General features: G+C 36.9%; 1 protein-coding gene across 1 annotated transcript; it reads right to left on the reverse strand.

Annotated features, from left to right (window-relative positions):
• Positions 1-278: 278 nt before the first annotated feature.
• LOC139712325 (dedicator of cytokinesis protein 11-like) lies at positions 279-50,162 on the reverse strand. Its single transcript, XM_071624163.1, has 6 exons — positions 49,880-50,162; positions 11,669-11,785; positions 4,386-4,475; positions 3,712-3,794; positions 3,006-3,168; positions 279-377 (listed from the first exon to the last, which is right to left on the reverse strand). The coding sequence occupies exons 1-6, from the start codon at positions 49,988-49,990 to the stop codon at positions 294-296; spliced, it is 648 nt and encodes a 215-aa protein (XP_071480264.1). The 5' UTR covers positions 49,991-50,162; the 3' UTR covers positions 279-293.
• Between the last annotated feature and the right edge of the window lie 11,534 nt (positions 50,163-61,696).

Here is a 61,696-nt window from a genome sequence, read left to right on the forward strand (position 1 = left end):
TGCTTGCATAATGATATATGGTGTAGTGAATGCACACTGCTTTGTGAACTGTTATTTGCAATTATTATTTGTTTAGTTACTGAGCAAATAAAATTAATTTATAAATGTAAACAAAGAGAAAAAGAAACCATACAGATGACACAATGCAATAATAACATGGTGAAGTATTAATATAAGTGCCCAAATGCTGCATGCTGCATGTGAAGAGTGCAAGTTTAGCGTGTTGCTGCTTCAAACTAAAATTGTTTGACTAACAGGTGTGGGTGGCCAATGAGGGCCCCCTGCCCTGCACATCATACCTTGGAAAAGGGAAAACTAACAGCTGGCATCAGAGATGAATTATCATTGACCTGCTTCGGAGGGTAGACGGCTGAATTCTTGAAGGAAAAATGATTCATAGTCATGATATTCCATAAATCCAACCTGCATCAGGCTTTCCTACTTAGTGCTCAATATTTATATTAGATACATGTAGGTCTTCAAAGCATGAGTTTCTTTAATTTTAGAAACATTGTGTAAGGGAGGAAGGCCCAGAATATATCTTAATAATTAGTGTTCTAGTTTGTTTCGGATGACGACAAAACTCCCAAATCGTGTTTGTTATTATTTATGAAACACATTTCTAGTCATGCAAATAATTATGGACTGTTCTGACATTTCTAGCTATTACCCTCCATCAACATTGCACAAAACAGCCGTGTCACCAGGTCTTTATTTTCTAATTAAAAAATGCAGCTCTCAAAACACTTTCACAAAAGAGTAGGCCTATGTTCCAACATACACTATATTCACTGTATACACACACACTCTGGTCATTTTATTTGGTTTGTCATGAAAGTGAATACCAGCTCAAGCTATGCTCTGCCTTTCAATATGTGCTGTACAAGTCAAACACATTTTGCCATCAAAGGCAAATTCTGAATCAAGCCAAACTTGATATTTTGGAAACTAGCCATGACTGGGCTCATATAATTTGAGAACTGAGGAATGAGGAAATATAACCATATTTTGTTTTCAGATACTCTGAAACAGCTCAAATAGTTCAAGACATGTTTCTAAACATGTTAACAAATTATGTTGGCTCCTCTATGAAACTGCTCTTTACTCAAGTACTGCAGTATGCCGCACAGACTCCACACTAACTATAGATCATCCTGGTACAACTCTCAGTATCTACTCCGCCATCTGCACGAATTGTCAAGTACATGTAGCTTCAATTTTACTTGTCATGGAAATATCATACCTAGCACAGAATCAAATAGCCAATGTCTGAACACATCACTGTTGTCACACTGATTCTGATGTGTTCAAGATAACTGTCAAAAGTGAAGATTGATTTCTTGACCTGGACTATACAGTTTTACAGTTTGAGAAGGCACTCTGGAGTGCAGGATAAAATTGGCTGTGCATACATTGACATTAAGGCACAGACGAGGTGCCAGCTTGAAGCCTGCCTTAAGATTACTAGTCTGTTTACCTCAACACTGCCTAACCTTTTTACCCCCCCCCCCCCCCCCCACCATATTGCCTATTATACAATAATCTTAGAGTGAACCTCCGGCAATTGGCTTGTTGATTAAAAAAATCATATTTCAGACTAATTGACATGGAAGGACATGTCTACACTGTACATGGCCATTGCCTCACTCCCTTTACCCCTACACTGCCATGGGCAGAGAGGGTGCTAAGACTGAAACACATGACAATGTACCAGATACTCAAAGTTAATATGAAAGGTATGTTGTACTTCATGTAAATGATGGACTAATATCCTGGAACATAATCTCCATCAAATTGGTGGTTTTCAATGTGACCACGCATCAAAGAAGTAAAGTGGAATGTAGTGTGGTTTTTAAATCAATTGAAGCTCTGGTTTACATACAGGGGCTTACAAAGTGGTAGAAAAGAACACACACATTATTAGTAAAGGGTCAGGAATAGCAAGCTGAGCACAATGTAGAAAACAAAAACAGACATACAGACAGTGTTAGAAGAATGAGGACACACACAGAAAGACAAACGACGAGGTCATTATATAAAACGCATTTTGCAAGCGAGTGTGAGTACTGCTCAACGTGGTGTATCAAGCAATGCTGCAAAATTCATACACAATGAAAATATGAAGTAGTAGTATCCCGAGAGACTCTATCACTTTCATCATAGCCACACCACTGCAGAGGGAAGGGGTGGAGTGATCACTCACAGGGGAAAAAAAATGCAGGGTTACTTGCACTTTTTGCTTTCAAACATACACATTTGTTGGTCAAGTGGTGTGGATAATTCAGCAGGGTAGGCCCAAGTCTGAAGTTACTCAAAATTAATGTTTCAGCCATTTTGCATTGGAAGTTTTCATAATACATGTGAAAGCAAACTCAGTGAAGCTTACAATAAAGGCAATTGTTGAAACAAATTTGTCATATTGTCTGTTTTGTGTGTTTGCATGTTTTATCCATTTGGAAATGAATGTTAATAAGGGCTGGTATTATTCTAGGTATTATATATTTTGCTTGAAAACTCTTTACTGCTTTTACCCACAGGCTTTCTTGATTATGAATCTGTGCTCAATTTTCAAGCACTGCACCAGTTTAATGCCCAACATATTGACCTCTATAAGAAAAGAATGACCGTCATCTTTTTCCAATATTTGTATACGAACAAAAGCAGTAGGTTATTGCATACAAAAACTTATACACTTCTTAAACACATTAGTAATATTCTGCATTTCATTAATTATATGTGGACAGATAATACATGAAATATCAATATACCTTTCTGGCCATGCAGCACTTTGCATTTCTGCAGTCAAAGTGTATGTCTACTAGCTATGGAAATGGCTCAGACATTTGGTATTTTCTGACAAAACATTTGCAACACAAACTTTGCGTCTTGTGTGCCAATACAGTTCAATGTCAGTCTACAACAGTTTACTTACAATTGAGTGGAAAACTTGTAAGGATATAAAGCACATTAGGGGGCAAGCAGTCAGGGACCATCTCCAAACTTACCCTCATAAACTGGATGTCTCCCTTGCTACCAAAGGGAGTCTTGTAGAGGTATCCCTGCTTGAAGATACTCCCTGAAGGAGACAGTAGGGAATCATCTTCTTTGTTTTCATCTGTTTCGTCCACCTCATAGTCATGCTTCACAAGCTTGTCTGGAATGCGATAGCTGTTGGCATAGATTGAAGATTGACAATGTGAACACTTGAATATAGATAACTGTCTTGGTTTACCTTAAAATACTCTACACTACCATTTTAGAAAGGAATGCTCGAGTTACCAGTTGACGTGATATGTCATACACATAAAACATACACACATAGTTCTCGTATGTAGCCCTGCATTTTTGAAAATTCCAGAAAAATTTGAGTACATGTACGTACCACAAATGATTAGCATTCATAATCATCTCGGTTTGATTCCAACATTTATCTGTGGCCATTTTCGTGGCATAACATGTTTGCAAATCACCACTGGCATTCAATACATATAGTGTAGACAAGAACTTTCTAGTGCATTTTAATTTTGCAAATCTTGGCTCCTCACAAAATTTGCAAAATTTCATGCACAGGAACATTTCTGGTTTTACAGCACTTACATCAGCCTTCTCCTTTTCACATGCATTCAATACAATACCAGTCACTCCTACGGGCCACCCTATAAGCTATTATGTTGAAATGACCAAGATGATGAGAGGAAGGACAAGGCTTACTTGGGAAGGTCATGGTAGCTCCCAGCGTAAGCTGCATACTTGTTGTTGACAACTCTCCACTCCTTAGTGTAGCTGTTTATACACTGGATGGGAGAGAAAGTCACATTTCATTAAATGTATGCAATGTCATCCTCCTGCTCAGAGAGAATATGACAATCAACTCAGATTAAAAAATATGATACAAATAATAGTTGTCTGAAGAGACATTTAAGAGCTTATCACATCCTACTGAAATAGTTGGCATGTATAAGATGGAACTCTCTTGTAAGAAAAATAACTTAATATAATTCATATCTCCAGCATCAAAAGGACATGAATACAGAAAAACATGGATATAGGGCTATAATCCTTCCATTTTGACATTGTATATATTTCACATTTCTGATAAAATTGTACGGTTTTGTTCTTACATTGATGTATTTAACTCATCTCTTTGAAAAAAAAATGCTCATCACTGCCATTATTCCAATTTTCTCACCACCACTTTCCTTTTTAAAAAAATTTATACTAATGTGCATTCACATAAATCTCCACAAATGATGTAATTAATTGTAAATAAGTGGTCCTACAAGTCTCATTCATATTCTTCTCATTTTCCCTGTAAAGAAGCAAGACACATAACTCCAATGTTCATTTCATAAGAGGATGATCTAGAAGGAGTTTTCATTGCTTACCTCCTTGACAAAAACAGAAGTAGCTTCCTGCAGGGCGGAGTCTGGTACTGTAGAGCAGGTGGTTCTTAGTGAGCGGGGGATGGAAGATTCCTGTCATGGGGCAAGAGTGTACAAATTCTTTGTCAAATGAATTACACACAGATGAATTACACTAATCATACATATACAGACATATACCATTTATTAAAAAAACAACAACTGGTGAAAGTAATACTTTGTGCATTATGGAAGAAAATTTTGTTGCAACAATTGGTGCAACAGTGCAAAAATATCACAACATTGGTGCTCATCACACACTACACCAGTGATCTCAGTTTCACAACGCCACCAAACTACATAGCTGTATGCCTTACACATGCTCAGAAGACATAAAATATTAAAGTCATCATTGGATGAGTTTGTTTATTAAAATGATATTGAAGTATTATCATCATTATTGTTATTACGGTAAAAAAAAAAGTCATATCAGGGCTGGATTGGCATTGAGATCACTGCAAAGATTTGAATGCCATGATGGCATTGTGTAACTGTAAATCTTACGCACACGAGATGACAAGTACACAACGCCATGACCCAGGGTATGATATGTACCTTGGGGTACGGCATGGTGCATCATAATATGAACTAATCACATGAACAATTCATGTTCTAATCCTGGCAATTAATATGACTGATGATTTCTCTCAATGATTATCTAGCTCTTGATGAAGAATGTTTCTGTATTCCATCACTGTGTGCACAGTCAGAACTTATTCTTCTCTCTCAATACAATCCATGGCCAGAAATGTCACTGAATCTTATCTACAAAGAAAGAGAGATGCAATACCAAAATATATCAAATCTATCACCTGGAAGAAAACCAATTATAAGAAACATCGACAGTAGAGTTCAATATAGTTTGTCTCATACAAGTCCTTTGGCAGTGAGTCTAGTGTAGGCCTACATTAAAGGCTTGTAGGATATACATGTAGCAACATTTAATATCCAACAAAACTGTGTTTTGTTAAACTTGAACAATTCTCTGAATTATATGCCATCAGAAACACATATTTACAGGCTGAAATAAAGTACATAGTTCAGTTTAAGTGTAATCACCTTAGCACAGAGCAAAGGAGATATCTGAAATCAAGACTACTACCATCTGCTTGCGTCTTTGGGGAAATTGAGACAGGAGCTTCTCATATCCCACAATACATCAGACTGAGACGGTGAATTGGATTGGATAGCAACCAATATCTTCTGCTTCCAAGTAGACTGGTCTGAGATGCATAGCAAATATTCACCAATTCTTACAGGGAGGGTACTATTTATTTGATTATTGGCAAAAGTTTGGTGATAAATGGCACACTTTGTAAATTTGTGATATCCAGCACTTGGTCAGTGATACTGGATAGTGAAATGAATAAATGAGATGGAAATACCATAATCATATTGATCCTTTAAAGCATTCCTCTATGGGGACAGGGGTAGGCATTTACATGATATGACATTACAATTCTGTTAATTGGTTACACAACTTGTACACCTACATACAAGAAAAGACTAAGAAAAGACTGAGAAGCTATGTGATATCAATCTCTTGTGAAGTCAAAGTCTAGATGGCATCTTCTTGTCTTGGTATTGATGATCAAATTTACTAATCTTTGAGATTTTTACAAAAAACTTCAGAAGTCATTTCTTAAAAATACATTTTTGGTGAAACCATAAAATAAATGAATGCTAAAAAAACAACAAACAATGAAGAATTGTAAGAAAAATCAATATAGAAATAACTGCTATTCTACTTCCTATATTAGTAGTGTTTTTTTTTTCTTATTGCCTGCCTACAATAATAGACACATAAAAACATTAACATGCAAAATTTTATGAACTACCAGACATGCAACTCAATAGAAATACAGCCTGAAAGTCAGGCCACACATGGCTGAACCTGCACTTATTGTACATAGCTTTAGTGTGTCTGACTGCATTGAATTTTCAGCATGTAATTAATGAGACAAAGGACGCCTGCAGTGCCCTGATCAGACTTGCTAAAGACTCTCTGGGTTTGGGATCACATTTATTATCCATGCAGGTAATTATCTTTGAATTATTCTCATTAGCTAGTGTTAGCTTCACTGTGGCCTTGTCGGTATAAGTTGAATCACAGTCGATACACAAATCCACATTCCTCCCTGTCTGAATACATTGACAGATCACTCCACTTCCGACATCCTCACACCAAACAATGTGTGCATTCATACTTATCATGTATTGCCACTGCAATTCAACCACAGTCAATAGTTTTAATGATATCTTGCAATATTTCTTGGATTTATGCCTGCATACCAAGTTTTGAGATCACGCACCTCATGAACAAGCCCCGCCCTCATTCAAGTTGTGTATATCATAGAGCTCTATTATTGCTGAAAGAGAGCTAAAACTGCACTCTTCTATACACGTGTATATGCACATGTAATATTTCACTAAATATTATTCTGACACTCTGCAAACATTTTGTAGGAAGTACAGTGTACAAGTAGGACCTACATACAGCTACATGTATCACGAACTCTAAAATGCAAGTGACCTATCACACTGGCACGCCTGCACAACAGCAACGCTGTACACACACATACACACAAATACACATTCAAAGAAAAAAAAAATAATTATTCAGTCTGGGCTGCGGGTATGAGATAAACCATGGTAGATATTTCATGCTAAATTGGATTATCATTACAGAGGATGTTGGTAGGGGTGCGTTCAGTCTCAATATTAGAATTTGCTATCCATAGGGTGTTACAACTAGCATGAAAAAACTGAGCACTGAGAAGTGCAAGAGATTCATAACACATTGTACAGTGCTACCTTTATGGTTGACTGTCTCATGATATCATGCAGAGTACACCATAGTTTCATGCCTTGCCACAAAACTGAGCCACAAGCAAGTTGTATCACATACAATTACTAAAGAGGTCATGAAAGTTTGAAGATATTTCAAAAGGAAAAGATTTTTTAAAAGTTGACTTTTGTCTGTATCCACATTGTTTAAATGACATTATGCTTTAATATTAGTCAATACTTTACTATTTCCTTAAAAGTTCTTGTTAACATTTCAGTATGCTACCTCAGTGGCAAGTTCTTGTTGCATTTATGCTCATTAAAGAGTAAACAAATTCTCAAAATATTTTTGGTATAGCACATAAAGCATATCCTTCTTGCTCATACTTTATGAATGTTCTTGTGAGCAGACACTTAAAACAAGCACACTGAGGAACACTTATAATTGGGAAGGCTGTGAATAAGGTCTTTGTCCCAAATGAATAGATTGTCCTGATAAGGTCAAGTCCTTCAGGAACCCTGCTGAAGGAATTCTCATAGTCATCATCAAACTGGCATCTCTTAATTTATCTGTATATTAAGGGTGGATAAAAATCAGGTGGAACTTGATAAAGTTCATAAATCTGCACAAAAATCAGACAGAAAATCTTCATCTTCTAAAATGTATTTCTGGTTTAAGAGTCAGTATTGTGAGTAATACGTTATGTTTGGGGTTTTGTTGATTTTCAATAGTGAGGCTTTTCAACATTCTGCAACAAACAAACAGGCTTATATGTAACATTTCATGTATCATCACACACTACAGTGCAATATCCTCATGTCATTCAGAGGATGAGATTCTTGAAGTATACATAGGCCTATATATACAAACATAAAGTACAAATCATGAAGGGTTAGAGTGAATTCTGGATTGATTATGACTGGTCCTTTCACTTTAACCCTGATGTGCTCATCATTGCTAGCCTCAACTCCCCTCAAACACGCCTCATCCTCCAGGCATCCCAGAATCTTATTTCCTACCCATTTATGCATCCACCCATCCATTCATAATGTCCATCACAGCGTTGAACACACAAACCCGGGTATGGTGCATCCATCATATATCTACAGTGCATTCTGAACTCTGCCAATTTCCCCCTGCAGATCACTGGTTAAATGTGTACAAACAGTCATAAGACAGAACCACTGAAGGTTGAGGAATGGGACTATACTGTAATAGAAGCAGCTTTTGCTCCCATCACATCACTTAAATTTATCTGAACTGACTTTACAGAGAATCTTAACTGCTTCAGTGCATACTTTAATGTAAATTCCTTCTTGAAATTAAACAAAATGGTAGATAAGTGTCATGCAGATTAGATGAAGTGATGACATCACTGCCTCATACAAACTTGTAATTCCCTGCCTGAGTGCACATAAATCTTCATTGAATAACCATAGACGTTTGAATTATCATAATCATCAATAGAAATATCTTGCATGTTTGCATTCAATCATTGTACTACTGTCATCTTAACACGGAAATAATGACAGTTACAAATGTGTGTGTTTTAATTGATGAATTACACTTGTATTTACCAAAATTCATTATTATTGGACACTTTTATGGACAAAACCATCAGCATTGTCAGGTGACATGGTCATCTAATTTTCATACAATTTGTATGAGGTTAGGACTGATATTGTCATATTTCTTTAAACAGGTCAATGCTGAAAAAAAGATAGCTTTCTTTTCTACACTTGACTTTGACAAAGTTTCTACCAAGTTGTTTGTTTGATTTCATTCTGTTTAGGAAGTAAATTTGACCTTTCAAATTATTAGCCTCGTTCATTAGCCTTTAGTCATTCACACAATTACCATTACAAGTGAACTACTATAGACTTCTAATGTGATTTTTGAATTGTGATCTTGCAAATAAATTCTTCTCTATGGTTTTTAAAATGTTCCAACTTGATTAGCTTCAAATTCTCTTGATATCACAGTCCTTTATCTTATACCTCCACATAATGTGAAAACATTTTCAAACATGACTTTCAAAGATTTGAAGTATTTAGCCACACCAGATGCACAAAATAAATGAGGATTATCATGCACATGACCAAGGCATCAATTCAGTCTAATGCTTAAAATTTCAATTTGTGTTCCAGATTGCATAGGTATTATCTTTTGCTGTTTCAGAATATCAGAATAAATGTCACTCTCGTCTTTTGGGTGCACTGTTCTTTGATTATAAACAGAGGAAAATCATCCAACATAAATTAGTTTATGGCACTGTAACAGATATAAGGTGCTATACAAATGCTGTGGATCATCATCATCATCATCATCATCATCATGTTCATCATCATCATCATCACTGAAGTGCAAATAACATTAATCTATTTGCTTTTCAAAGTTCCTGGACATGGTATGGGGGCTGTTTTCCTATCTTCTTACTCTAGGACATGGCAGACAGGTAGCACCTGCCCAGTTGGAATAGGAGACAACAAGCAGACGAAATTGATTACAACACACAGTCCTGATGAATCACATTGTCAGGTGAACAATGGAGAAATATCAGGAATCTGACTCTATCTCATTCATCCTCTCACCTTTGGAATGACACTGACATTTCCCTAGACATGTTTTCAGGTTAATACCGGCGATGGGTGGCCTAGTTCTCTGGGAGGGGAGGAAATGATTCCTTTCTAGCACACAGCACAGAAAAGAGTAGGAACCTACAATTCACACACAATATGGCCCAAACATATTGAATATCTACACGTGTAGGATTCACAAGACTTACATGTAGATGGAACACACAATGTATCTACAAATCTACAATCTGCAAGTTTCAGGTATCAATAGTGTATGGACTAATAATGTGTATAATGAATCTTGAATAATATGATGCATCCTGAATGATATGACTAATCCTGAATTACAGTTCTTGCGGATCCAAATCACTGCATCATCACTTTTTTAAGAGTCAAAATGACATTAAATTATATTAATTGGAAAGTTGAATAAAAAGACCTGCACCTCATAACATAACCTGCACATCATAACTTCCTATCCACAATAAAAGAAGTAAACAATATTAAAAAAAAGTAATCCCCCTTGTTTATTTACAGTGCAAAAATTTCTTTAGACACAGATCTACAATAACTGCTGAACACACCCAGTTGCAGCCAGACATCAGGCAAGCTTACACCATCAACATCGTATCCCTTCAGTCTGCAAACAGAATGAGTCAAGTTGAACAAGGCTGACTGGAAGCTGTTTGCTAGGGTCTTAGTTTAAAAAGAGAACTGTCTTTCTTCCCTACCTCAAGCAAGTCAGGGACCTGGTATAACAAGGGAGCTGTCTTTTCTTCCAACCTCAACTTAGCCAGGGCCATGGTTTTACAGGTGTTTTCTGACAGTTGTACCTTTTGACATGTCAGGCAGGGACACTATAGCACTGGGGCTGTTTGCAGTCCCTATCTCAACTCAGCCAATTCTAAAGCTAAGCCAGCTAGTACCTGAGGTTTTAACCCAGCTCTGACCACAGCTTTTGCACTGATGAATGGAATTTTCTGTCTTGGAGATCAGTGTTGATACCCCCCTCCCCCTCCGATATTCACAGAAGGCTCTTGCAAATCATTACCCTCTTCATCATCTTTTCATATGAACTCTATCACATTTGGGTCACTTCTAGACCCACTATCTACAGGAAGATATCATTAGTTTACTCCTAGACCCACTGTCTACAGGAACCCATCATGTTTGGTTCACTCCTGAAGACCCAGATATCTTTTCCAGTAACTTTGGGAATGATGTGTGACACATTGTGGGAGCCGAGCACCTTTGAATGTTTCCTACAGACATATGGTGCTATATACAGTTGTATATGCTGTTTCATCAACATCATCATCATCATCATCATCATCATCATCGTCGTCGTCGTCGTCGTCATCATCATCATCATCATCATCGTCATCATCATCATCGTCGTCGCCATCATCATCATCATCGTCATCATCATCATCATCATCATCGTTGTCATCGTCATCATCGTCATCGTCATCATCATCATCATCATCATCATCATCATCATCATCATCATCACCATAGAACCACTGCCAATAAAAACCAATCACATTTGGTTCACTCCCAGATCCAGGGTGTCTCTAAAAACTCGTCACGTTGGTTCACTTCAAGGCCTCAAGAGTATCTGTATACATGTACTACACTACATGTGCTACAAAGTATTCCTATTTTTGGCTTTGGCTAAAATCTCGGATTTTGTTATCACTTCAAACATACATGTAAGCTATGACAGACAAAAGAAGGAGGTTCAACAAATGGACAGTGTTCCTCTCACCCTCCTGTGTATGTAATGACATTATTGATACTGTAACCCACACCTCAGTCACTTCATCACACCCAAAACCTCACTCTCCTATCAGCACAGACCACAGGCACCACATGTTACTCACTGTTACATCGTCAAGGGGAAAGAGGAGCATCAGTCGAAGTGGGTCATTGCTGAGCTGTGAGCGTTTCTGTGTCAGGAAGTTTTCATAAGCCACAGGCTCAATGATTTCTAGCTTCTCCTGTGATAGGGTGAGAGAAAAGAAATACAAAGTCAAAATTGTGGGGATGAAAACATGATCATGTTATCTGGGAAACACGTGGAATATTTATAAAGCAATATAAACTGTATTTCCTTCCTGAAACTTGGTCAAAAGAAAATCAAATGGACTGTCAGATTTCATGTTAACCAACCTAAAGGCTCCTCAAACCGCTGAGGACAAGTCCCCGAGAATACTCGGGCAGGTGTCTATGGGAAATATGTGTTATAGCAACATCAGTCCGCCCTCTCTTCAACTGAATACACTCAGACTTTTCATGTACATCTACAGCAGTACCAGGATGGACAAAATATATAGAGAGTAAAAAGTTGTACAAACATAACAAGATGGCAGTATCATCATCCTCCCACTTTCAATGTCATGATTTCCACACCAACCACAGAACTACAACTGTATTCACACGTGAGGCAAGCTAGAATACACTTTCTTCATTATCAATGACCATTATCAGTGTATCTAGAGAACAGACTGCTGGTTCCAATTTTTCTCATACATTTGATGTCTTAAATGGAGAAAAAAAAATCAGATAATGAAATCTTGCAATCTCCATGAATTATCCTGGGCAAATGGCTTTTAATTCTTATTCTGTCTCCCTCATATGCTAGTCAGTTTGATAACCTATTTTTCCATGTACTACAAGACACATCAAATCTTTTCTTTCTCTTTCATCTCCTTCAACAAAAACGAAGAGAAAGGCAGACAGGGTCATGGAACATTTCTTCTATCTTTCTGCATCATTCATGATCTGTGCTACTATGTAACTATACAATATTCATTCACCACCAACATCATGCTAGGATGCTGCTGAAGAGCATTGCACATTATTTTGCATCCCAAGGATGTACCAAGATAGTGTACCAGGATACTGTGATATACAATGTACCTCTATCTCATTGCTAGGGTTAGCAGTGAGCTGGACAGTGTGATTGTTCACTATCCCACCACTGCTTTGTCTGATGTTCTAACCCAACTCCTTGCCCTATTTCTGCCATATTACACAGGATGACATCATAAAGAACCCCAACTGTTCAGCTTCTCTTTGTCAAATATTCTACTCTGATTCACATGTCATCTTGCCCTTGTGCCTGTCAGATAAGTGGTGACATTTCATAAAATCTTCCAAAAACGATGGTTTAATATGATATCAAGATGCAAATGGTTTCATTTCATACTTAGTGTAACATGTTCCAGATTTTTTTTTTTTTTTTTTTTGTATGAGTGTATGTATTTCCATTTTTGTTTTTGGTTGTTATCACTTCTGTAACACATTTATCTTGCAAATTTGAGGTTCCTGAGAATTTATGAATAGAAGCAATACTCTTTAAAAAAAAAGGTGTGTGTGTGTGTGTGTGTGTGTGTGCTGTGCATACATTACATAATGTGTGTTAAGATAGATCTACAATATCATGACAGTAAAGGAGAGAGACGGGGAGAGATGAATCATATCAGTTAAGGGATTTTTGTCTTTCCCTGTCAGACGATGTCAAGGAGTAGGAAGAATTAATTACCACCTCCAAGTGAATGGATCCTGCCTGATCCAGGCAACCTCAATCACATTTAGTTTTTCTCTCATTCAGGTCACCTTTGGGGTAAGTGAAAGAGATGGAGAAGGGTAGGTGGGTCAAATATTACTTTAGAGGTGGAAACTTATAGTAAAAGTAGTTAAGAGGCATAAAATGTCACTACTGGACAGCATACAGTCCTTCATGAGATGTGTACTGTGCACTTGTCATTGTCAAACTATAAGGAGTTACCCTGGAAGAGGTTTTTTTTTTTTTTGGGGGGGGGGGGGGCACAGTTTTATCAGAGTGCCAATGGAAGTTCATCGGTGAAGGATTTCTCACCACAGACATTGAGCAGGTGCATGCAGACACACCACCAAAGTTTCCTGGTCTGTTCCTTACCTTATGTAGTTTTTTGTAAGAAAGAAAAATGAACAATGTGCTATTGTCAAACCATAATGTCAGAATTTGAAGGGAATTCTTTATAAGCTTTCACAGAAACATAGAAGCATACATTTAAGAATCTGCAAATATCTTTTTGAGCCACTTGGCACAAAAAAAAAAAGAATTAATGCCTGAAAATGATCACATTTACATTACTTGGAACTCAACCTTCCATATGATTCTAACCAGCCCTGTTACATAACATTTTTAAATAATCAAGAATATACAACCTCTTTCCTTGCCACTGAATGATACAGGATACCCTCATCATAAGGAAGTCACAGGAACATTTACTCAAAGTAGAGTAAAAAACTTGTAATGTGGGAATAATCATTTCATTACAACCATTGTCCATCTATTTCTATCCTTGATTACAACCTCCTTATAAATGGATATTTCTTAATAAGGTTGTGTCTGAAAATGATATTTTTGTTCAAAGAAAATGCCTATTTACTTCTTTCCAGCCAACAATGAATTTGCAATAAGACAAAAGGGAAAAAGACAAAAAAGAGTGGGTGTGTCTGGAGGTATGCACTCCCCTGCTTCAATGGAATCAGTATTAAGGTTTGTTATTGAAATCAAATGTTTGGAGACATGTAGCAGGTTTTCATTCCATTAATAGACAGACTCAAGAGCATGATTAATGTCTTTACTTGCCAAAACCCGATTTGGCACTCATGACTAATGGTGACCCTGTTCACATAGCACAGATAATAAGGTGAAAGGATGTCAACATAAGGTAGTGAAGGGAGACCTTGGTATGATAGTCTATTAGCGAGGCATTGGCACAACCCACTCAGTTACTTGGCATCAATGATGACAAACTCACCTGATGTCACACCAGACTAACATCTCCAACAAAGCTGCAGCTATTTTTTTTATCAGTATGAGTTATTTAAAGGGACTGTACAGTACTGGTTGAGGTAGGGATTCATGTTTTGAACATTCCTAAGTGAAATAATGAAAAGCCTCCTTATGAAATATGAAAGAGCATGTAATTCTAAGAAGAATTCAACGTTTATTTGATGAAAATTGGTTTTTAAATGGCTGAGATATCCCAAAAAGTGCTAATAATAAAAGGCGACATGCCCCAACTTTATTAGTATCTCTTTGTTTCACCTTGTTTTTCGATATCTCAGCCATTTCAAAACCGATTTTCATCGAATAAACTTTTAATACCCCTTAGAACCGCATGTTCTTTGACATCTCATAGAGTGGTTTCTGAATATCTCCAAAACGTTAAAAGCTAAATCTTCACCTCGACCAGAACTGTACACACCCTTTAAAACAGTTTATGACAAATGGTTTTTAATATAACATTTTGCTAAATGAACAGTCAATTATGTCTGTAGTGGCAGGACATGTTCACATACTGTTAAATGAGAGCACAAGAAATGCAATGTTAGTGGCCCTATACAAAACAATCCAATGGCTTCAAGGAAAAAAGCGTCAGCTCAATCCCTCAATCTCAATTTTATGTGAGACATGCATACAGTTGTACATATGGATTCTCATTTAACTCTTGTCACCCAAAACCACCCCTTCCCCATCATGCTAAGTAATATCATCTACATGACTGTATCCTTGAAGTGTTCCCATCTAACTCATCTTTTTTACTTTTTCCCATCTCATATAGCTTCTTCCCACTGTCTCCCAACCAATCTCATCTACGTATGTATAACTACCCTATTGTCTCTCCGCCCATCTCATCTACATAGATGTATAACTACCCTGTTGTCTCCCCGCCCATCTCATCTAACTCCTCAGTGTTCTTTCCCCAGCAATCATTAGAAGAGTACCCTCTTAGAACTGTATCCAAAATGCCTTTTTCTTGGAGGGGAGTCTTAAGTATTCTTTCAATTGCAACAGCAGCAGATAAAAGTAGACAGACTCCAGACTCTGTGAACTTTACATTTTTACTTGATAGAAAGATACCACAGCTCTGATCTCTTCTCCTGCTTTGCTGCACTACCTGTGTGCAGTAACAATTACAAGCAAACAGCCGCTGGATTCATTAGTCTGGTACAGTATTCATTCCAGGAGCTCACTGAGAGAAAATGCCGGTATATTTCATGAAGGAAGCAGAAAGGAAGACACTTGGTCAAAGAGAGAGAGGAATACACACACACACACACACACACACACATTCATACATACATACACACACTCACACAAATACACAGAATTATTGATTTAACTTTCTCAAAACCTCAAGACATGGCAAATGTAATGACGAAATTACACTCAGAATAAGGCATGTTGCGCACATAGACAAATTTTGATATGTTCTGTGCTTCGTAATTCATCCAGTGAACACTGGGATTGATTTCACACATTATTTTGTTGGTCTTTACCAGCTGCTTCCTTCAATAGTCCCAGATATTGTCATTCATTTTGCCCTATGTCATACTAGTGATATCATTTCAAACACTTTATAGATGGACAACATTTTGCCACTACTATAAAATGTTTTTATGTCTTTTAAACGTTCCATTTTTCAAGAAAAAAAAAATGATTCAGCTTGACAAGATTTGATGAAAAGATGAATGTGATTAAAATGCTGCTGACAGAAGAACATGTTTTCAGACCACATCAATCCTGAACAAGCCTTGAGGAGTTTAAGTTGTGACAGGTAAACCATGTCTTTTCATCAATGTAGGCCTACTGTAAAATACTACCTGTAGACATATTCTGAAGGTTACAGCATTTAATCCTTGTTACTTTAATACAGAACTGCATCCACTTACATCCTTTCCTATTCTCAGTGATACAGATAGAAGGTTGTAATGAATCATCTTGTCCCAAATTAGATGAATGCACTGCATGTTAAATTACTGAATCACTCACTACAAATAGTTGGGTGCATGTCACATATAATAGTACCCACAGCAGCAGGTTACACTGGGGAGTTAAAGGAGCAAAAACAAATCCCAACACTCCTTGGGTTGCTACAATCAGATAGCTTGAAAACTTTCTTGATGGCAATTTCCCTGATGCAAAAAGGACATTAACAAATTATGCATAGCTTGAGTCATCTATTTAAGAAGAGAAATGAAAATCTGCAGGGAGCCAATATTCCTCCCCCAATAGCTCCCCTGATGCTTTAATCCAATTGGAGTACTCATCATGATAATCCCCCTAATGTGACGTAATCCCTCCCTAAACAGAAGCTAAGATAATGTGTGTTCTACTCTACCTTCTGTTTTACAGGATACATTTCTCTCACAAGTCACAGAACCACATGGTACTAAATACTTTCTGCAGGCTTGTCACATGAGCTAAGCTCAATATTAGCCTTGGTTCAATGCGCCCTTTTAGAACTAGCTGAATATCTCTTGGGGTATGGAATAAAAATAAAACACAAACAACTCAAACATTAAATCTCTTAACCATAAAAGCATTGACAGATCAGAGAGAGAGAGAGATAGAGAGAAAAGATAATGATCAAGGCACAATTTTTTTACCTTCACATAATATGAGAATGTGTTATCAATTTGCAATTTATCAAACAAGCCAACTTCTCCAATGTTAGATTGAGGTGTGCTTGTCGGACTTGATCACACACAGTTAACCCTAAACACACATCGTGGGCATCGATCAGCCGAGTGTGTGTGTGCCTGAACCTCTCCTACAAACTTTCAAAATGACATTCTACGAAACTCCTCATACATAAATCAGACAAGTAATCTCATGTGACTATGGATTTGTCACAGCCTTGAAATGTGCTGGTGAACCATGTTCAAACAAGAGGGGTTGGGTAGAGAGCCTGTAAGGTGAAGATTTGGGGTTGCATGGGTGGGGGTGGGCTTTTTACAAGTGTGTACATGGGGGGGGGGGGGGGGAGGGAGAAAGGTATCAAGTAGCAATTACATATTTGAAGAAATTATAGTGGGGAGAAATTTGAGGATAGAGTCTGGATGGTACTGCATGGATTAAGTCTCTATGATATGCAATAATTTCAAAATGTATGAATGCTGCAGCTATAGAAATGCAATGTGTACTGTCTGGCTGCTTCCTGCATGAGACAGGCAGACATTTAGTTCTCATAAGACTACAGTGTATGTCTTTGATCAGAGCTCCCAGTGAGTTGTGTGTCTCATAGGCTGTATTGGCATGTATTGAAAAATATAATTTTTGAAGTTCTGTGCATCAATTTTTCATATTAGGTCAAGAATTAGTAAGTGAATGTTTTATGTGTCATTTGATTTTTTCTTTTTCAAGCACGCGTTTGGAGACTATTAGTACATTACAGTGGACTTGGAATGGTGTAAATTCATGGACCAACTACAGATAGTTAGTATGATATTATTCGTATTGTTTGTATTTTTTTATACACGAATTAGTAACACACAAATCAGAATGCACAAAAATTTCCACACCACCAACCTGTTAATAAATTAACTGATAAATTTCTTGCAATCTACCATCAAAGCATGGACCCTACCAGGGTCCATGATTAAAGTAAGCCTCTGACACGAGTACAAAATATGCAGCTCTCCTTGATAGTCACTTTGACCATTGCCATTTTTGCCTTTTCACCGGCCAACAGATAGCATGTGATGAGGTCTTGTATCAAGTGTTACTTTGAGTGCAGAATACAATAGGCCTAAATACATTAATACACCACATGCAGTATGCACAATACTTCTGATGACATCTAGAAGTAATAATTAAGATTTGAAAAGATGTTATCACAAATGTAGGTAGCACATACTAGAGATTTAATGCTTGCCATCTCATAGAATTAAAAATATGACGAGAAATGAATTTCTATGAAATATGAGTCAAAGGTAAAAGCATCATCACTTCAAAACCTTTGTCTTTTAAGCATAAATACATTGTAACTCTTTCTTCTATACTAAAATAAGAAAAAAAGAAAAGAAAAGTACCAAGGTAAAGTGCTGTATTAAAGTGAGAGGGAAAAATGTTTATTACTACTGGGAGAAGGGAGAGAAGCTTCATAACATTTTAACCCATTGAGGACGAGTCCCGAGTATACTCAGGCAGGTGTCTATGGGAAATACGTGTTGTAGCAAATCAGTCCGTCCTCAACGGGTTAATGAGACTATAACACCCTGGGCTATTGACTACACACTATGAAAGTCAAGACTCAAGCCAGTAAAAAACAGTTCTTTCCTCTGTGAAGTCCTTTGGAACGAGCTCTCAAAGGGCTGTCACTAATGTCAGTATTATGTGTCTGCACAGTGCAAGGTGATCATTGAGCACTGCGTTTATGTCCATTTACTGTAAAGCAAGATATTATTGTGGCATGAAATTTCCACAATTTGGAGCTGATGGCCTTTTTTGTGGCATGAAATTTTCGCGCATTGTCACTGGCATTCCACGCATATAGCGTGGACAAGAACTTTGGAGTGCATTTTAACTCCATGAATCTTGGCTCTTGCAAAATTCATGAAATTAACGGTGCACGTGAACATTCCTCATTTTACAGTATAAGAAATTTCACTAAACATCATGTGAAACAGAAAATGTGCTAATTAATGAAATATCATAAAACTTTCAAGTGCCTCAGGGAATTGGTCACCATGATTTTAATCCTCTCAAATTGGCAGCATAGAAAGACTTGAGAGAGAAGTTGCTGAAACACTCCAAATACAATCAAATGGAGGATTGTGTGATTAGGAACAAAGTAGACATCAAACATAAAGAAAGCAGATTTTTTTGCAGTTAACTGCCAATCTGATCATTGATGACTCATTTAGAATTAGAAACAAGTTCTACATGATGCACCATAGTATCACAGCCTACACAAAACTATACTGTATATGCCATATATTTAGTGAGTCTAAATTTTCGCGAATCGGGACTTCCCAACAATTTCCCAACAATTTCGCGAGTGATTAAATTCGCGATCGTGGAACGCTGTACTGAACGGAGAAATGTATACGTGTGCGTCACATTCATATCGGGATCAGAGTCATTATTTTCGTGTGTCTTTAATTTCACGAATAGCACCTGACTCGCGAAATTCATGGAAATAAAAACCTCGCAAAATATTTGGCGTATACAGTAACTCAAATTGTACTGGCTACACTTCTCAATGCATTCCTTTGTGTTCAAAGTGATAAAGAACAAGTTTGTCACAGAGCAGTGCCCCCATCTTCCTGTACAGTATCTAAATAACTGTTTAACAAGTCTCATGCAGGCCTTTGACACCAGTGACAAAATGAAGACTACAATTTGTATGCAAGTCTGCATGAGCACATCACATACTTGATATTTAGAAACAATGACTGTAAATGTAAATTACAGAATGGTTCAAATTATTATAAACCACAACAAATCTTGAATACAAGACAGTATATTCATCTTTCTTGATAAAGTATGAGGCTGAGCAGTGGATTTTGTATGAAATCAAACCTACTGATTGTATCAATGAGCCACAAATGTCAAGTAATGCAGAAAATGACACAAACAAATACATTATGTGTCTCATATGATATTACTATGGCATATTTCTTCTTTTTGTTTTTCTTTAAATCTGCAAATCAGATAGTGACCACAACTTACATTGCAAATTATTGGAATGAATCAATGGCTGTGGTCCGTCCAGGAAATCTTGTTACATTAAATTGTATCTATTGTTCTACCAAAGGAACGGATACTTCAACTACAGCATGCACAGTATCAGTCCTGCAGATGATGAAAACTTAAATCATAAGATTTCTGCCTCACATCGGAAATTTCCACCAAACAGACCAATCAAGTGATTCTACCCACTGTCCATAAGATTATCTTCATCTCCCAGCATCTATGGGAAGGTCTGCTGATCCCAACTCTATGGGTTAATAAAATGTGAGAGTTTGACACCCACAGGGCTCAGCAAAGCACCTCCACTAATTGGTGATCATCTATCAGTAGAGGGACAAATATGTGCTGGAAGATCTGAGAGATGACGGGATGCATTCATTGCCGTGACAACCAAGAGATCCCCCACTGGTGGGTGTGACTATCACTGGCCCTAGGCACTCTCACCTCTGGTAATTGGCCGTACACCTCATTGGTGAGTAAGTTGAGGTTACAAGGCAGACCCTTGAACTTATTAGTTCTTTATTCTATCTGTTTTATGGTCTCAACTCATGGAATTTACTGTATATCATTAAGAGTGCAAATTATTTTATATTCTAGGTCCCAAATTGCAATTGCTTTGACTAAAGGCACAATAATCATATTTCTGAATGATGCTTCTTTCAACAATGTTTATTTATAGCAAAACAAAGACAAGCAGGTGTGAACATTAGAGAACTTTGCATTCACTGTATGAGTCAGAATACATGTACATGTATATTCCTCAATTTTTTATCTTACTAGCCACATGTAACTTATCTGAAGGTTAAGAAAAAAAAAACAATGAAGTGATTTCAGTGCATCATCTCCTATCTTTCATGTAATAACAAATTTATGCAGTTTACTTTGTAAATATCTTCAACAGAATGATTCATTGGTACTGATATGCATGTTTGTATACTTGATATTTCTTTTTTTCATGCTAATTTTCTTTGATATTTTAATTTTCTTTGATGTGTTCATTTCCCGTCATACTTTCACCACCAAAATATTTACGCCTACAATTGGTATCTAGATCCAGTATCTTACAAACGACAATTTTTTCCCCTCTTAATGGCACACAAAAGATTCCAAAACAGTTCATTCATGCAGTGCAGTTAACATTCACATCATAATTAAGGAGGTTATGAACAGCTATTGAGGAAATACTTATGTGTTACATGCATCCCAACAGGCATTGATTATATATCAGTACATCTTAATCTGGCAGGCTTTAATTCTGTTAATGGGACATGAAATAATAGTATCTTAGGGACGCACCTGTAGAATCAGGGAGACCTATATATCTTTGTTTTTAAAAAAAGTAAAACAACAACATGTGTATGATTGCAGTGATATATCAACTGTATAACTTACAGTCATTTGGTAACAAATGACTTGCGGTTTCAGAAGTCTCACATTAATTCTAGCTACACATAGTATAATGAATTTAATCAAACCCAATTCTATTGGAGTCTAATTTGAGCAAGCTGGTCACTAGCTAAATCAGTGTGCCCTTGCATGATACTGTGCATTCATCTAAAGTCACTGATAACTGAAAACACAAGAAACTGCCATTTCCCTCTTTCCTGCTAGTGAGTTCTTGTTTTATTTGAAAATAATTCAGGTATTTTTACCCACTTTACACAAACCAATTGAAACAAGCAATGTGACTAACATAAATGTACAAGTGTATGACTAATTACTGACTTAACCCGTTCCATACTGAATTCTGAAATCCCCATAGACTTAATACACAGACCACCAGGTTCCCGAACGGAACAGAGTCTGTGCATGTTTCTTTGTCTGGAAGCACACTAATGAATGGGAATGGAAGAGTTGTGTTCTTAATGCTCTAATGCACATTGTATTTTAATAGATACATGCAAAGGTACATGAAAACATCTTTGAAATATTCCCAAAGCTAAGCTACAGCATTAGTGTAGAGGAAGACCAGTGTAGCATACAATGACTGACCTATACTCCGGAATGAACTGCCCAGGATTACATGGTCATTTCTCTCTCAGCAGTCATACCTGCATCCATTCCTTGGGTTTCATTTTCAATGGCAACATGAGAATTAAACTGCCACACTCAAAGGCTGTGTTCGAGGAAATCTCCTGGCTCAACCTTTGATACAGAGACCAGTCAGGAAACACAACTATTGGCTCCAGCATGAAATGTGTATTGTTTGTAGGCCTACAATACATGTAGTCTGCCTGAAAGTGAGTCTCAACAATACAGAAATGCAGTGCAGTGCAAGACTGTCACAGATATGTCTACGATTGTAATTCAATGGAAGGCAGGATTTGTCATAATCAATTAACTCACATTAGCCATGATATCGCCTCATGTAAAAAATATAACATACATGTATTATTATATTGTCTCCAAGTTGGGAAATTACAGATTTTGCTTCTTGAAAGAAATAATATAGAGAGCTCATCGCCACGCTGTGGTTCGCAATCATGTGTCATTGCCTCACTACAGTACAATTGTGCTTTGTTTGTCCATTTCATGTTGTCAGAATGACAATGCATCTGACTATTTAAATATGACTGAGAATGGGCAAAGTTGATTAAAGATAATATAAAGTTTTGGTACCTCAAAAGTTTCCCTGAATTTCCTTGCCTTAGTCTGTGTTTCAGGTTAAAGTACCTTTCATATAACTAACACTGTGAGACTTACTCGCCTCAAAGTGCTCTCATGTCTTAGTAATCATGCAATAATGGTTTCATACCAGAGCCGTCGCAGTACTGTGGTATCGCGAGAATCAATATACAGTACACGTATTGTACGAAACCATTACTGCATGCATGATAACTGCGACCAGCAGCCCCATACGCATACTTGTAGCTAAATGGGGCTGGGCATTGTAGCATTCAGGATCATGACAGACGTAGTATCGCGGGTAAATATCAACTTAAAATCCAAAAATTTCTTCAATTTGAAGACTTACCAGTTAAGTTAAGTATTGAAAACAGGCTGCGGGCAACGTTTGGTTCTGCCAATAGTCCCTTTCTGTTCGAATTGATGACTGAATGTGACTCGGTTGAGAGGACCTTGGGAGAGCTACACTGAATCGACGGCCAGCGCGGGCACACACAGACATCTTATCCGTTCATGGATTTGAAATTTGTGCGCATGTGATGTGTGCGCATGCGCTGACCGTCAATTCAGTGAATCACTAAATTAACTGCGACCAGCAGCCCCATACGCATAGCTAAATGGGGCTGGGCATTGTAGCATTCAGGATCATGACAGACGTAATATCGCGGGTAAATATCAACTTGAAATCCAAAAATTATCGCGGGTAAATATCAACTTGAAATCCAAAAATGTCTTCAATTTGAAGACTCACCACTTAAGCTGAAGTATTGAAAACAGGCTTCGGTCAACGTTTGGTTCTGCCAATAGTCCCTTTCTGTTCGAATTGATGACTGAATGTGACTCTGTCGAGAGGACCTTGGGAGAGCTAGTACACTGAATTGACGGTCAGCGCAAATTTCAAATCCATGAACGGATAAGATGTCTGTGTGCGCATGCGCTGGCCGTCGATTCAGTGTATATCATCTTTAAATATAAATACAAATCAATATTTCTCGACATAAACATATTTTCCTATAGAGTCTCATTGAGGCAAAAGGCACATGGCTGTTTATTCAGGTCACTGCACAGGAAAGCTGTTGCATACCGGTATACACAGCCCTCTAAAGAGGAGCTGTTGAGTGGCTGGGCCTGTGTAAAATGTGAAGTTGAGACAAACCACAACATAATCCCTGGGAAATCCTTGTAAATCTCATAAGGATAATCTCCTAACCTAAACAGCTCAGAGGCCATTAGTCTTAAACCCTGTATTGCCCCTGATGTCTTCTTTATATTTGCGGTCTATGTCTAGTTGGATGTTGCTCATGTTGCTATGGCACTTATACCTGTACTCTTTAGCCGCCACTCCCCCCCCAAAAAAAAAAAAACAAACAAACAAACAAACAAACAAACAAACAAATAAATGAAAATAAATGAATAAATAAAATGAAATAAATAAAAAAATATATATATAATAGCAATTGATACCCTGAACGTAATTTCACTTGTTGTTATTTACCAATTATTTGACCACTTGGAGAAAAAAAACAAAAACAAATGAGAATACTAATAAGAGATGGCCTGCCCTGGACACACCCATGACAGGTTTTCACTTTAAATTCAATTTTCGAAATAACAGAAGATGATTATGATGAGTTACCAAAGAATGAAACATATGCATCATAATAAGCTACCTCTAATATTCTTTGACATCTTAATACAAGAGACCCCAGTGTGAACCCCTCCTGACCAATATGATACTCTGATGCACCAATGACTTACTGCCCAGGGTCAGTCTACAACCATAATATCAGGGACAGCGGAACACCAGGCAGACATGCCATTCAAAAGCTCAACGTTTTGTCTTTCTAGAGAGACAGGTGTTATCATGGACTCACACAATTCAGTGAGTGATTAAAGACGACACACAGGCAATGACAAAGTGATGACAATGTCTATCTTCCTTGTTCTCCTTCACCATGTGTACACACACCCCTTTCATTTGTCTTACTACAAAGCATATTTGTTCAACATGCAACTCAAGGCATACTAACAATATTATCATGGAGCACAGACAGTCTGAAACTATTTGGGCTGCACATTCTTTCTCTGTACGTAACCTCCTGTTAACAGCAATGTGAGAATCAACTTTTCTAAAAGAAATTCATCATCATGGACAGATCAAACGACTCCCTTGGAGTACTGTGAGCAATAATACTTGCTGGTTCTGTTAGTATTGTTATACAGCAACCTGTTCATTGTTCTACTTCTCTGTATGATCATAGCTGTGATTATATTCAAAGTGTGAAGCCCAACATGGAGAAGACTGGAATGCAATTGATATCATCTCACTTCAAGTTAGACTACAAGCGAGATTTGCTAACACTAACAGGACAGATAAAAGTGCCAGTCTGTACCCTGCCATCTGTTTCAGGGAAACAGGTAATATTTTATTCATCTAGGACAGATGAAAAAATTATATATAAGATTGCAGCTTCAACCTGTAATACATATGTACATATAGTTATTATTCAAAAGTGAAAGCAAAGATATGGGCTAACCGTGAGAAGGTCAATTTTCCTAGATTCAGTTGTTGCTTGGGTCTTGGATGGTTCTGGTTCAGCTTTCTCTGGTGACTGGGCTTTCTTGGCACTAATCCTTCTTGCTGTTGGACCAGATGATGTTCTGCTGGAAGTGGAACTTCGTATATTTCCAAACTGACTTGTCTTGGCAGAGATGTTGGATTCAGATTTAGAATTGCGGTTTGAGTAGGATTCTGTCTTTGGAACCCTTTCTTTGATTTTAATGCGAGGAGAGTGACTGATGGGGCTAGTAGGACTTGTAGGGCTGGTGGGGCCAACAGTCCGTGTAGTAAGTGATGGCTCACTTCGTCTCAGGCTAGACCGTGGGCTAGAGGACGATGCAAGAAGCATTCGCATGGTGGCTTCAGCAGAGCCAGATGAGCTGTTTATGCGGACTGACGAGGATTGCTTCACAATCTTCACCGTTACATCACGTTCCCGTTTCTCTGAGGCAGCCTTGCGCTGGATTCCTCTGTTATTATTCTCCATCTTGTGAGACATGACAGCTACATTCCCTCAGTAAATTAAACCTACCTCAGACAACTACTGACGAACCTCCATGAAGTAGGCATATAGGGAGTATATTCCCTGTAGTATCATTCTATATTGCACAAAAAACTTGGACAAACCCGATGTCAAATATTGCACTAGACTAGACGATGAAGTCTCTGAGGAAAATGAGGCTTATTCCGAGATGTGACTGTACACAGGAGGGCGGTGTTTGGGGTGGACGCTGTGACAAATGAACCCAGATCGCAACACAGCAGGTATGATGACTCCTTATCAGCAATGCAGCCCAAGCAATGCGAGTTTCAGTCAAAAAAAGAAATTGCTTCTCTGCGTTCCACATAGTTGCATCACAAAACAAGGTGAATACACACAAGCATATCCAATATATATATTATCCTCCGCAATTCGTTCCTGGTGAAATGCTTCAACACAACTGCATTCTGAATGAGCAGAGAGCAATGTAACAGATTCTACCTGAGCAAATTGTGCAACATTACCAGACTGCCTAAGATCTGAAGAAAAGAGAAAGACAGCATCAGTATCAAGAGAGAGGGGGAGAGAGAGACACAAGGTAGGCCCATCTGCTGACTGGAGGCTGCCTATATGAGTAATGCCTTCACACAACTGTTTTCTGCAGGTCGGCCTCAAGCCTCAGACCACGGAGCTGCTACATACATTGTAGCTCCATGCTCAGACCCACTAATATATCTGCTCAGTTTGGACGAGAGAGGGAGAGAGAGAGAGGGAGAGACAGGGAGAGAAAGTGCCTGTCTGCTGCATAAATTGAGCTCTTGGCTTGCTTTGTGCTACGCTGAGTTGCCTGTAGTCTATGATTCCATACCGGGATGTTGGTTATTTCATGAATATCAACTGACTTTGAAAGATTAGTGAGTATCAAAACACCAAATATATGAAATTTACAAAGGGCAATTATATTCATTTTATCATACACAGATATAAAATGGGTGGGCATGACCTTTTGAGTATCTCATACAAGTGGGTTCCAGAACATGAGTTACAAAAAAAGAAAATAAGCTACATTTAGATACCATAAAATTGCTTATCAGTTAATATCACTTTCTGTATGATATTATAGACAAATTGTTGAAAAATGATCAGTAATCAAAACAAACAAAAGACACAAACAGTGGTAAATTACAGTTTCTTGTGAGCAGAAGTTTATGCTTACTTAATTGCTTTGACTCAAGTGGTTTTTCCACAAGGCATGAATAGGCGATGTGTTCAAATGGTACATGCCAAAAAGTTACACATACACACACTGTGTGGTATACGTATAACCAAGGAGGTATGAGAGAACGTTCTTTCATACCTCCTTGGTATAACCACTCATTTTCATCATGCAATTGCAATGCATGTGACCTACAATGTATTTCACACAATAATGTATCAAGCACATTGAAGTATAAAGCCCAGATCAATCTACCATGTATTGTGAAGTCTCTTGGTCTCAGCTGCATATCTTAAGTATGCTGCAGCATTAGAACACTTCCTCTTTCTTTAATAATCATAACTGATCTCACATGACTATAAATACGCTGATAAAAAATGTTATCACCATTTTTTTAACGAATACTATATGTTTGTACTTGTGTATCTGCATTTTTTTTTACAAAATATCTTATTGTATAGGGCCTATAATATGTGCTTTACATGTAGAGCCTATATGAAGCAAATTAACAGTGTATAATTAAAATAATAATAATAAATTATGATAATTACATAGTATTTTTTCAACATAAAACCTATATTCCTCACACAAATCTTACATGACGAAGGTAACGAAAGTGCTACAGTATATCACAATGAACTCAACAATATTAAACCAACAAAGTTGGTAGACTGAATTTCAGCTGATCACATGATATCTTCATACATGTAAGAAACTTTGTGTCAGAAAGAGAATCCCACTGCAGATGGCTCAGCATCAGACATACAGACAGGTGTAGGTCTACATGATAGATATACAGCTGTAAAACAGAGCTCTACACGAAGGGGATGTAACTTCACAAGGCCGACTACTACATTTTTTTCTTCCTTTTGATTTGAATAATTTCCTATCAGATGAATGCAAAAATCTTGATAGTCGATAGCAATTACTCCCTTAATCTGTCTCATGTGCAAATGTTTACCTATCTCATCTTTTTTGGATAAAATTATGCTTACTTAAAAAAGTATGTATAAGGCATATTACAGATGGAACATTCTTTCATGTACTACTACCACTCAAAATACTGACATTATATACATGTACATGTATAATTGTTAACTGTCATAACTATCACTTTCATTATCATTCTTTCATTTATTTATTCATGATTAAATGCTGATCATGGTTGCCATAGTCTATTATCAGTTTTACTATTATTAATGCTCTTCATTATCACTCTTCTTGGACAATAATGTATAATTCAGTGTTGTGCATGCAGCAAGAATTTGACTATTTGCTTGAATGTTTGAGGCATGATTCACGGTGCACTTGTAAATGTGTAATGCAACAATCACTATTGAAACCATCACTGAAACTAGCATACGAAGTAAAGCTACTCTTGTAACAACAGGGTCTGAAAGAATGGAATAATTAGCTGCTTGACCTCTGAACAACTTTCTCTGCTTCCTGTATCCCATCCCTCCTCCACCACTAAAATAATAATAACAATAATAAAAACAATGTACAGTGTGCGTAATATACACACTGTACATGTATATATCATTACGAACAAGTGTCTCAAAATGTCATTTGAATTCTTTTCCAGACATCCCGGCTATGGATGTGGTAATTCTGCCTTCCCCAGACAAGGAAACCAGTAGAATCATACAGCTACAGCTAGGGAAGGGATAATTCCTAAGCATACATTTTCATTAATACAAGCGACTGTAGGATATAAGCAAATAAAGGTGAATCTTGGCAGTATAATGCATCCCTCTCTATAAAGTTCCAACATCTCATCATGATGTCTCTTAGAAATGTCATTCAAAGAAATTTAAAGACAGTGATGTATCAAATTTACATTTTGACCAAAATGAGTTCATATTTTCAAATAAATGGATTTATAAATACAATACAATTTTTCAAAAAAATATCAACGAATTTCATGATTAATACACAGTCCTGTGCATCATATACCATATGAGTAGTGATCTTTTGAGTATGTGATCCTCAGCAAGCATTGAATAGATTTCTTTGCACAAACTATGATTTCCAACCCCTATTGATGATTCCTTCCAAATGTAATCAAAATCAAGTCACCTGTTTTCATGCAGAAGATGGAAATGTCAAAAAATTTATGAAAGTCCAATCGTAGCTCTACTTTGTTGTTGTTGTCATTTTTGTAGCACACTAGGGAACCCTCTATGGGGCATCACCTCCAATTTATACAAACTACTGTAAAATGAAGAATGTTTGCGTGCACTTTAAATTCATGAATTTCGCGAGCGCCAAGATTCGCGAAAATAAAATGCACGCGAAAGTTCTTGTCTACACTGCATGCACTGAATGGCAGAGGCAATTTGCGAAAATTTCAGGCTACGAAAAAGGCCGTCGGCTCCAATTCACAAATATTTTGCGCTACGAATATATCATGTTTTACAGTATGTTTCCTTTCCCCCACTGATAATTCCTGCCAAATTTGGCTAAAATAGAGCCACCAGATTTCAAGAAGATGAAAATGTCAAAAAGTTTATGTGAGATGTACACCACACAACAGAAAACTGATGATGGACAATGGAGAATAATGAATGGACAGGAATCAATTATAATACAGCTTACTTGAGCCCTTCAGCTCAGGTGAGCTAAAAAGTAAAAAACACCATTGCCAGATCATTGTAACACCCATTCAAAAAACATTACAAAAAAACCCACTACTAACATCACTGTTCTCTTAACAAGTAAACATTGAAAAGCCATGACTCTAGGTGCCATATTCCCTTGACTCTATTCTTCCATCTTTTTTTTCCTGAAAGATAAAGACAAGAAAAACTGTCTTCACTGACTTCAAACCAAGTACAGTTTCTTTGTCAAATGCCACCCTCTATGAATTGAATTTGGGTAATAGGTCCCCCGTGTGAAAGAAGGCCATGTGTCAATTCCTTGGAATGCTAAGAATTCACAACCCATGTTCACAGATGCTGACTTATACCTCATGCATTCTTATTCATCTTGTCAAGGAGCTCATTGATCTTGTCCAACCCAGTCACACACAACTCTGTCATGCAAAGCCACATTTACCAGGTCTGTCAATAGAGGGGGCTATGGTAGACTTGGAACTGATAAGCTTTACTGCAAATATGCCAGTAAACTAAAAGTATCCTGCAATGTGTCAAGTGAACTTAGCTACAACAGCACATAAGGTTTTTATCTAATAATAATCCTTGAATTTAGATGCCATTAATTGAATCCTTTCACTTTTTATCAAGCTCTACCTGATGCAAAATCAGCGTATGCCTCAGTATCATGGTTAGTTAAAAAAGTACTTTGTGAATCTACACTCATTATTTATGGTGAATATGGTTCTCTCTCTTTCTTTTAAGAGTTCAAAAGCTTTAAAATGACATTTTGGCTAATTCATGTTTGAACACAAAAAGTGTAGCAAATATTTTGAAGTACATACATGTAGTCTAATACACATCTAGGACTAATCTGCACCTGGTTTGGAATAACTGCATGGAATATTGAAATGCAGTATAAATACATAGTGTTAAAAGAAGGATTAATATCTTCTCAACAGGTCTTTATACGAAAATACGAAAAAATGACATTAGAAAAATGAACTACTTGTTGATGATTGGTAGGATTAGTATCATCAGTGTGTGCATTATAATGAATGGTTCAAACCATTCACATACAACAGTGGCTGGCAAGCAAGGGATATACAGAGCTCCCTCCTCTCCAAATGATACATCATCTTTTGTTCATTGTTTGTTTGTTTTTTATTGGTGGGTCTTACCTGAAAGAGAAACTAACATTTCCATTGAGATATTGGAATGAGAAATGAACTACATTGCACAGCAAACTTTTAGATGGAAAAAATATCAAGATGAAATATATGTGCTTTCATCTGTGACATGACATATGCTACGGTTGCATTTAAAAAAAAAAAAATTCTCTACTTGAGGTTATTTATTCTTGCCGAAGTTTTGAAAGTTGTCTTGTATTCCATTTGTTTGATAATTAGATTAAAATTAGTCAACAGATATAAAATTCGCATGAGTTATGAGATTTTGAAGTTTTTCATATCTAAAGAAAAGAATGATAATGGCACAACTACAAGTGCAACTATATAGATGATCGGCCGTAATCTGGCAGAACTCCCTAAGTCGATTTTGGTCGATTTTCAGGTTTTGAGTGTTTTGTGTGTTTTTTCTCATGCTCTTTCAAGTGGGCCAAAAAATAAGTTGTGAATCGGTACAGAAAGTTATTTTTAGAAAGTGATTTTGGCAAAATTCCTGAGGAGAGAGGGCGATTAATCTGGCAGAACTGCGTAAGTCGAGATTCGAAATGAATTTTCCGATATTAATCAGGCAGAACTGCGTAAGTCGACTTACGACAACGCTTGGACCAAGGTGTTCCTGCATCCCGCACGGACATGGTATATCTTAACACGCGCGTGCGTGACCTTGGTAGTGACGAACGCGCTGCGCGTTCAGGCTAGCAGTGCCTGCCTGCGCCTAAACTAGCTAGCTAGACACGTCGTACGGCTACGTGTATTGTACACGACGACAGTCACGCTAAAGCAATAACCCTCGTTACTCTTGGGGGAAATTGCCACTTTCTTTCCCTTCATAGACTGGCAGGCTTCAAAACAGGTCAATATGCGGTATGCCTTACTATTAAGTTTTGCTACAATCTAGTGTTTTTTAAGCCTAGAGCATTTCTAGATCTAACAAACGTTATAGTTTGCATCTTGTCTGACATCACGCTCCAGTCAATTTTAGGCCTACTTAGTACTGCTGCAGCACTTGTCCATTGTTAGTGTACGTGAAATCAATGTACTGTGCGGTAGCGTAGGTCACGCGAACAATTCTGTAATCCATTGACCATAGCTTTTTATTTTATTTTTCATTGTAATAAGCGGTTAGTGGGCTTGGATCTATGGGATTGATCTCGAGAAGTTTAATGAATATCTAGGATACCGTCCATAACGATGGCATTTTCGATCCAATCCTACAGACGTCAGAAATTGACCAATACTAACACTTAAATTACAGTTTACTTTTTAATACCGGTACCGTACCGGTACTCCCAGTAGAGTTGTGCAGTAGGGGCCTACTACTAGTAGCATGTTAGACTACTGGGGCCTACCGTTACTTAACTTAGGCTGAATCGCCGGTTATTCTGTCTTTACTCAGTTTTCTATTTTTCCAGATTTGATTCGGCCAGACATTCTTGAAGTCTGTAATATGAAGAATCTAGAATCTACAGGTTAAACGCTAAATTATAAACATTTAGCCCTAGAAATAGATCTGAAACTTAGATTTAGATCTGTGTTCTATTAAACAGTTATACATTACTACTAGTCTAGTACTACTACTAGACATTATAGGTTATAGACTTTATACACTTACCGTTAGTCATTATAGATAGGCAGGTTAGGCTTTACGTTGTTCTTAGATCTACTGTAACATTAGTACCTTCTAGGCCTAGATCCCCAATAAACAGTCTAGCTGTAACGCTAGATTTAGCCCCTACCTGGATATAGAGTCTAGCGTTAGATCTAGAGTCTAGACTAGAAAATCTAGAAACTAATTTTCATTGATCTACTAGTCTGTTATAATGACGCCCCAAAATAGACGTCTGGATGTTACATAGACCTAGACAATCGAGTAGACAGAGTTCGAGAGTTCTCGTACGTTTTTAATAGGCCTGCGTAGATAGTAACGGTTAGAACACTACTACCCTAACGTTAGTACTGTAGCGACAATAAGGCCTACAGTAGGAGTCGACACAAACGAGAACTAGGGTCTATTTTTTTATTTTCTAATAAAACTGTAAATAAACTTTTAGTCAGGCCTAGCTCCTAGTATTCTTTAGTTTAAATAGAGTTTAGGCCTTCAGCCAAAAGGGTCTAGGCTTACTCTTACTTTGGGCATAGAGTAGGAATACTAGGATAATGATGAGATCAGTAGGCCTATCGTATGCAGATTCCTACGTACCGCTCTACTACTCTCTAGACGTCTACTAGTAGTGTATCGTTAGGCCTGAAAAGACTACGGTCTAGACGGTCTACAGTGTAGTTCCTGTAGTCTTGATGAACAATATAGCTTAACATCTAGAATCTAGTCTAATATTATTCTTAATCCAAATGCAATGCTTCACGAGATCGACAATAACCCAAGCAGCAGCCAGGCTTTTGATGTAGCAGTACTTCTTGTGCCGCTAAATAATACTGAAACATGAACACAGACTGACAACATTTGGGGAAAGCAAGTTATTTTCCTCATACAAATGAATGGATAAAATGAAATTAAATGTGAATCAATGATGATGACTTTATACAATACAAATATTTCAAAAAAAAAATTGTACTCAATCTAAAATATTCATTGTTTTGACACTGCATCCGCTGAATAGTAAGAGGGTGGATGGTAAAATACGATAGATAACCCGCAGAAAATAGACCGAGATACGTAGTTCTGGTTGATAAACCACGTGTTTATCAGCCAGAACTGCGTATCTCTAGGAGATACGCAGTTCTGGCTGATAAGCACGTGGTTGACGACGAAAAGAGATACGTAGTTCTGCCTGATGAAACACGTGCTTATCAGGCAGAACTGCGTATCTCCTAGAGATACGCAGTTCTGCCTGAAAAACCCCCCGCATGGCCAAAAACTTACGCAGTTCTGGCTGATCAACCCGGGCACGTGACCAGAGATACGCAGTTCTGCCAGATTACGATTGCAAAAATTTGGCGACGATTAATCTGGCAGAACTGCGTAAGTTTTTTAAATTGGTAATTTTTGCTACTTAAAAAGGTCAAATTGTCATTTTTTTGCTGGAAATAAATTCTTTAGACCAATTATGACCGAGAAAAGAGGACAAATGCAACTCATCGTATCTCAGTTTAGAAAGGTGTAACATTGAATCTTTAAACCCGATTTCTGGCGTAATGTGTTAAAGGAGATACGCAGTTCTGCCAGATTACGGCCGTGATGTGATGTCATTGCCTCAATCACTCCACTAGTCTTCCAGTAATCACTGCATATACAATTTGAGCAATACTGTCATAATTTCAATTTTCATGACAATTGCAATGAGACTTCAGTCAGTTTGATTTTACCCTTTTATCAAGTCACTTTGGAGATGAAGCAGATTTGCAATTCAAGTATTGTTTACCAATGACAAACCCACCACATTCCACTCTGTTATGACCTGAATTCATAAGAACTGCATGACCAGTCATTTAGAACAATTTCACTCTATTTCATCTAGAACACGTTTAAAGCCTAAACTTCAATAAACAAGATTAGAATACAATTTTATTGAAACACATCAAACACAAGAGTGTACTTGCTGTGACTTTATTCGGTATGGTTGACATACAACTTAAAGGACAAGTTCACCTTTATAGACATGTGGGTTGAGTGAATACAGCAATATTAGTAGAACACATCAATGAGAGTTTGAGGAAAATCGGACAATCCGTTCAAAAGTTATGAATTTTTGAAATTTCTGCTCAGTCAGGGCTTGATGAGAAGACTACTATAGCTTGTGATGTCATATGAGTACAACTCTACAAAGAAAGTATAAAGAAAATTCAAGATAGTCTCACTTTTCTCACACAATAAAAGAACACTCAACTTCTCTCTTTCAGAAGTGAGGGGAAATAATATTACCCCTAACATAAGTCAGTAACAAGTCGAGGAAATGTGCACTTTATTCAAAAAGTCAAGTTTTGTCAAATTCTCCTTTTATTTTCCTAATATCGTTGTACACGTGTGACATCATACACTGTAGTAGTCTTCTCCTCCAGGAGTGATTGCACAGATACTTTAAAATTTCATAACTTTTGAACGGATTGTCGAATTTTTCCCAAACTTTCAGATGTGTCCTACTAACATTGTTGCCTTAACTCAATCCACATGTATATGAAGGTGAACTTGTCCTTTAAGGAGGGACAGGTTAAAGAAGAAATCCATCCCTAAAATATATAAGCTTTAAAAAAAATGAGAAAAAAAATATTTAATACACAAATGACAAAAATCTGATATGAAATAAGGAAGATATGACATTTTAAAATTTCAGTTTTTTGCAAAACTTTTCTTGACCAGTCAGTCCTTATGAACATTGAAATGAGCAAGTTGATGATGTCATACCCTTATAATTTTTCATGTATGTTATGTATGAAACTCAGAAAAATCATTTTTAGCTAATTCAAGTGAAAACATATTCCCATACCAAGATATATCAGTTAACATTTGTTCTTTTTATTATGAGTGGTTTCAATACAAGTTTTTTATTTGTACAGCTGAAATATGGGATTTTTGTCATTTCTGTATATTAAATGCATAAGAAATTGTGAGAGCATGACAACTGACGTCATCAACTTGCTGATTTGAATATAAGGACTTGGTAAGAAATGTTTTCTGGAAAAATCTGAAATGTTAAAATGTCACATCTAGTAAGCTTCCTTATTTCTTATGTGATTTTATCATTTTTGTATCATTCTGTAGGGTATTTTTTTCTCTTTCTTTGGAAGTTTATTCATTTTGGGGTTGAATTCCGCCTTAAAACACAAGTGAAAGGTCGGCACATTTATTTGGCTGTATATTCTTTATCAGAGCACAGAGACAAACAGTGGGCCAGGTTGTAAAAAATAAATTATTCACACTCAGCTTGGGAAGATAATTTCTGTGTATTCTTGTTTGCTAATCTTAATTACCAACAACTGACCAACAATACAACAGACTAACATGAAGTAGAAACATTTTTTTTTTCTATTTTCTGAATGGTATTACACCGTAAAATATACAAAAATGTTGATCACAAAATGTTCCACTCTTATGGCACACAATTACATTGTAGATTGAATTGGGCAACCTCTATAGGTTGCCTTGCTAATTCAAGTTGATCAATTTTGATACAGTTTTCTTTTAACCAGTGGGTTAACCTGTTAAGGACGAGTCCAGAGTGTACTTGAGCAAGTGTCTACGGGAAATGCATGTTGCAGCAAAATCAGTCCGTCCTCAACGGGTTAAAATGTCAGCAGATGTATGATTTGGCACCCCTATGCAAACAAGACGGCAGCTTTGTACAGCAACAAGGACACCACTCTCTCTCTCCGTCCCTCCCTCTCTCCCAGTCTTTCAGCTTCCAGCAGACATCTTCCACGTGCACCAGTCTGACTCATCCCATCAGCCTCTGTGCATCCCATTAGCTAGCTGCCTTCCCTAGCTGGCTGGCCCTGGTCGCCTGATGGCTGGACAGCATGTTTCTCTTCCATCTCATTCTCACTGCACCTGTTTCTCCCAGCCTCTCAGGACAGACTGACAGATACACACACACACACATACATGTATACCCACTGTATGCCTCCATTGTACATGCACACACGCAGTGGATGTACCTTAAAATGCATATTAACCCAAATATAAAGACAAAAAGACAAATACTTTTTTTTTAATGAATCCATACATAATATTCACACACACACAGAGTCACACTGTGTATCCTCCACTGTATTCCACTAAGCCTGATTTCACCTTCTAGGACTCTTGTAGGAGTGTGTCTCACAACCTGAGCTCCGGAGAGAAGAATCAGGAGTAGACTGCCACTCCTCACACCTGTAGCATGTGGTCTGTTTGGCAAGCATCTCAATAAAAAGAAGGGGAAAATGGTGCACATCAAGTGCAGGATAAATCCAGATGTAGCCTATAATTTCTACTCCATACTCCTCATCAGTTTTCCATGCATAAAAAGACTAAATAGTCCTACACTGTATATCTAATGTCATGTACTGTATACTAACTGTAGGCCTACTGTAAAAGTGGTTTCTTTCGCGTACAGAAACTTTCGCGGTTTCCATCGGTGCCGACTTTTTCGCGTGTGTTTAAATTCGCGGTCGGTAATGACAGCGTTGTAACAAGCGACGAGTTCAAAACATTTTCGCGTGATGTTAAATTCGCGGTTAAACCTCAAAGCGCGAAAAGCGCGAAAATAAAACCACCGCGAAAGAAACCACTTTCACAGTATTAGTTTTCTCTTTCTGTGATTGAGGTAGTAGCTATCACTATACATTTAAAATATCATAAAGGGTAATTCATAAGGATATATGACAGGCACATGGATCTGCAGTACATGTACCAGTGCATTAAAAAAGATGCTATGTGGAAAAAAGAGAAGTCTCCAGTAACAGCGCATTTTGTATTGTATGTTTCATTCATAGGTTCTTTTTAAAGAAACTGCTTGAAGAAAGGGATACATACTGTGCACGTATAATACATACATTTTTGTATTATATACTTAATGTCATAACATAGTGGAATTAGATATGGAAATCTTACATAACAAAATAAACAAATTAAATGTAAGCTTCCAGATAACTCTGCCTTTATTCAACTGCCCTAAAAGTCAACATCTCTGACTTGCATCTTGAAGGTATAACATTTGAAGGTGTACAATATATTAAAAAAAAAAAATGCCTTAGAGGTAAAGGTTCACAAAATCATAATTTAAGCAGATAATACAATGTCTGCACAGCATATCATACAACACATGTAGGCCCTACATGTGCATCAATGCATGACAGTCACACAATTTACATGATTTCATACAGTCACTGCAGTACATGGGACTGAAAACATGAACGTACAATTGTATACAAATGTATTACTGTATACGCTATATATTTCGCGGGGGTTTTATTTTCGCGAATTTCGCGAGTCGGGAGCTATTCGCGAAATTAACAACACGCAAAAATATTACCTTCCAAAATGAATCCCTTGCCTTGATGATACGAACATTTCAGTACTAGAATACCATGTCACGGCTTACCGAACAGACCATACTGGCTAAGCTTGTTTACGCACGTCCACGTCTACTTACGAATACTGTAGAGAGCCAATCCATTATCGCAAGGGGACCACTCGTCAGAAATCTAGCGTAATGGACTTAACCACTTCAAAAATGTTGAATTCTAACTTACTAGTTCGCAGAGTTTGGCAAGTCTTTTTCATGCAGTGTATAACTAGTATCATTCTTATATGCTAGTAAGTTGAAAATTCACACTTTCTTTGCCACTTCATATTTTCTCTGGTCCCCCAATCGCGAATTTAACCACTCGCGAAAATGTGTGACAGCGGCAATTCGCGAAAATTTATGTATGCGAAAATTATAGCACATACAGTATACAGCTGTACATTTTTACATCGTATCTCAATCCAGACTTGAAGTACAGCGTATTCTAAGTTTCAAAACAGGAAGATGACCTTCAATGTTTTAAATACCATAACAAGTTTATCTTGGGATACAGGACTTGTGCAGGGTGATTGAATTAATGTGTTAGTTAATTGGGTGTGTTTCCTGCATGAGGAAGGCAGTGTAGATTACAGTGAGAAGTGATCATGATACACACAAGGCTGACCCTATACAACGGCTCCTAGAGGAGTAGTTGGGAGACAAGCGATTCCCCCATTTGAGCCTTGCTCTCAATCTACACTTGTGTAAACAGTGAGTGTTGCATCCCTGTTCTATAATGTACTATACATGTAGGCCTATTTTTAAAGGGATTGCATAGTTTTGGTTCAGACCTAATTTCAGGTTTCTAACATTTTGGAAAGGAGGTAATGAAAAGTTTACCTCTTATGAAATATGAAAGATGATTTGATGAAAATTGGTTTTGAAATGGCTAAGATATCCAAAACAGAGCCATTCTAATAAACTTTGAATTCCTCTTAAATGGTATGCTCTATACTATTTCAAGTGTTTTCTTGGTACATTGTATCTCGCAAAAAGGTAAAAAGCCAATTCTCATCTCCACCAATACTGTACCATCCCTTTAAACTAAGATATATTATCACTTTCTAGACAGTAATGAGGGCAAGTGAATTATTTCTGCCAAAACATTAATGAAGCAGATTATGGTTTTGATTCACCAGTGAAAATACATTGTAACACATAAAATCTTTACTTCAGTACGTTAATTTCGGTTGCACTTCGTATGCATACAGTATTACTGCCAATGAAGTTCCCCGCTATCAGGTGAGCACTGAACTACACTGTAAGTCTGTATACTGCCACCATAGGCACCAGTAGCTCGATCTGCCACCATGGGATTGCATGTGAGATGTGTACATGTAGGCTACATGTGTTCTGTCACTTCTGTGTACAAATGTCCTTCATTCCCACACATCATACATGTAACAAAAGTGGTCATACTTTGATGTTAATGTACAATGTAGAACTGTAAATCATCTTAATGTAAACAGTTTCATTGATATAGAGAAAATACACATGATGAGGATAAGACTATTATTTTCCAAATAAATCATTTTACTTAAAATGAATAGTCTGGTTAAGGTGAGGATTTAGCTTTTAATGTTTTGCAAGATATTCAGAAACCACTCTATGAGATGTCGAAGAGCATGCAATTTTAAGGGCTATGAAAAATTTATTTGATGAAAATTGGTTTTGAAATAACTGATATCCAAAACAAGGTGAAACAAAGATATCCTAATAAAAGTTGTGACCTGTCGCCTTTTATTGTAATTGTTGTATCACTTTTTGGGATTTGTATATCTCAGCCATTTGAAAACCAATTTTCATCAAATAAACATCAAATCCCTCTTTAAAAATTATGCTCTTTCATATTTCATAAGAGGTTTCTCATTATCTCACTTAGGAATGTAAAAAACCTAAATCCCCACCTCAACCAGTACTGTACGGTCCCTTTAAAAATGTATTTATCATTTCAACTTTTGGCTTTACAGCTGGAATAAAAACTAATAAAGTAGTAAGGGTTCATAAAGCAATGGGTTACTAGTCATTTTCTATGATGAATGTGTACAGTACTTTAAGGGCCCTACACTTTACAATTTGTGCAATATCAAAACATACTGTAGATACTAACATTTACACAAAAAGAATAACTAAAAATGCATACTGTATGTATACATGTACATTGTATCTCGTTAAATACATTACACTATTTGAATTGTGATACAGAAAACCTTGTTTCTACCGTTTTGGTACAGTACTTCTACTGTATACCAAATAACACTCTCAATTATAGAGCTCACATTCATAATAAGTGAAATGCCATTCCATTTATAACAGGATAGAGGTGTCAATATAATGTTCATGGAGACAGTTTGACTAAAGATTAAAATGGGTTGCAACCACATGCAATGTACATGTAGGCAGTACTGTCTTTGCTTTACAATTTCCCCTTGGTTTGTACAATACTACAGATAATATCATAGTACATCACATCTTTGGGGTTCATAATCTAGACACAAATACCTTCTCCCTCTGACATGTCATCGCTGTCAAAATACTACAATCCTACAGTAATTAGATGCAGTAGATTAAGACTTATTACTGAATTTAAAGAAAAGACAGAAATAGGGTATTTAGAGTCTGTAGGCCTATAAGTTTTGTACTGTGTATGGAGGTGTCATTTCAATCTGAAAGCCATAAAATGCCAAACACTGGAATCACTGCAAATAAATCATGCATCAAATACACAACAGGTACCATAAAGACCTAAACGCACACTCTAAATGACGTCTTAGAGCAAACCTTTATGGTTTCCCAAACAACCTTATTTATTCTGTTGCTATGAAAGCTTCAATGTGTGGTCAACATGCTTTGTTTCTTCTACTGTAATTCCACCACAGATCGTGCCTGGAGATACTATCTTACTACTTGCAGGCCTACATACAATGTACATGTACTATAGACTACTAAAAGGACACTACCAGGAGGTTTTCCATACATGTACGTGTACCGGTACATATACATGTACAATGTACATGTATGCACTACAATTTTGTTAACAATTAACCCTCACAGGACACAAAATTAAATTGCATGTATTGTATTATGCATATACAATTGTATAACCAATGATACTTAAAAGAGTATAAGAGACCTGTGCTTCATACATGTAGTAAATTATACACTTCATTGTAATCGCATGCAGGACACACAGATTTGTCTCCCTTTGGTGAGAAACAATATCTGGTACTCCTGTACATGTAAATATGTGGAAATAACCTCTTAAACCATACAAAATACATCATAACTGACTGCATTTTAAAGCCATGCAAGCATTTGAATGTATTACTATTGGCTGTGTGATTGAATCAGTTTATGCAATTTCTTTTTCATGACAACAGTAATAAACAGTGACTAATTCAACATCGTGATATCAGTACTTACAGTACTGTACATTGTATACATGACATTAAACAATGGACTGACAGAGCTTTAGTAATATAAAGGAATAAATGTGCTTGTATCTTTGCTGAGATGTTCTCCCCCTAAAAGAAAGGCTGTATCTCCACTAGTTCTAGTCATCATCAAAGCCTTGGCTTGTTGTACAAACAAACCGCAACAAAGAAAGATAAGACCATGGAGCTCCACAGACTGTACATTGTAACTGTAATTTTACACTTTTTACATCACAGCTCTACTAAGACTGCATGAAACTCATTCACATCCTGCACTGCTGTCAGACCCTATACTGTAAATTACATTCCTTTCAAACGTCTGCAACAGCCTGTAACTTCTAGTACGCTACAGTATGTCAATCAATGTTCAGCAAACAGCAGCAGAGATTCCAGTCAGTCTGTTCTCTCATAGACTCCAGGTCAATCTGAGCTGAGAATGTTGAGAATGGAAGTATCTCTCACCACTGTCAAGCCTAGTACACGTGACTCATTGATTTGATTCATGCTTGCATCTGTGTACCTCATACATAAACCTTCAGATGAGTGGGATCTAAAGTCCAAACTCAAATGTGGATATGTTGGGGAGGAAAATGTCAGTTTCACTTCCTCATAGAGATCCTGACCCATAAACATGTACACTAAACTGAGATAAAGTACAGGAAACTGCGTGATTTCAGGGAAGTCTCTCTAAATTATATCTGAATTTCATATGATTTTTTTTTTTCCTTGAAGTTTTTTCTATATTTTTTTTTCTTTCAAGTACATGTAAAAGGCATCACTACAGGATTTTGTTGGAGCCTAGCATGGAATCCATCAACATTGATAAACACATGAAACATTGATTATAATAATGTTAGGCCCTAAGTGGCAGACTTTGCAAATACATAGGTTAACTGGTAAAATACAAGTAGTATGACAGCCTAACACATCAAGTAATTATATGGAAGTTTAACAATGACTTGTAGGAAAGAATCACTGAGTCCCAATTTCCCCCCTGAAGCTACTGAACCCATTCCCAAGTGGCCATGAACACTGAAGGTTGTCATGTGTCATTAAGGAAAAGTGGTGTGATGCCTGGCAAGAGCTGGGAATGAAGTTGTTAAAGTCACTTTATCAAACATCATCCATAGTCTTATTCCTGAATTGAATTCTAACATGCTACTATGTAATGTAATTCAGATTCAATACCCAGCATTTTGTTACGAAACAGAATGGCTATTGACAGAGAACCATCAAGTCTTTATTTAAAACTACAATTTCCATTGATTTACTGAAACAAACTGTGCATTTATATCTAGTCAGATAAGGTTAAAAAGTGACAACTCATCAGTATGAACAACCATCCTTTCTTGTTCTTTTTTGTTGTCACTGTAAACAAAGCAATTTCTCAACTATTATGTAGGCCTACAATGCACACTGTAGTTTCAAAAGCACACTGTTCACAGTAATTCAGAAATAGTTCTGAAATCTGGCCAATGAGACTACACTGACCCTGGCTCAGGAAGTGAAACAAAACCAGTGTAATCCGGGCTCCGCCTTCCTTTGCTTTGTGATAGCACTCAATGATTCAAGCTGCATTGGCACTATTATCAAACTTGATAACATGACAGCTACAAATTTGTAAATTTGTACAATGTAGAAACAGTAAAACTTACAAAACAGATTCATCATACATCACGCTCCTAGAGTTGTTAATTCCTTAGAAGTCCTGGTCAAACAATATTTTGTATTTTACACGTGTAATCTGCACATTTTCTGATGTTGTACAAATTTGTACATGGACTTTAAAACAATGTAATATTTGCCAAGAAAGAGGGATGGTATAGTTTTGGTTGCTCAAGGAGATTCAGGTTTTCACTTTTTGTGAGGTAATTTAGAAACCACTTTAATATATGAAATATCAAATAGGACACAATTCTAAGAGGAATTAAAAGTCTATTTGCTAAAAATCTGTTTGGAAATGGCTGAAATATCCAAAAGCAAAGCAGAACACAGTGGTTCTAATAAAAGGTGGGTCCCACCTTTTATCAAGACCTTGCTTGCTTTTTGATACTACATGTTCATTGTATGTCCCAGCCATTTCAAAACCGATTTTCATCAAATAAACTTTTAATTCCTCTTAAAACTATGTTCTTCTGTGCTTAGTTTTTTTTAAAATTTCCTTACATGTACACAGTCTGTATCTGTATCACTCTTCGTGATTTCACTCCATTATTAAGCATGATTTACTGTATAATCATTTAAAGGGCCAGTTTACCTTTGGGAACAGTGAAAAAAAAAGGTTCAAGACAACACATTTGATGCATACAACTGTATATGCACATAATGTGTAGGTCTGTAGTATCACAAAACATCCTACCATAAAAATTTTTGCAATAAAGCCTAAAATGTAAGGAAACATCGGTATTTTACTCACAATAAACCTTAACTGTAGACGGTTTTATAGCCTGGAAACATTTTTATTATAACCCCTACTGTTAATATTTTGCGTATTTAACAATTTAGTTAACATCTATTATACGGATTCAAACTTTTACAGTGGTTGTTTCTATCCCTAACTCACATTTTAGAACTATTATTAAGCACTTATGCTGGGTTTTTGTTTCATAATCTGCAAATAGTACATCATGCCTTTAAATTTGAAAAGAATGACAAGGTTATTTGCTTTCCATGTACAATCTGTGAGCTTTCCTAAATTACACTCTTCATCTACTCTACAACACTTCAGGTAAATTATGTTATTTATTTGACACTGCATGGTCATGGTGGTGAATATGGCCTGAAATGAAATCTACCAAACACAACGATAAAAGTTGCAACAAAACATCCGTGTAGTCTCAATGGACAGATTATGGCATTTGGAAGTTCCACAAAGTACATTGTATGCACACAAAAAAAGTGATTTTGGCAGCAACCACACTCCCAGTGCACTGGCAGCTAGGCAGGTAGCGTATCCCGCAACGGTGGCGTAATCTATGCTAGCCTGCGCAAAATTGTAGTCCCGTCTTCACAAAAATAAAGTATATCATCTTTATGTGAAAATCATGTTTTACCTCATTAGATATTGAGAAACCTATCATGCACATCCTATGAAATTAGTGAAATAGATCCATGATTTTCTCAATTTTTGGATGAAAAAAAAAGTCCTTCACTGCGTGAACGCGTCCGGATAATAAAGATTTCCGGATAAAAGGAGGCCGGATAATCGAGGGTGAAGGGTGCTGCACATTGTAGATGAGGAAATGTCATCACTTGCTGTAGCAAGTCTCCCATAGACCGACAAGTCTTTTTTTCCTCTTATGTCATGAAATACAAATTAAAACCATCTGCATAGTGTCTTTTCCCTCAAATTCTTGATGTACGGTACTGCTTATGATTCGCAATACGGAAAAAGTTATTTTTCCAGCTGCTGACATCAACACCTTGGCTTACAATGTACAGTACATCTCTTCATCAGTGGCAAGAATGGGTAGCAAAAATCCTGCGATCTCACTGGTAGAGAACTGTGTGATTATTTCTTTACTGGCCACACAATGACTCACAGTGGTGAACATGTTATTGAGTGAGGTATCACAAACTTTTCAAGCATATGTAAAGACTGAAAGAGAGATGAAGCTATAGAGTCTGTACATTGTACAGTATTATCTCACATTTGATGATATTGCTCCAGATTGTAAACAATATCTTGTCATGGTGCAAAGAATTTTCCAAGTAATCAGAAGCCACAGCACAGCCTTGGTGGCAATGGTCAATCTACGCTATAAAAAAAAAAAATGAATAAAAAAAAATGCTCGAATTTGAAATATTTTGTATGATCTACAAAATATATCTCTGATAAGTTTTCCTTTTATATGTACCTTCTTTGCAAGATGGCTGGGGTAATAAATTACCTGATACAAATAATATACACCTATACAACTTGCACTTTCATGAACAGCAACAAATAAACTTATCAAAACAATTAAGTTTTGGTGAATTCTCTTTTGACCCATCATTTCTCTAAGTACAATTGTACTGTGATATCACAAATTGTTGTACAAACGTACATGATGTAAATGTAGTCCAGGGAATAATTTTACATCTCAAATTTGATTAACAGTTTTGATCAATGGGAAAACACTTTACAAAGTTCTGTACAGTCGTGTATGTAAAAAACAAAACAAAACAAAAACAAAAAACGAGACATTTTGTATAGCAGTCATATGAAAATGCTTTAATTAAAAAATTGCCATGTGATAACAGGGAAATTATTCCTCATAGTCCTCGTATATATGTTACCCGTTGAGGACGGGCTGATTTTGCTACAACACGCATTTCCTATAGGCATTTGCCCGAGTACACTCGGGACTCATCATCGACAGGTTTAAAATGATGATTGCACATTGTAGGCAAACCTTAAAAAAAAAAAAAAAGACTTTTGAATGGATTGTCTGACTTTCCTCAAACTTCACTGACATTTTAGTAACATTTCCGAATGTGCTAAATCCACATTATTAATATTCTTGGGGCAACTTCGAATCTGAATCTTGACAGCAAATGTACATGTACCTACATGTATGCAGTCGTTGATATAGAGCGAAAGACATGTACACTATGTACAGTATAGGCATACAAATCTCACATTGAGACTGATGGGACAAAAGCTTCTTTTTTGTTGTAATTGTACTGGAGAATATGTGACGCTATATGAAAATAAAATAAAAGAGTCTATACACAAGCAACACTACAGTTTTGGATGGCCAAGACTTTTCCCCTTCTTAGCAGTGGAATTTATTCATACAGTTTGTAACTGCTGTTAGTTTTAATACAAGTTTATTAACACTTACATTTACTTAGGGCTCATTTTCATGCCAGTCCAGTTTCACTTGAATCGGTATATATGCAGTACATGTACAGTAAGTATCACTTTTCCTCATGTTCATAATCTGTCACTTTCATGAGTTTAAACAAACAAACAAACAAACAAACAAACAAACAAACAGACAAATAAACAAACAAACCACAAAGCAAAACAAAAACAAGCACAAAAACAAACATTAGAAAACACCACATCATTAGAGCTACAGCTCTAAGTGTACCAGAATTATAAAGGTGGTGGTTTGACAATAATAACTTTAGATTTGTACAAACCCAGAGGATAGGATGGTTGCAAAAACTTCTGCATAGAATGGAACATATAATGTACATAGGTTGGAAAGCATACTAGTAGTTTGATCCACATGCTGGTTTCATGTAAGTACTAAGGGAAAGGAATATCCTTTTTTTCCTGCAATTATGAGGTTTTAAAAAAATGGCACTGAAGACAAAGGTCTTTGTTTTACTTGGAAATGTTATACATGTAGGCCTGGAAGGGCTTCTACAAATGCAGAAATCTTGAAGAAAAAATTAACCAATTTTCTCACATAATAATGGAAGAAAAATAGAAGAAAATAACACTGCCATTAAAACAGATAACATGGCATCATATTTGCTGAAATGGGAATGCCTGAATACAATGAAAATTTAGATTTAGCCTTTCCAATCCCTTTGATGTCTTAGGGTGTGTTTATGCTCAATTTGCGAAGGCAGAAACAGCGTTTTGAAACGCTGATTCAAAACGCCGTTCAAGGGAGCACTGTTTATGCTCACTTTCTTCGAGCCTTGGAAAGAGCGTTTGCGATTGCTTTGCTAACCTTAGCAGAGGCAGGTCAAATTGGGGCGCGCGCTGCAATTGGTGGCCTGGCCTGGGAGAGCAGCTGGGAAAGACATGCGTATACACAGTACATGGGAAAATTGAACAGGCCAGGGTAGCTGGCTGGCCGGGCGCGCGCTTTTTCATGTGAACCGGAAAGGCGTTTAGATGACGTCACTCTAAACACGTAATAGAAACACTGTTGCGTTTATGCTTCCCCGTCAAACGTGATTAGAAACGCCGATCGTAAACGCACCTTTTTGTGTATTTTGGATCGGCGTTTTCAATCAGCGTTTCCTTCGAAGTGAGCATGAACGCAACAGCGTTTTGCACTAATCACGTTTCAAAACGCTGATACTGGCCCAAAAAGGGGAAGCATATACACGGCCATAGTGGTACAAGTATTATTTTTTCTCTTTCCTACAATGTGTTTAGTAGCAATGCTTGATACATCTCATCCCAAGAGATATACCTAACCAATACCAGTACAGTTGAGTTGTACTCAGAATATTGTAGATTGCAAACATAGTGCAGTCCTTTATTCGTAAATGTGGATAGTGTGTCTATTATTACATATTTCATATTGTATGTGTAATTATGCAAGTGTGTGTGTGTGTGTGTGTGTGTGTGTGTGTAAAGGGGATAGGACAGATGTAGAGTGCAAGGTTTGAGGGGCAGCTGTGGAGAGCCTGGGGGAGTGGGTATGCTTGGTCTATTAAAGTAACTTGATTTCATTCTGTTTTGCTAAAACAAAGTTTTAATTTCAGTTAATTCCTCTGTTTAAAAAATAATAGTATACATTAAGGAAATACTTTTGCTGTGTCAGAATTATGAAAACATGTTACTTTGTTTATCAACTCCCGTTATCTTACTGTCCCTTTTTTTATGTGAATGGAAATGAATCTACAAAAACCTAGGGGGGGGGGGGGGTGATGTGTATGGGTGGGTGAACTGAGTGGGTTAGTGAACTTGTGGAGGGAAGGGAGGTTAGGAAGTTATGCATGGGAAAAGGAGATTGGGGGCTGAGGGATTGCAGATGTCTACATGCATTTGCTAGTGTACATGTAACTGTAGTGTAGGCCTACCCTCTGTGGGAATGGGTACACTATTTACTGTAAACGCCATATATTTCGCGAGTCTAAATTTTTGCGAATCGGGAACTCCCGACGATTTCGCGAGTGGTTAAATTCGCGATCGGGGAGTCCTGTACTGAACTGAGAAGTGTACACGCGTACGTCACACTCACATCAGGATCAGAGTCAATATTTTCGCGTGTCTTTAATTTCGCGAATAGCACCTGACTCGCAAAATTCGCGAAAATAAAAACCTCGCGATATATTCGGCATATACAGTATTCTAGACTAGGAGTTAGCTAGGGTACCGGTACATGTGGCCAGGTAGGGAGGGTCTTTGTTACTTTTTTGTTAGATTTATAAAAGATTCTGCATTATCATTTGTCACTGTTTGACTACCTACGGTACATCATTACCTGGAAATCTAATCACATTCACAATAGGCCTAGATACCTCTGCCAAGGAAGGAGGTCATGTTTTCAACAGCATTGGTTTGTTTGTTTGTATGTTTGTGTGAAAATAACTTTGAAAAGTTGTGGATGGATTTGCATGAAACTGGCAGGAAAAGTTGATAATGACAAAGGGAACAGATGCTTAAATTTGCAGTTGGCAACTTGTAAATGGTAATGAATTTTTACAGGGTTTTTTGAAGGATTTTTGATCTTTTTTTTTTGCAGAAAGAGTCTTGAAATGGAGTCTTGAAATGGATCAAGTTGCATAGTGTAGGCCTACACTGTATATTAGAGGTTTGTATTATTAAGCGCTCTGAAGCGTGTGTTCTGCTCTGGCGAGGTGCCATGCAGCTGGAAGTTGATGTTCTAAACAAAAGGCTTCCATATTGGGAAATTGAACAATTTCAGCATGTTGCATGTACTAGCATCTAGGCCTATAGGTAGAAATGTGTAGCTGCTTGGCAAAAGTCTGCACTCTCATATGATCAGAGTGCTTTTCAAATTCTAGTTTTGTATTAAAATTGCATGTAAAATATGTTCAGCAGTTTTATCATTCATTTACATGTAGTTGAAACAATTTGTGGGGCTACGTACACTCCTAAACATATTTTGCATAATCACCGATTGTGTAAATTTAACACTTCGTTCCTATTACCGGTACATGGAATCAGAAATAAAAAGACAAGATATCTAGTGAAAAAACAAAAACACCAACAATCACAAAATGAACTTAAAAGTTTACTGTAAGCTGACCACAAGCTGTTAGATATGTGGTGACACTATGTCAATACCCATAACTATCTTTCCCTTTGATATTTTATCACACTAACCTGCTACTTTAATAGTCTAGATCTTTATTCCCCATCCCTTCCCAACCAGTGAACACCAAAGCAAAGTCTTTACAAGCTGACTGTGGTCTGATGCTTTATGCCTGAGTGATAGTGATGGACATCGCTGACGTTTACTAGAACTACTGTATGCTCCATTGTAATTTACATGACTACCACCATGCACGTGAGACAAACATTCTGAAGCATAATAAGTCAACAAATCCAGAATAAAAGAGAGCATTCGTAACAGTCGGGATCCACATAAACTTTGTGCCATACACGGTAGTGGCGGTCGGTGAGTTCCGTGCTACGAAATTAAATTTCTACCAATGCAGTAAATTGTACCACCACCACCACTCCACCACCACCACACCACAGAATGGTGCGTGCACACATTCATTGATGGCCGGTCCCCCATTGATACTATACTTACAGTTAACACTCGGCTTTCCCGCACCGCCAGTGACACCTTTTCCCGCACAGCTTTCGCCTCTTCTTGATGTCTTCGTAGCATCCGCGCATGAGGCCGCTCTTTATCCCCCATTCTGCCCTCCTTTTTAATTCTTCAGAACGTGTTGATTCTAATTCAGTCAGATGTTTCCAATAAAGATCGACGATTTCAAGTAAAGAATATTCCCACAGCACCAGTCGCCATTATCACTTATTACAGGCAGGTGTACATGCATTTCTTACTGCGTATTGTATGGCTGCTCATTCCGAGAGGCGGAGATCGGCATACCATCCATGCATCGAAGGCGAAAAATGTTTACTCGTATAGATGTACCACACAACTCGGTGGTCACGTCGATTTTGGGGGTGGCAGTATGGCGGTGATAAAAAGTTACTACTATGCAATGTAACACAAACATACATGCAACATGTACGCAGACACTGATAATTGGTTGAATTTTGTCTCACTTTCACGTAAATGAGAATTAATTTATGACTTTGGGACAGTGAGTTTGCGTTCATAAATCATCGAGTAAAGTGGAGCAACCCAGGTCACGTAAGGTCACCCAGCTAGAAGTCGAACCAAAAATATTAGAGCGTATGAAACGCCATGTGTTACAAAAATCAAGTACACAGTACAGTAAACCCCTGCCAATGATCAGAGGGTTTCCTTTGTTCGTGCAAAATAAAAACTACTGCAGATTAGGTTTCCAACTCTACAAAAGAAAAGAAGAACCTCTGATCAATACTTCATGTCCGCACGCACAGCATGAAACCTCTGATCAGTAGTTTTAACCATGGCCGGCGCCACGTTAATATCAAAAGTGTGTGTGTGTGTGTGTGTGTATGTGGGGGGGGGGGGGGGGCATTTTCCGGATTTCATGAACTAACAAGAAAAAAAAGAAAAGGGGACCCATCAGCGCAACTTTTGGTGCCACTTCCGAGATTCTTCATCAGCGGACAAGCAAGCAAGCAAGCAAGCAAAAAAAAAAAAAAGTCTTCGGCGGATAAACAAATGCCTTACCGCGCTCAAAGTTTTCATTCATTTTTTTTTTCTCGTGCCACTTCCGGGGTAAAAAAAAAAGAAAGAAAAAAAGTGGGGGCCCAAAGTGGTGACACCCTATTTATTCCTATTTACGGATGCAAAAAAAAGAAAAGAAAGAAAAGAAAAAGAAAAAGTGTGGGGGCCCTCACCCCTCAAACCCCCCCCCCCCCCCCCCCACCCCGGCCCCCCAGTTCCGCCGTCCCTTTTCACTCTGCACGCACGGTTCGAAATCATTGCACTCGTCATAAGTAGTGGATCCCTTTCAATATCAAGCTTCCTTTGACCAACCATCCTTCTCTTTTCCCCCTTCCCTTCCCCTCTCAATCGTCATTTTTTTTCTTGAGAAGAAATAGAAATACGGCTGGTATGTGTGCGAAATTAAATAGCATTAGGGCCTATTTTTATAATTGACTTACAGCACATCTTGAAAATACTTTATGAGACGACAATTGAGTGAATGGCAAGAGATTGAAGTGATCGACATGTTTGAAAGTTTCATGCCACAATCATGACGTGACATCATGAGACATAGTGGACTCCCATTATAACGAAATTTCGTTGTAACGAAGCAAATGATATTAAATGATAATAATAATAAATAAGACTTATAAAGCCCTTAATTCTGACGTTTCTATAAGCTTATTATTGTATATACGGAAAAAATAGGACTATAATAGTTACCGATAATGTACATATTACAACAACAACAACAAATTAGGCTTGGGTTAAACTTATCTACACTTCCAGCAAGTAAAAACTCAGATCCCGAAATTATCATCATTAAAGCCCGGGTTCAATGTGGGGGAGACCCGCGGAGATTTTGCATTTTCAGAACTGAAATTCAGCAATCTGGTGCACACTTTGGGTGAAATACTTGGACAGATTTGTAAAAACAACAACAACAAACAAACAAACAAACAAGAACATATTTTTGTTGGGGGGGGGGGGGTGGGGGCAACTGTCCCCTGCAATCCCCCCCCCCCCCCTTCCCGATCAACGCCCCTGTTTGCTAGCGAAGAAATATGTGATATTCCACTTGGTTCCTATAGTAAGTAATAACTCCGTGCCTTCTGCAGGGGCGGATCCAATTCCATTATATATATATATATATATGCTCTGCTTTACAGCATTGAGCACTTTTCAATCCTCAACAAACTATATATTCCCGACGGATATATACCCAACGGATATATATATATATATATATATATATATATATAAGCCAAAACACATTATTTATAATATGTCGGATACGCCTATTGGATACTATGAGCTCCAAACGCTCAAGGAAATATAACAAGAATGTGCAGACCCTTCACCAGTACGGTGAAAGTATTACTTCCTTCGGATCATAATGGGAATCAAAATACGAGGTAATATGAAAATGAGAAGTAATGTCCCTTACCAAGGAGCAAATTTTATAGAACTCCCACAAGATTAATATTGCTCCTTTTGTTTTTGTTTTTTTTTTAAATTTATTTTCCGTATAAAAACAACAACAAAATAATAATCGTACAGTCAACAGAATGATATCTAAAATACGGCTGGATTGCCCTACTCATCAAGCAGCTGTGCCTACACGACACAGCTGTTCTACCGAGGGGTCCAGGAACAGAGTAAATTATAAATGCAATAGGAAACATCAAATGCGAAAAACAAAAACAAACATTACTATAACTTTTAAACAATATCTTAAAAAAAAAAGTGAGCAAGAATTAAGTAACACCCCACCCACCCATCCTATTTTATAAACTTAATATTTATCTTGATATGAACATTATGAAAAAAAATACATATAACAAATACAGTTTATTTTATGCCACATTTAAATCAAAAATATTTCGGAATAACATCATTAATCATTTTATTAAAACTGGTTACACTTGAACAGCACTTAGGCTCTGAAGGTAATTCATTATAATTGGAAGCTCCTCTTTACGAAAACATTCTTCGACAATATTCGGTCTTGGGTTTGGCAGTGAAAGGGTACCGTTTGAGCGGAGAAAATAATTTCGGGACATAAAATTAAATAATTCTTTAAGATATGGGGCACTATAGTCATGGAGACATTTGAAAACCATGCTTTTTGCGCCTTACGTTTAAAGAATCCCAGTTCAGAATTTGATGAATTTCATGATTTGATACATGCTTATATGGATTTATCCCAAGAATTATCCTACCCGCCCTATTTTGTAACTTTTGTAATTGCGAAGTATATTTCAGCGAGGCCGAGTCATAAATCATATCGGCATAGTCAAACAGAGAGAGTATAAAAGAATTATATAATAATTTTAAGCATGTTTCATTAAGAATATGACGAAGTCGACCAAAATATTTGACAAGTTTACCAGCTTTACCAAATAATACATTAATGTGAACATCCCACTTTAATTGCTGGTCAAGTGTAACTCCAAGGTACTTAACTGTTTCTTTGTGTTTGATCGCCTGCCCGCATAACTTATGCGAAGGGCATTGCGGCGTGATAATAAAGAGCGAGAACCAATAAAAAAACTCTCAGTCTTTTTGGAGATTAAGACTAAGTTTGTTAACAGACATCCAATCGTACACTCTTTTAAGATCGTTGTTTAGAACGTTTTCAATATGGATATGGTCATTATGTGAAAAATATAACACTGTATCGTCTGCATACAAGTGAATGCGATAATTCTTTACTTGACTGACAATGTCATTGATATAAATCACAAACAGAACTGGGCCCAGGATAGAGCCCTGTGGGACACCATGTTGTATATCTAAAAAATTTGACATAGAAGAATTTAAAAGTGTTCCGACTTTTCGATTTGTTAAATAGCATCTAAACCAAGCAAGACAAGCGTCAGAAAACCCCATTCGCTTTAGCTTTTGCAACACAATGAAAGGATCCACCGTGTCGAACGCTTTCTTCAAATCAATGAAGATTGCCCCTGTGTAAAGACCTCTGTCGATGGTGAGCAACCAGTCATCCGTAACTTTTAACAAAGCAGTGGTGGTAGAATGTTTATCTCGAAAGCCTGACTGTGCTGTGGATAGCAAATCGTTTGTTTTTAAATAACTTGTAAGCTGCTTTTGTACTATTTTTTTCAAGAACTTTTGAAACACAGGGCAAAATCGCAATGGGGCCATAATTTGTAGGACAAGATTTATCACCGGACTTGAATAAAGGAATGAGTTTGGTCATTTTCCACTGAGAGGGAAAAACACCTTCCGCTAAGGATTTGTTGAAGAGATGTGTAAGTGAAGGAATTATGACAGGGGTGGACATTTTCAATAATGTGCATAGAGATACCATCAAAGGCCCACAGATTTCTTATTCTTCATGCCCATTAGTGTTTTAAACACTTCATCCTCGGTTACAGATACAAAGTCGAAAGTAGATTCAGTACTTTTACTTTGATTGGCATCACGTGATACTTGGGGTATTTTTGACGCTAACTCTGACCCAACATTTGCGAAATAATCATTAAATTGATTTGCATGAGATATAGTATTTAAATTGGAACGGCCAGTTTGTGATGAAGTTTTGTTTGGCATAACATCTTTTAGAATATACCACATTTGGTTAGAGTTTTCAGCGGCAGATAATTTGTTACTGTAAAAGCTTCGCCTTGCCTTCCTGATTTTGGTTGTTACACTGTTTCTCATTGTTCTGTATTCCTTCCATAAATTATCATAACAAATTTGTTTATCATTTTTTATTGTTGAATTATTTTCATTCACAAAATTCCATTTGGCTTTATGAGCTTTTGCTTTTAGTTGATCTCGTTCCTTTATTGATTTTAAAATATCGGAAGTCACCCAAGGGGACGGTTTACTTTTTACATGTTTTTGGCGGCAGGGCATATAAATATGGCGATTATACAACCTTTAATAAAAGATTTTGCCAAACTTCAACTGCATCATCTAGGCACGTGCAATCATACACCAATTGCCAATCTTGTGAGGTTAAAATCCTCCAAATATGTATCTATAGAAAGATTATTTAATTTCCTGTAAGTGACTATACGAGGAGTTTTATGCTCATGGTTAGATTTCCAGATCACTTAACACAAATAATGGTCACTAATCCCTGTACAGAGAACACCATGCGACTTGATCATCTCCTTTGAGTTACATATCATATGATCAATCAGGCTCTTAGAATTTTGACAAACTCTTGTAAACTTGGTTGTATTTAATTGGATTAAGGAATAATTTGTCTCATTGATCTGATTAAGACGCTTCGTGTCACTGTTAAGAGAGTGTTTCATTAAATCACAGTTGAGGTCACCCATAACAATACTGTTATGATTAAAGCCATCTAAGAAGGAAATCAGTTCTTCATAATGATCAAAAATATCAGATTTACTATTTGGAGGCCTATACCATGATAAAAATATGAACGGTTTCACACATTTACTTGGATATATCAAAATTGGTAGGGCTTCCAAGTAATTTAATGAATCGTGATCTAGCAATTCAAATTGTAAGTTGTTTCTGATATTATAGCAGTTCCACCTCCGTTCCTGTTCCTGTCTTTCGGAACTATTTGAAAACCATCTATATCAATTTCATTGGTCAAAATAGAATTATCTAGCCAGGTTTCATTTACAGAAAGTATATGAATATCATTCTGCCTGTAAGTAGTTGTCTGATTTCGCAAATATTTCGGAGTAAACTTCGTACATTCAGATGTAATGATTTAAGGCCTTTTTGTTTAAATTCATCAAATTCCAAACTTTCTGAAAAAATTGAAATTCCAGCAGTAGTAGACAAATTCGTATGTATGGTGGGTTATTTCTGATTATTTGTTCCTCTTCTTGGTTTTCAATCACATTTACAGGAAGGAAGGAGAAAATACATTTTGAGCACATCCAATCAATGAATTTGTGGTTAGGATTATCGTATTCCCTTATGCTAATACCAGCACATGAGGCATGAACCCAATGACTACAAAGCGTACATTGTAGACCTCTTTGGTTACTTTTGACAGGCTTAGTACAACCTACACAAGGATAAGCTATTCCCATTACAAAAGAAAAAAAAAAGAAAAAGAAAAGAAAAAGAAAACTATGAACAGTAAAATCTACGGAAAACTAGTGAAAATTCACTCACACAAAAACATGAAAAAGCATCATTATTGCATTTAAAGTGTACTTGAAACATGTTGATAATCAATAATGCCACAGGGAAAAATCATGTAAGAGAGCATATTTGGAAACAATTCGTTATAGGAAGTAGGTCGAATGTCATATAAAATCTAAGTCACTCTCTCTAGTGATTAAACGTTTCATTGTTCTTCCCCCACTGGCTGGGACTAGAGCAAGGATTCTGCCGTCAGAAGGCCACGCTGCAAGAACTTTCGAACACTCTTTTTTTTTTTTTTTGAGCAGTTCGGCGTTGGTCTTCGTGAGGTCCTCTGCGATCCCCATCTTCGTCCCTTTGAGAACGCGACGCCTTATTAGAGAGGACCAATTTGCGTACGCGATAGGAGACGAACTTAACGATGATGACAAACGGACGTTTCTCACGAGGCTTGTTGTTCCTGGTCACTCTTGCGTTTCCTGCTGATCGAGATCTTTTTTCGAAGACAGTCTGTGCGATCGCTCGATGTCATCTGTTTTCTTTCGCGATTTGGCAGATCACCGCATCTGTACACTGTAAAAACATCGGTGTTAGATTGAACACCACGGGTGTTAAATCTAACACCGATCAAACTTCAATAATAGAGGACCACACCCACAGGTGTTAAAAATGCACTGTGATGGTGTTGAAAAGTGTTCACCTGACACTTCGTGGTGTTAATTTGACACTGTACCTGGTGTTATTTTGACACTGTACTGGTGTTAATTCAAAAATGACACCACATGGTGTTGATTTGATATTTGTTGGTGTTAATATCAATGGTTTAACACCCGGCGTCCAACTTCAATAAGAGACCACACCAGCTGGTGTTACTTTGGTGTAAATTTATTTTCACATTTTTTCAAAAATCTAGTATTTTAATGTAAAATTCTTGATCGTCTTATTTAAATCAAAAATCAACAAGAAGTGCAGTTACTAAGAAACTCTTCAAAAATTAATTTAAAATTTGGAAATGACACCCGTAGGTGTTAATTTAACACCATAAATGAGCACCGAAAATTTAACACCAGCTCGGTGTTCACTATTTAACACTGGACTTTTTGCAGTGTATCCTCCCCTTTTGATTCGCTGACACCGTGGAACCGCAGACAATAATTGCGCCGGGAGGCGCCGCCGGGAGTATTGCTCTTGGGTGTTGATTGCCCGCTGAACCGTGTCCATTGTGTTTTGCTGTTTGTCGATGACTGACTTCAACTTGGCGATCTCCCTGTCCCGTGCATCAACTCGACATTCCAGATCCATTACTTTCGCTTCACTGGTCTCAATTTGGTAACCCATCTCTGCTTCGACATGTTTAACACAATTGCTGAACGATAATGCCACTGTATTTGCTCCCCCCAAACCAGGAGAATAAATGTTGTAAGAAAAAGGTGCATCTTCTAAGCTTTTTATGATCTCCCTGTAAGTCTTAGGACAATTAATGATATCAAATTAGTTATAACAGAAATAAAAAAGAGCTGTATGATTGCAACAGTTTATATTCAATATATATCGAAGTGCTAATTTTGTATACATTCAAATATTTGCTCACAGACAGGTCTATCAATTCATTTGACCACCCGTGTCTCGTTAAACGCTCGTCCACCATTTTGAAACCTCTGACTTGATCTGTTTGCATTGTGATATAATGATTGCCCATTAATTTTTTTCAGACCTTTGTGTATTTCTGTATGATTCTTTTCCTTAGTTCTTACTTTGATTTCTTTTGTTCATTGTATATACTTTTCATGTTACAGATTTCTTATTACCATTTTATTCTTGTAAATTTGTTCGTGAATACATGCTTGGTATTAATGTTCACGGCCTTGCTGAAAACCACCTAACAGCTGAAAGCAGGCTTTTATCCGTGATGACATAAGGTCAATCAATAAATCAATCAATCAATCAACATGTCAAACAAGTCAAAGGCAGTAGGTTTACAGTGGAAGGGGTGCACGATATAAAGGCATGGTGTAAGCGCGTTAACTCATTCTACTTTTCATTTGAACTTAGATCAAAACGATTATATCTCACATCTCAAAGTACAGTTATAACGAAACGTTATAACGAAACCCTCGAGACCGGCAGTTTTCTTTTGTTATAACGAAATTCCGTTATAACCGAACAAAATTACACTTGCAGTATATTTGATTTATGATAAAAACACGCGAACGATGATGGGTTTAGTGGCAGACCCATCGGGGGAGGGCGCGCACCGGGCGCCTCCTTTATTTTTTTTAATTTATCTTTTATTATATATATATATATATATATATATATATATATATATGTATATATATATATATATATATATATATGTGTGTGTGTGTGTGTGTGTGTGTGTGTGTGTGTGTGTTACATATGTGTGTGTGTGTGTAAAGATCGTCCGAACTGTTGCTTTAAAAATATGTTTCTTTTTCAAGATTCAAATTCACCTTTTCAAATTCATTTTTACAGGTATTCATTATATAGGATTGCAGGTATTGGTCCTTTATAGTTTATTGTCAACCTTTTCTTTTTCTTTTTCTTCTTCTTCTTCTTAGTATTATTATTATGGCCTATTATCATTATTGTTATTGTCATTATTATTATTATTATTATTATTATTATTATTATTATTATTATTATCATTATTATCAACACGATCGTTCTTAGTAGTGCTGAAGTTCATTTACCATATGTAATGTACTGTATATTATACTGGAGTTGTTTGTCATACGGACTATACTCAGTACCATAATTAACTGGCTTGGTGTGAATATATACATGCGACATAACTATAGTTGTCAGAGTAACTCAGTTGTCTTTAGCCTTTATGTCGATGCAGGAGAGAAGGGTTGACAACTTTGTCGAGAAGCCTTGCAGATTGATAACTCAAGATACATATCCTTAAAGAGGAAATCCAGTCCAAGATAAGTTAGTCTGATAAAAAAAGTAAAATCTTACGAGTTCAAGGGCAAAAATTTGACTGAAATCTGATGACAAATAAGGAAGTTATGACATTTCGAAGTTTTGCTAATTTCTGCAAAAATAGTTCTTGTACAGTGGATATGAATATGCAAATGAGTGAGCTAACTATACCCTCACAATTTTCCATTGATCATGTACAAAAAAAGAATGACGAAAATTCAATAGTTCTGTCATTGAAGTCTGAAGCATTACGTTATTCCTGATTGAATAACTTCAGAAGGTCTATATAGTGATCAGTTAGATATACAAGGATTTGAGCCTCGGGCATAATTGCGTTTGAATGAAAAACTGGAAATTTCACTATTTTATGTGCAAACAAGATAAGTTGTGAGGGAATGACACGCTCACTTTGTCATTTGCATATTCATATTGACTGTTCAAGAATTGTTTCCCCCCAAAATAGCGAAACTTCAAAATGTCACAACTTCCTTATTTTTCATACGCGATTGCGATCAAATTTATACTGTTAAACTTGTAATATTTTACTCTTTCTTATCAGGCTAACTTATATTTGGACTGGATTTCTCCCTTTAAGACAGTGCATCCCGACAAACGTAAAAGGTTTGATACGCTTCAGCTAACAGATGAACGGACTTGCTGCTTTGAATATAGTTGAAGAGGAAATTTCGAAAAAAAAGTGCAGCGGACATTCCTTAATGTACCATCATAATTGTATATGATCATGATCTGCTGGTTGGTAATTTGCATTTTAGTTACTTATTATCAATATTGTACCTTAAACTAATAAAAAAAAGCAAGAGAGAGTTGAGCCAAATGAAGGGATGATCAGTAAATAAAGACAAGCCCATCAATATGATCACAAATTAATTTTGTTTGGCTAAAAGCCTTCAATTTTTAGTTTCCATGGCTTCGAATAACTTGTACTGTACATGTGTTTTGACGATGCACAATACAACCGTCGCACAGTATTCAATGAAAGTTGAATATGTTAATAAGAGTTGTTTGTTTGTTTGTTTTATTTCCGTACTAAAAATCAACACATTTCAAACATAAAGGTCCAGAAAAGAAAAAAACATACGGAGGGTAGCCCATTTTCAGTAGTGACAATGATAGTCACTTTTTGTCTTCCATGGGGCCCTGTTCACAAAAATTTCACACAATCAGAATAAAATAAATAAACACAAGCACAAATAGAACGGTACATACATTAATACATTGTGACTATACATATATACCATATTATTACATATTGTTCTAAGATTTGGAGCACAAACAAATCAAATGGAAAGGATTTCGGTTCTGTCTAAATTGAACTTAAAGGACAAGTTCACCTTCTATAAACATAAGGATTGAGAGAATGTAGCAATATTAGTAGAACACATCATTGAATGTTTGAGGAAAATCGGACAATCCGTTCAAAAGTTATGAATTGTTAAAGTTTTTGTGCAGTAACCACTGGATGAGAAGACTATTGCAGCGTGTGAATAACTTAGATGTCACATGCGTACAACAATATAAGGAAAATATAAAGAGAATTTCACAAAATTTCATCTTTTGAAAAAAGTACACATTCCCCAGACTCGTTACCGACAAATGTTATGGGTAATATTATTCCCCCTGCCTTTAGAAAGTGGCAAGTCAAGTGCTCTTTTATTATGCGAAAAAAGTGAAAATATGTTGAATTTTCTTTACATTTTCTTTATACTGTTGTACGCATATGACTCACAAGCTGTAGTAGTCTCCTCATCCAGCGGTTCCAACACAAAAATTTTAAAAATTCATAGCTTTTGCATCGATTGTCCAATTTTCCTCAAACTTTCACTGATGTGTTCTACTAATATTGTTGCATTCTCTCAACCCTTATGTTTATGAAGGTGAACTTGTCCTTTAAACACGGGTAAAGAGGAAAGTTGACGTAAATCATTAGATATGTTATTATACGCTGCTGCAGCTCTGAGAATGATCTCTTACAATAATTAGTTTTAGGCTGTTGTAACTGTAAATCGTTTTGATCACGGAGAGAGTATGGTCATGTCTTGTACTTAAACATATCTTTCATATATTCGGGGGCCATGTCATTCATAATCTTATACATGAATGAAAGCAGATGAATTTTTTTTTGTCTTTTGTTTACTGTATTCCACCCTAAGCTATAATGAACATCGTTGGTAGTAATATGGGAATATGGGTTAACTTTCAAAATTAATCTCCCGGCTCTATTTTGCATCTTCTGAAGTTGGGAAAGACAGTTACCGTTGGCGGATTGCCATACTGCATCACCGTAATCAAAATGAGGTAACACAATAGAATTATGTATCAATTTCAACGCAGTCATATTAACAAATTGTCTCAAACGACCCATATAACTAATCATTTTACTTAACTTGTCACACAGTTGTGCGATGTGAACATCCCACAGTAACTTATCATCTACTATAATTCCCAGATATCTAAAAATATTCACCTGAAGAATTGTTTACCCCTAAGTTTGACATTCAAATACTCTTGCTTTTTTAACATATTATTTGTACCAAATAACATACAAACAGTTTTATCAAAATTGATTTTTAAATTGTTTTCATGCAGCCATCCATGTTTCCATACATACGAACTCTTTTTGCAAAACATTATCCACAACTTTCGGGTTTGTATGTGAGTAGATGACCGTGTCATCGGCGTATAAATGGGCCCTGCAGTCAGAAAAAATCGAATTGATATCATTGA

This window comes from Diadema antillarum, unplaced genomic scaffold, assembly GCF_040938485.1.
Source record: "Diadema antillarum isolate AM-2024a unplaced genomic scaffold, OU_Dant_1.0 seq00001793_RagTag, whole genome shotgun sequence".
NCBI lineage: Eukaryota > Metazoa > Echinodermata > Echinoidea > Diadematoida > Diadematidae > Diadema > Diadema antillarum.

Coding starts and splice junctions, on each gene's coding strand:
- LOC139712325 (XM_071624163.1), bottom strand. CDS start 49,990: ATGGGGGATAAAGAGCGGCCTCATGCGCGGATGCTACGAAGACATCAA. Junction 4,476..11,668: donor TTCCCCTTGACGATGTAACA/GTGAGTAACATG, acceptor GCCCCATGACAG/GAATCTTCCATCCCCCGCTC. Junction 3,169..3,711: donor AGCTACCATGACCTTCCCAA/GTAAGCCTTGTC, acceptor CTATGCCAACAG/CTATCGCATTCCAGACAAGC.